At 39.5% G+C, this 60,729-nt stretch overlaps 1 protein-coding gene across 1 annotated transcript; it reads left to right on the top strand.

Moving 5' to 3' along the window:
• The first annotated feature begins 21,582 nt into the window (after positions 1-21,582).
• GAA (alpha glucosidase) lies at positions 21,583-51,562 on the top strand. The gene is made up of 20 exons (XM_001380195.3): positions 21,583-22,108; positions 25,390-25,987; positions 26,142-26,287; positions 26,497-26,662; positions 28,734-28,830; positions 29,839-29,958; positions 31,276-31,394; positions 31,561-31,692; positions 33,970-34,080; positions 35,055-35,168; positions 35,320-35,404; positions 36,675-36,792; positions 37,466-37,599; positions 43,687-43,838; positions 44,780-44,928; positions 46,113-46,254; positions 46,632-46,781; positions 48,824-48,988; positions 49,515-49,667; positions 50,581-51,562. The coding sequence occupies exons 2-20, from the start codon at positions 25,436-25,438 to the stop codon at positions 50,638-50,640; spliced, it is 2,865 nt and encodes a 954-aa protein (XP_001380232.1). The 5' UTR covers positions 21,583-22,108; positions 25,390-25,435; the 3' UTR covers positions 50,641-51,562.
• The last annotated feature ends 9,167 nt before the right edge of the window (positions 51,563-60,729 follow it).

Below are 60,729 nucleotides of genomic sequence, written 5' to 3'. Positions count from 1 at the left end.
ATGTTCAATCAACCATACCCAAAGTTCATTCTTGATCTTCTTGTGCAGCTTGTGGTCTGGAGGCATCTTCATGATGTCTTCTCCAAACAGTTCAGTTTCTGGATTCAGAGAGGTATCATGTTTCTTAACCTAAAATTCTTCTTAAAAGAAATTTAAACTTTGCAATTTAAAATAATAATATTTTATATCCCCCCCTCCCCTTGAAGAGGGTGAGTGAAAAACACAGGATCACTTAGGGATGCATGGCTGAGCTATGAGATATATGAATCAATTGGCAAGAGAAATTAAAAAGACATCAGAATTGACAAAAAGCCAGTTAGGGGGCAGTCCCCTTTGGCATGAAAGTATACATACAAATAAATGTTCAATCAAACACACCCAAAGTTCAATTTTGTGCAACTTGTGGTCTGGAAGTTTCTTCATGGTGGCTTCTCCAATAGTTCAGTTCAGAGAGGTAGCATCTTCTTTACCTAAAATTCTTCTCAAAAGGAATTTAAACTTTGCAATTTAAATAATGATATTTTTTACATTCCCCCCATTAAGAGGGTGATTGACAAATACAGAATCACTTAGGTATGCATGGCTGAGGTATGAGGTATATGAATCAATTGGCAAGAGAAATTTTAAAAAAACATCAGAAAAATCCAAAAGAAAAGAAAAAATTTCTGGATGAAAATGTAGACTATCAATGTCTTATGTGTAAAATTTCCAAGTAAAGGAAAAGTAAATCTATAACAGGTCCTTGAATCAGGGCCCAATTAAAATGATCTAAGCAATGATGCATTTACCCAGTCAATAGCCAGGACTACAGCAAGTTTGCCACACTATGAAAGGCAGAAAGGGGACTAGATTATAGAAGCCAAGTAGGAGCCAAGTGAGGGATACTCGTCTGTAAGTATTTTCAGAGTGAGTGTGAATACAAGGAAGGGCTACGACTTAACATATTTTAAGCATCACAACCTTGAATCTTCACAGTAGGTTCAAGACCTTTGTATTGGCTTGGAAGTATATCAATCTGTCCTGGATTGATTTATCTTTGGCCCTGTGCAATGGCTCTTTTGTATATCTTATCCTGGAATCAGACAGAATCATTAAGTAAAGTCCCATAATTTTTTTAAAACAATTAGTGGCATCATTTTTACAGTCTCAAGCTTTTGGGGCATACATTAGCAAATGTATGTTAAACTTATATTACTGCAAAATCAAAAAGTTAAAGAAAATCTTAATGTTGGTGACATGTGCTCCAAATATAAAAAGGAGAGAAAAATACTTAAATAGTATATTGCACATGCAAGAAAAATATAATAAAAGAGTTTTTAAAATAAAAATGTAGCTTATAATCATTGACACACTGTCAGCTAAGAAAATATAGAATACAAGGCTTTCTCATCAAAAATGAGATCCATTTCCTCTTCATACCTGGCCATGATCTACTGTGTGTACAAGCAAATTAATTTTACAAGGTAACAGTTTTTTTTTTAATAAAGAACAGTAGTGCAAATATTATCCCTCAAATTCTCAATAGCCCGGTTAATTACAATAGCAAACAAAAACACACTATCATTTTTTTTTACATAAGTTGCTAAATGGCATTTTTAAAAGCCTATGAACTGATGGATATTTGTCACAATTTTTACAAGCATACCAAATCTTTCAGCCTTGGTAAACATATTTTTAAACAAAGTAAAACTTACTTTGGGTCTAGAACATCATCCAGAAATCTAGATATCATGCTGGTGGAAGCAAAGTGAGCTGAAGTGTTATAAATGAGAGATAGTCCTTTTTTTTTTTTAGGCTTCTAGGGGTATAATGCCCAGGGATTAACTTCCCAGCTTCCATTCACATTTTTATAAATGTGGGAGTTGGGATTATAATTGTATTTCACTTCAGCTACTAAAACGGGCCTTACCTTGTGTTAGGGGCAGGCAAAATGACCAGAGATTGTTAAGAAAAATTCTAAAAATTGTGTCTAAAGAAGCCTTAAAATCAATTTCAGATATTTAGCTCATTAAATTTTCCAAAGGTCATTATAGCAATTTTCTGATGGAGCCCATCTATCCTCTATGTGACAATTTACAAAGTCAAAAATAGAAAAGCTGTTTTTATATGAGCCTACTCAATAATGTTTGTTCAGTATAGTTATAGGGGGAAAGCAACACAATTTAACAGTAGTTAAAACCCAGTACATTAAACTGATTCAGTGTAACAGAATAGTATTGAATGCATTAATATATGAACTTAAAATCACAAAGTTAAATCTTAAAGAAAACAATCAGTAAAATGCAATAGAATACAGAGATTTTTTAAAATAAAACATTGGAGTCTGAAATGCCTTAAAAATATAACCTCCAGTCTCTTTAAAGTTCCTTAGGTTTTTTATCCATTTAGATGCCTATTGTCAGAAGGCAGAAGATTGTTAAGGGGTATGCAATGGGGGTTAAATGACCTGCCCAGGGCCACACCGCCAGGAAGTGTCTGAGGCCAAATTTCAACTAAGGACCTCCTGTCTCTAGGGCTGGCTCTCAATTCACTGAGCCGCTAAGTTGCCCCTCCCCCAGTAAGGGTGGATTTTAGGAATTTCAAATTTGGCTAAAGAGTTGCAGGGAGCTGAATTTTTCCCCTGACTCCCAGGTGAGCTAAGTGATAGAATCAATACAGTCAAAAGATATCCTTTAAAAGTAGTCATGCTTTAAGTTCCTGTTTAGAAAAGTCTCTTCCTTCTTTCTTTCTCCCCACTGTGATCTCCTGCACCTTGCCATGTGGAGGCTAATCATAGCCTAAGGAGAATCACCCCCATTTTTAACCAGCTGGTGGAAGTGAGTCCTGGGCCTGGGGCGATGAGCAATCTGCTCTGAGGCTAGAGTTTTCTGGGGCTGGGTGGGCGGATTGTGACCAGGTGACCAAGATCTGGGTCAGCAGTGCAGAAGCAGGCATCAGGAGCCAGGCCAAGCCAGGCCAGAAGGGCTGGGATCAGGTGAGCGATATTGAATTAAGAAAGTCCGAATCAGATGGCTGCCGGCAGGAGCTGATCAAGATGGTTTTCTAAAAATGCATCTTGGAGAAACGTGGCTTAGAAATCATTAGTTAGACTAAAAAATTTGAGAAATTCTGATCCAATGTAGTGGTTGCCATAACTGTAACAATTAAAATTAGTTTCTCTGCTAAAAGTATTATAATTTTATGAGGTTTATTAAAGATTAAGAAATAAAGAAAATATAAAATAGGAAAGCACATGTCTAGGAGGGCTGAAAAGCCCATTCACAGTCACTCACTATACATCTTGAGAGACACATGTGCTTAGAAGCAGAAGCAGAGAGAGCGGTGAAGTAGGCAGAGAGTCAGTTTAAATACAAATTGTGTTCTCATACTCAGGTGAGGACTCGGGGTGATATTATAGGGAATTCTGGGAACTACCAAGGACTTCTGGGAATTGAAGTCTGGGGTTCAAATCTCCATTTTACAAATGCCCATTGTTAGATTTAAAATAGTTGAGGTCTTAAACTGTAGTGATTAAAATAGTGGAAGATATAAATTGTGATAGATATAAGAGAGGGTGAGTAAATTTGACCCCAGAAATATGTTTCACTACAGTGTCTTGGTTTTTAAATCAAATATAAGGTGGTCGCCAAGGAAATATTCCCAATTATTCAAATACCCAAGTCAACTGGGTTTTATAGAGATTTTAATTAATACAAATGTGGGATTAAAGAAAAGAGAGAAAGAGAGAAAAAGGAAATAAGTATGAAGGGCCTTAAGCCAACATGGCCTAGACCTGAGTCTTAAGAGAAAGAGATCAGTCAGTCAGTCTTTTAACACTCACCACAAGGTCTAAGCAAGGATTCTAGTGACACCAGGCCAGCTCCATCTCAGCTGACTTCACCAGAGAGAGTTCCAAAGGGCCTCTCTCCAGAGCCTCCAGAGGGACAGAGTCCCCTCAGAGGAGCTCCAGCAAGATCTCCTTAGAGATTGTCCTCCAAGAGCTTCCCTTCTCCAGAATCTCTCTCAAGAGATTCTTCCCAAGCAATCCTCATCAGAGATCCTCCAAAAGGAGATTCTCCCTTCCTCAAGAGATTCTGCTTCTTATATAGGAGGTTTTTCTCCTATGTCACCTCCCCTAAGACCTTACATCTACCAATCACTGTAGACATTTTCCAAAGGACTGCCCATCTGAATTCTTGCTAAGTCGACAAATCTCCTCAGTAAATCTGAACCAGAAAAAATGCTTCTGTGTTGACTAATTTCCTCAGTAAGTCTGAACCAGTGAAAACACAGCTGAGTCAACTAATCTCATTAAGAGAAAACTTGCCCGATCCTTTTAGGTACCTAGCATCTCATTGTATCAATTCTAAAAAATAGGCATGGCTCAAAGAACTCCTTGCCTTATTATAAGCATGGGTCCAAATACTTTCTTTGTTTAGCAAGGATTTTTCTCCCCTAAAGCAGTCTTAAGTACGGGTAGAGTAGAGGTCCTCCCATAGCAAGGATTTTTCTCCCCTAAAGCAGTCTTAAGTATGGGTGGAGTAGAGGTCCTTCCCATAGCAAGGAGTTTTCTCATCAAAATGGGGAATGTTCCCAGTCCAATGGGGAAATTTTTAATATTCACAAGTCTGAGAAATTTCAAGGTTTATACCATGAACTCCTAATATCCTCACTCCTGATATCACTCATCTAAATTGGTTCAAAAAGGGAAAATACATACATATATATATATATATATATATATATATATACATATATACTCAATTGGTAATAGAAATCTCTTTTACCTGACAAGGATGTAGATGGGGAAAGGGATAAAAGGAAGGGGATGGGTGATAAAAGGGAGGGCAGATAAAAGAAGACAGTGGTCAAAAGTAAAACATAGAGAAGGGACAGAATAAAAAGAGAGAGAAGGATGAACCAGAAAAAAACAGGATGGAAGGAAATACAGTTAGTAATCAAAACTTCGAATGTGAATGAGATGAAATCATTCATAAAATGGAAACAGATAGCAGAATAGATTAGAAGCCAGAATTCAACAATATGTTGTTTACAAGAAACACACTTGAAAAACAGAGACACACAAAGTTAAAATAAGGGGCTAGAACAGAATCTATTATGTTTCAGTTGAAAGAAAAAAGATAAGAGTACCAATCATGTTGTCAGACAAAGCAAAAGCAAAAATAGACCTAATTAAAGCAGAGAAAGTACATCTTGCTCAGAGGCACCGGAGACAACGTAAAATCAATACTAAACATATATGCACCAAATTCCATAGTATCCAGATTCTTAAAGGAAAATTTTAATTAATTATAGCAGGAAACAGACAGTAAAACTGTACTAGTAAGGGATCTCAACTTTCCCCTTAGTTAAATTTCACCATAAAATAAAGAAAAATGAAGTCAAAGAGATGGATAGAATCTTGTAAAAGTTAGATGTGATAGAACTCTGGAGAAAACTAAATCAGAATAGAAAAGAGTATATATGTTTTCTCACCTTTTTTATGGCACCTTAACAAAAATTGACCATATATTAGGCTATAAAAACCTCACAGCCAAATAAAGAAAAGCAGAAATATTAAATGCACACTTTTAAAGCCATGATTCATAAAAATTATACTTAATAAAGGACAGTGGAAGTATAGATGAAAAGTTAATTAGAAACTAAATAATCCCAAAGAATTGGTTGATCAAAGAACAAATCATAGAAACAATCAATAATTTCATTAAAGAAAATGATAACACAGACAACATTCCAAAACATATGGGGTACAGCCAAATTAGTAAAGGAAAATTTATATCTTTAAATACACACATCAATAAAAATGAGAAAGACCTGATCAATTAATTGTGCACATACCTAAAAAAACTAGAAAAAGACCAAATTTTTAATTCCCAATTAAACAACAAAATGGAAATCCTGAAAATGGAATCCTGAAAATCAAAGGAGAGATTAATAAAATTAAAAGTTAAAAGAAACCATTGAACCAATAAATGAAAGTAGGAGTTGGGGGGTGGGGAGTAACAACAAAATAAACCATTGTGTAATTTGATTTTTTAAAGAAAAATCAGATTACTACTATCAAAATTAAAAAGGTGAGTGCAACACCAAAGAATATTAAATTAAAGCAATTATTGGGAGTTATATTGCCCAGTTATATTCCAGCAAAAGCAATCATTTGAGTGAAATGGATGTATACTTACAAATAAATTGCCCAGCTTAACAGAAAAGGAAATAGAATACTTAAATACCCTATTTTAGAAAAAGAAATTGAACAAGTTGTCAATGAACTCTTGTAATCAAGGAAGAATGACAAAAAGAAAAGTAAATCCTGAAAGATAATGAAAATGGATCCAAAAGAAGTAGATGGAACTGTCATGAACCAGAAGAGGAAGAATTCCATGGAATTCTAAAGAAGATTAAAAAGAAGAAAACTGTTGGCCAGGAGGAGGCCAACTTGACTTCTCTCTTCTCTTCTCTTCTGACTCTCTCACCAGAGACTCTGTCCAGAGCTAGAGAGCAGAATTGGGTTTCCATATAGTTTTTCATACCTGGCTTGGGCTGAAGAAGTGTTACTGCGATGTTTGTTTTTTTTTTTTTAATATATTTTATTTGATCATTTCCAAGCATTATTCCTTAAAGACATAGATCATTTTCTTTTCCTCCCCCCCACCCCCCATAGTCGACGAGTAAATCCACTGGGCATTACATGTTTTCTTGATTTGAACCCATTGCTTTGTTGATAATATTTGCATTAGAGGGTTTGTTTAGAGTCTCTCCTCTGTCATGTCCCCTCAACCGCTGTATTCAGGCAGTTGCTTTTCCTCGGTGTTTCCACTCCCATAGTTTATCCTTTGCTTATGAATAGTGTTTTTTTCTCCTGGATCCCTGCAAGTTGTTCAGGGACATTACACCGCCATTAATGGAGAAGTCCATTATGTTCGATTATACCACAGTGTATTAGTCTCTGTGTACAATGTTCTCCTGGTTCTGCTCCTTTCGCTCTGCATCACTTCCTGGAGGTTGTTCCAGTCTCCATGGAACTCCTCCACTTTATTATTCCTTTGAGCACAATAGTATTCCATCACCAACATATACCACAATTTGCTCAGCCATTCCCCAATTGATGGGCATCCCCTCATTTTCCAGTTTTTGGCCACCACAAAGAGCGCAGCTATGAATATTTTTGTACAAGTCTTTTTGTCCATTATCTCTTTGGGGTACAGGCCCAGCAGTGCTATGGCTGGATCAAAGGGTAGATATTCTTTTGTCGCCCTTTGGGCATAGTTCCAAATTGCCCTCCAGAATGGTTGGATCAGTTCACAAGTCCACCAGCAATGAATTAATGTCCCTACTTTGCCACATCCCCTCCAGCATTCCTTACTTTCCTTTGCTGTTATGTTAGCCAATCTGCTAGGTGTGAGGTGATACCTCAGAGTTGTTTTGATTTGCATCTCTCTGATTATAAGAGATTTAGAACACTTCTTCATGTGCTTGTTAATAGTTTTGATTTCTTTATCTGAGAACTGCCTATCCATGTCCCTTGCCCATTTATCAATTGGAGAATGGCTTGATTTTTTGTACAATTGATTTAGCTCTTTATAAATATGAGTAATTAAACCTTTGTCAGAGGTTTCTATGAAGATTTTTTCCCAATTTGTTGTTTCCCTTCTGATTTTAGTTACATTGGTTTTGTTTGTACAAAAGCTTTTTAGTTTGATGTAGTCAAAATTCTTTATTTTACATTTTGTGATTCTTTCTATGTCTTGCTTGGTTTTAAAGCCTTTCCCCTCCCAAAGGTCTGACATGTATACTATTCTGTGTTTACCCAATTTACTTATGGTTTCCTTCTTTATGTTTAAGTCACTCACCCATTTTGAATTTATCTTGGTGTAGGGTGTGAGGTGTTGATCTATTCCTAATCTCTCCCACACTGTCTTCCAATTTTCCCAGCAGTTTTTATCGAATAGTGGATTTTTGTCCCAAAAGCTGGGATCTTTGGGTTTATCGTATACTGTCTTGCTGAGGTCGCTTTCCCCCAGTCTATTCCAGTGATCTTCCTTTCTATTTCTTAGCCAGTACCAAATTGTTTTGATGACTGCTGCTTTGTAATATAGTTTAAGGTCAGGGACTGCAAGGCCCCCATCATATGTGTTTTTTTTTTCATGATTTTCCTGGATATCCTTGATCTTTTGTTCTTCCAAATGAACTTTGTTATGGTTTTTTCTAAATCAGTGAAGAAGTATTTTGGTAGTTCAATGGGTATGGCACTAAATAGATAAATAAGTTTGGGTAGGATGGTCATTTTTATTATATTGGTTCGTCCTATCCATGAGCAGTTAATGTTTTTCCATTTGCTCAAGTCTAGTTTTAGTTGTGTGGAGAGTGTTTTGTAGTTGTGTTCATATAGTTCCTGTGTTTGTCTTGAGAGGTAGATTCCTAGGTATTTTATTTTGTCTAAGGTGATTTTGAATGGGATTTCTCTTTCTAGTTCTTGCTGCTGAGCTGTGTTGGAGATATATAGAAAAGCTGATGATTTATGTGGGTTTATTTTGTATCCTGCAACTTTGCTAAAGTTGTTGATTATTTCAAATAGCTTTTTGGTTGAATCTCTAGGATTCTTTAAGTAGACCATCATGTCATCCGCAAAGAGTGATAACTTGGTCTCCTCCTTGCCTATTTTGATTCCTTCAATTTCTTTTTCTTCTCTAATTGCTACTGCTAGTGTTTCTAGTACAATGTCAAATAATAGAGGTGATAATGGGAATCCTTGTTTCACTCCTGATCTTATTGGGAATGCATCTAGTTTATCCCCATTGCAGATGATATTAGCTGATGGTTTTAGATATATACTGTTTATTATTTTTAGGAACGACCCTTCTATTCCTATGTTTTCTAGTGTTTTTAATAGGAATGGGTGTTGTATTTTATCAAATGCTTTTTCTGCATCTATTGAGATAATCATGTGGTTCTTGCTAGTTTGCTTGTTGATGTGGTCAATTATGTGGATGGTTTTCCTAATGTTGAACCAGCCCTGCATCCCTGGTATGAATCCTACTTGATCATGGTGAATGATCCTTCTGATCACTTGCTGGAGTCTTTTTGCTAGTATCCTATTTAAGATTTTTGCATCTATATTCATTAGGGAGATTGGCCTATAGTTTTCTTTTTCTGTTTTTGACCTGCCTGGTTTTGGAATCAGTACCATGTTGGTGTCGTAAAAGGAGTTTGGTAGAACTCCCTCTTTGCTTATTATGTCAAATAGTTTGTATAGTATTGGGATTAACTGTTTTTTGAATGTTTGATAGAATTCACTGGTGAATCCATCAGGCCCTGGGGATTTTTTCTTAGGAAGTTCTTTGATGGCTTGTTGGATTTCATTTTCTGAAATGGGATTATTTAAGAATTCTATTTCCTCTTCTGTTAGTCTAGGCAGTTTGTATTTTTGTATATATTCATCCATTTCTCCTAAATTGGTGTATTTATTGCCATATAATTGGGCAAAGTAATTTCTAATGATTGCCTTAATTTCCTCTTCATCGGAGGTGCTGTCCCCCTTTTCATCTTTAATGCTGTTAATTTGCTTTTCTTCCTTCCTTTTTTTAATTAGATTTTTAAATAGATTGACCAGTCTATTTTGTTTGTTTTTTCAAAGTACCAGCTTCTTGTCTTATTTATTAAATCAATAGTTCTATCACTTTCGATTTTATTAATTTCTCCCTTAATTTTTAGGATTTCTAGTTTGGTTTTCTGCTGGGGGGTTTTAATTTGATAGCTTTCGAGTTTTTTCATTTGCATTTCCAATTGATTGATCTCTGCTCTCCCTTGTTTGTTAATATAAGCATTCAGGGATATGAATTTACCTCTGATTACCGCTTTGGCTGCATCCCAAAAGGTTTGAAAGGATGTCTCGCCATTGTCATTTTCCTCAATGAAATTATGAATTGTTTCTATGATTTCTTCTTTAACTAAACAGTTTTGGAGTATCATATTGTTTAATTTCCAATTGGTTTTAGATTTGGTTTTCCATGTACCATTACTAATCATTATTTTTATTGCCTTGTGATCTGATCATTATTTCTGCTTTTCTGCATTTGTGTGCTATGTTTCTGTGACCTAATGTATTCAATCTTTGTGAATGTGCCATGTGGTGCTGAGAAGAAGGTGTATTCCTTTTTATCCCTATTTATTTTTCTCCATATGTCTATTAATTCTAATTTTTCTAAGATTTCATTCACTTCTTTTACCTCTTTCTTATTTATTTTTTGATTTGATTTATATAAATTTGATAATGGTTGGTTTAAGTCTCCCACTAATATGGTTTTACTGTCTATTTCTTCCTTCAATTCTCCTAGTTTCTCTATTAGAAATTTGGGTGCTCTATTATTTGTTGCATTGCATACATGTTGATTAATGATATTTCCTCATTGTCTAAAGTCCCTTTTAACAAAATAAAATTACCTCCCCTGTCCCTTTTGATCAGGTCTATTTTTGCTTTGGCTTTATCAGATATCATGATTACCACTCTTGCCTTCTTTCTGTCAGTTGAGGCCCAGAAGGTCTTACTCCATCCTTTAATTCTGACCTTGTGGGTGTCAACCCTCCTCATGTGTGTTTCTTGAAGACAACATATGGTAGGGTTTTGGATTCTAATCCATTCTGCTATTCGTCTACGTTTTATGGGTGAGTTCATCCCATTCACGTTCAAAGTTATGATTGTCATTTGTGGACTCCCTGGCATTTTGATATCCTTCCCTAATTCTAACCTTTTCTTCTTCGGCTCTACCTTTTAGTCCAGTGATTTACTTTGAATCAGTCTCCCTTGTCCCCTCCCTTGATGTTTCCTTTTTTAGTCCCTCCCTTTTTGTTCCCTACCCCCCCTTTCCCTCCCTTTTTGTTTTCCCTCTCCCCCTCCCCCCCTTGGTTTTCCCTTCTCCCTACCTTTGTTGGGTAAGATAGAATTCAAGATCCCAATGGATCTGGATGTTTTTCCCTCTCAGAGTTGATTTCCCTGAGATTGAGGTTTAAGTAAAAAACCCTCTCTTCCTCTCCTTCTTATAGGAGTTTTCTTCCCCTCCCGTTCCCATGTGAATCTTTGTGTGAGAAAGATTATTCTATTTGGTCTTTCTTTACCCCCTATTTATACATTACATTTCCCCCACATATTAGTTTACATAGATTGATATAAATGTAGTCCTTATAGAAGAGAGTTTGAGTAAAAGAAGAAGATAACATTTTTCCCCTTTCCTTAATATTTACCTTTTCAGGTATTCCTTGCTCTTTGATTTTCGGTATCAAACTTTCCACAGAGCTCTGGTCTTTTCTTTGCAAAAAGTTGGAAATCTTCTATTTTGTTGAATGCCCATACTTTCCCTTGGAAGTATATAGTCAGTTTTGCTGGGTAGCTGATTCTTGGTTGGAGACCCAGCTCTCTTGCCTTTCTGAAGATCATGTTCCATGCCTTACGATCATTCAGAGTAGAACTTGCAAGGTCTTGTGTGACCCTGATTGGCATTCCTTTATATCTAAATTGTCTTTTTCTGGCTTCTTGTAGGATTTTTTCTTTTGTTTGAGAGCTTTGGAATTTGGCAATTACATTCCTGGGAGTTGTCTTTTGGGGGTTTAGTGTAGAGGGTGTTCTGTGAGCTCTGTCAGTGGCTGTATTGCCCCCTTGTTCTAGAATCTCTGGGCAATTTTCTTTGATTATATCTTGTATCACCATGTCAAGTTTGGTGTTTATTTCTGGCTTTTCTGGGAGTCCAATTATTCTTAAATTATCTCTTCTCCCTCTATTTTCCAGATCTGTCACCTTGTCGGTGAGATATTTTATGTTCTCTTCTAATTTCTTGGTATTTTGGCTTTGCTTTATTAATTCTTGCTCTTTTACACGATCATTGTCTTCCAGCTGCCTGATTCTGGCCTTTAAAGCCTGGTTTTCCATTTCAGTTTCATCACACCGGTTTTGTAGATGCGTGAATTTCTTTTGCATTATTTCCCACTTTCCCTCCCAGAAGGCTTCCATCTTTTTGGTCATTTCTGATTCAAATTCTTCATGGGTTTGTGGAGAGTTTCCATTTCCCTTGGAAGGTTTTGGAGCATTTTCTTGTATATCATCTTCTATCTCCTCTGTATTTTGTATTTTGGCTCCATAGAATGTGTCCAAAGTCGCCCCTTTCTTCTTATTTTTCTTGGTATTTTGGGGCTTCTGTGCTTCTGTGGAGTTTGCCATCTCTGAATGTGGAAGATTAGCTTTTCTTATCTCTGTCTGGTGTTCAGAGGCTTTAGTCCTGGGCAGATTGTCAGTTCTATGAGCTTTCCCTGGGTTAAATTGAATATGCCTTCCGGCAATGACTTTCACTGGAACTGGAATGGAAGGGTCAGACCAGGAGGCCACACTGTCCCCAGGCTCTTTGGGTCGGGTTGCTTTCCGGAAGTTGCCTTCAGAATAGCTGGCCGTGAGGCTGTTTCATTGGCCTGCGGGGGGATGGGCTGCGGCTTCCCGGAGCTCCGAGGGCAGTGACTTTCACTGGGACTTGGATAGAAGGCCCTGAGGGTTGTTGTTGTTTCAGAGGACCCTGCTCTCTGAGCGGGGCGGAGCTGCGGCTTCCCGGAGCCTTGGACTCTGCGCTCCTACCCCTTAGGTCCAAGTGATTTCAGGTTTTGGCTTTTGAGGGGGGCCGTACCTTTTGATCCAGGTCCAGGTCCAGGAGGAGGATTCCCAGGGTCTATGCTGTTGATCGTTTTGAATTTCGGCGCCTTAGGAGCTTATAGTTTGAGATTGGTCGGGAAAGGTTTTCCGGAGATCTGAACTTTAGCTTTCTCTAAGCTGCCATCTTGACCGGAAGTTGTTCTACTGCGATGTTTTGAAGATCATCTTATACCATCATTTCATTCTTGAAAATACATTTTGATCTCCCATCAAATATAGATATAGAAAATATAGGGGTAGGGTCTACCCAATCCCTCTGTCCTACCTTTTCTCCTTTTTTATCTCTTTACCATAGAAATAAATTAGCCAATTAGTATATCAGGATTTGTCTCTGAAGTTTGTAATAAGAGAGAAGATTCAGTCACCTAGAAGCAGAGTTGGGAGGGATTTGACTCACTCTGGGCCAGGTCCAGACTCCATTAGGCTCTGTGGAGAAAGAGGAAGTGCTACACTCGAACCAGTCCCTCTAACAGCTGGTTTCCTGTTTCCTAGTATTGGGAAAGATCCCTCTCTCAATCCCACCATTACACTTTCTAAGAAAAAAATGCCAAGGACTCAACGAATTCACAAGTTAACTCAACCAAACATTAAAGGAACAATTAATACTATACAAATTTTTTTTAATAGGTAAAGAAGGTGTTTTACCTATCTCCTTTTATGACACAAATAATGGTTTTGACACCTAAACCAGGAAAAGCAAAAACAGAAATTTCCTAAATGAATACCAGTGCAAAACTTTTAAATAAAATATCAAAAACCATATTATAGCAATACATCAAAAAATCATACACTATGATAGGAAGATGTAAACTTGGAATAAAGAAATTATTCAGTATTAGGAAAACTATCAGCATAATAGACCATATCAATAACAATAACCAAAAAAAATTCTCAGATTTTATCAATAGATGCAGAAAAAGCCTTTGACAAAATATAATATTCATTTCTATTAAAAACTCTATAAAGCATATAAATAAAAGGACCCTTTCTTAAAAGGATAAGCAGGATCTTTCTGAAACTAAGAGCAAACATAATGAGGATAAACTTGAAGCCTTCCCAATAAGTTCAAGGTTGAAGCAAGTATGTCCATAATCACCATTATTATTCAATATTTTATTAGAAACACTAGCTATAGCAATATGACAGGAAAAATTAATCAGAGGAATAAAAATAAGTAGTGAGGAAATAAAACTATCATTCTTTCAAATGATATGATTGTATATTTAAGAAAACTCTAGAGAATCAACTGAAAAAACTAGTTGAAAATTAACTTTAGTAAAGTTGCAGGATATAAAATAAACCCACAGAGATCAGCATTTCTATATGTTATAGAGTTAGAAAAAATAATAAGAAAATTTATCTGGGAGAACAAAAGTTCAAGATTATCAAGAGAATCAATTTTTTAAAGTATTAAGGAAAGAGAACTAGCAGTTCCAGACTTCAAACTATATGACAAAGCAGTAATCATAAAAACAATTTCATATTGACTAAAAAAATAGAGTGTTGAATCAGTGGAATAAATTAGGCACATAAAACATAGTAATAAATAACCATAGTAATCTTGAAATTGATAAATCCAAAGATCCTAGCTTTGGGGGAAAGAACAACAGTTGACAAAAATTGCTGACTAGAAAACTAGATAGCAATTTGTCAGAAACTAGACATAGATGAGCATCTTACACCATATACCAAGACAAAGTCAAAATGGATACATGATTTTGACATAAAGGGTAACATCATAAGTAATTGAGTGGAACATGGAAAAATATACTTGTCATATCTATGAAGGGAAGCATTTATGACCAAATAAGGGGGGGGGTGGGAGAGGAGATAGAGAGAGAGAGAGAGAGAGAGAGAGAGAGAGAGAGAGAGAGAGAGAGAGCGCACATTATAGGAAATAAAATGGATAATTTCAATGACATGAAATTTTAAAGCTTTTGCACACAAACAAAATCAATGCAGTCAAAATTAGAGAGAAAATTAGAGAGAAAACAGGAAACTGGGCCAAAAAAAATTACAACAAATTTTTCTGATCAAGGCCTCAAATATTTAGTGAACAGAGCCAAATTTAGAAAATAAAAGCTCTCCTCTTAAAGATTAATGATCAAAGGTAGTTTTCAGAAGACAAAATCAAAACTATCAATAGGCATATTAAAAAAATATTCTAAATCACCACTGATTAGAGGAATGAATATTAAAACAACTCAGGAACACCATCTCATACCATCTCATCAGATTGGCTCACATGACAGAAAAGGAAAATGATAGATGCTGGAGTGAATGTGGAAAAATTAGGATACTAATGCATTGCTAGTGGAGTTGCAAACTAATCTAACCATTCTGGAAAGCAATGTGGAATTACCACTAAAGGGGCTATATAAAATTGTGCATGCCTTTTGACCTAGCAATATCCCTAGGAGGTCTGAATCCCAAAGAGATCAAAGAAAAAGGGGGAAAAAATCTATCTGTACAAATATATTTACAGCAGCTTTAACAAAGAATTGGAAATCAAAGGGATGCTCATCAATCGAGGAACAGCTGAATACATTGTGATATGATTTTGATGGAATACTATTATACTATAACAAATGATGACCAGAATGCTTTCAGAAAAACCTGGAAAGACTTACTTGAACTGATACAAAATTAGGTGAGTGGAACTAGAATATTGTGTACAGTAACAGCAATATTATAAGAATGATCAGCTATGAAATACAACTATCCTAATCAAGACAATGATCTAAAACTATTCCCAAGGACCCATGATGGAAAATGCTTTCTATCTCAAGAGAGAGAACTGAAGAACTCTGAATGCAAATTGAAAATACACCTTTTAAGCTTTTAAAATATTTATGTTTTCTTTTGTATTTTCTTCTGCAACTTGGTTAATATGTTTTACATGATTTCATATGTATAATTGATATAATTGCTTTTCTTCTCAAGTAGGTGAGAAGGCAGAGGAAAGGATATAATTTGGAACTCAAAAAAAAATTTTTTTAACATTTAAAAATGTTTAACTTGGAATTGGGAAAATTTTAACAAAATTTAAAAAAAAAGAAGAAATGCCCAAGGGCAGCTGGTGATACAGAACCCTAGATCAGATTGACTCTGGAGTAATTTTTGTAGCAACAATAATTAAACACAAGAAAGTTGAAAAAGAAATACAGTATATATAGAAAGCAGAGGGGAAGATCAACAGAATCAAATACTACAGGGGGTAGCTGGGTGACTCAGTAAACTGAGAGCCAGGCCTAGAGATGGGAGGTCCTAGGTTCCAATCTGACCTCAGACAACTACCTAGCTGTGTGACCCTGGGAAAGTTACTTGACCCCTATTAAATAGTCCTTACTGCTCTTCTGCCTTGGAACCAAAACACAGTATTGATTCAAAGACAGAAAATAAGGGTTTAAAAAAAAAAACTAGAAATTGTAAGAAATCTAATTAAGGGTTTGATTAAATACATGAGAATTCTAAATTAATATTGTGGTTGCCAATTTTAAAATATAGCTGAAGCAAAATGACTTTTAATAGCTTTATTTACAAAGAGGATGTCTAGCCTATCAGACTAAATGTTGCTCAGGTGCTGGCTCAGCCTGGCAGGGCTTGTTAACCCTTGATTGACCAGAGGACCTGGTGTTCCACTCACAAGATTTCCTCCAAGAGCAGAAGGCCTCTCTGGAACTAATCTCTCTCCAGAAGCTACTCACTCTCCCAAAATGGACTCCAAAGGAGAAGATCCAGGAACAGTCCCAAAAGCCAAAGTCACCTCCAAGAGGCAAGTCACCAGGCAAAGCTCCAAGCCTCAGGCTCCTTAGTCAGGAAGTTAAGGATTTTTTAAGGTCCTTTCTCCTTTCACTTCCTGTCCATTCCTCTACCTTATGGGAACCAATTGCAGTCTTTAAATTTGCCTACCACTGCCCAGGGGCAGGGAGTCTCTGGAATTGTCACCTTTCATCCTCTAAAGGTGTAAAACTCTTATGAAAGGACTCACAAATTTCTGACTGATTGAGTTAAAAGGGTGGAGCTCTCTAAGTCTGTGATTTGTGAACTCCCTTCCTTAGTGTTAAGTAGGGGTGTTTAAGTTTTGGTTAATTAACTCAAAATAGACAAAGAAAATAAAGAATTTCTTTTCACAAGATCAAGAATAATCAGAATGGAAAAAATGTCATCAAATACTAGACATGTTGGGTAACTTTAGAGGTTATATATATATATATATATATATATATATATATATATATATATACCAACCCCTTTATTTTCTACATGAAGAAAACTGAGGTCCAAAGGATTGTCAATGTGGAATCTAGAAACCCCAAATTTGTCCTTGTCATGAGAGTTTATCCAGGAGGTAAATCCTAGCTTCACTAGTTGCAGACTAACAATAGACCTTAAAGTATGTTAAGTGGAGCTGCTGACTCAATCAAATTTAAGTAGCTTTTTGTCCTAGTAGGTTCTCCCATTGTGTCAAAATCCTTTCTTAGGTAGCCCAGCCCTTGGCCTCATCTTTCCTTTTTTAGTCCATTGTAAAGTTAATATTTGATTAGGTTGGTTATCTCCACCTACCTGGGGCTACCAAGTACTTTAAGGTCTATTGTTAATCTGAAACTGTGAGTCTGAGATCTCCCTCCTCCAAATTCTCATGGGACAAAAGGGCAAACTTGGGGTTTCTAGATTTCAAGTTGACAAAGGTTATATAGTTAATAAGTGGTAGAGTTGGGGTTCAAATGGAGAAGGTTAATTCAATATTAAGTACCCTTTTGTCCTGGTAGTTTCTCCCATTGTATTACCTTGATACAATGTCCTTGGCTAGATCTTTCCCTTTTGTATTCATTTTAAAGCATCAGCTTCTCTCTGATAATCCTGTCTAGAACTCCTCATTTCTTTGTAGTCGTTGTAAAGCCAATCAACCATACTATCTCTTCCTCAATTCCCAAAGAGGTATATAAATTCCCCAATTTTCATGGTTCATCAGAACTGTCATCTAGTGAGGTGTCATTCCCAGGGATAGCCAGAGTAGCCAGAGCCTTCAGCTCTGTGTAGTTTTGTGCGCATGACCGTGTGGAGGCCTAAATATTTATAGCCTATCCCTCTTCTGATTAAAGACTTGGTTTTTCTATTTAATAGTTCTGGTTTTTCCCCCCCAATTTAACAGGGCTTAAGTGATATGATCAACCAACAAGTAAATGATCCCAGGATTCCTGCCTTTCTGTCAGTTGCATTAACTAATATACCACCTTCTCCATTTGAACCCCAACTCTACCACTTATTAACTATATAACTTTTGTCAACTTGGAATTTAGAAACCCCAAGTTTGCCCTTTTGTCCCATGAGAATTTGGAGGAGGGAGATCTCAGACTCACAGTTTCAGATTAACAATAGACCTTAAACTACTTGGTAGCCTAAGGTAGGTGGGGCTAACCAATCTAATCAAATATTAAGTACCCTTTTGTCCTGGTAGTTTCTCCCATTGTATTACCTTGATACAATGCCCTTGGCTAGATCTTTCCCTTTTGTATCCATTGTCAAGCATCAGCCTCTCCCCGATAATCCTGTTTTGAACTTCTTGTTTCCTTGTAGCCATTGTAAAGCCAATCAAACCTACTCCCCTGGCCCCCAGTTCCCCAAGAGGTATTTAAGTTCCTCAATTTTTATGGTTTGTTGGAGCTATTTCTCCCAGAGATACTGTTGCCAGAGTGCCAGAGCTTTTGGCTCTGTGTGGGTTTAGGCTTGACTCTGTGTGGAGGCCTAAATATTGAAAATTATCCCTTTTCTGATAAAAGACTTGTTTTTTCTGACTATTAATAGTTCTGTGTTTTTTCCAAGTTAACACCTTGATCCAGTCATTGGGCCTGTACCTTCATATATTAAGCAGTACATACTTCACTGGATCATAAGAGGAGAATAAATATGCAAAATGTTTAATTTAACTCATAAAGTGATAAAAGAGGTAATTCTCTAAAACATAGAGGACTGGTCTTGGACTTGAAGGCATTTCTCTGAAACAAAGCATAGGTAAAGCATTTAAACTTTTAAACCCCTTTAACTCTCCAGGACTTTAATGGTATAGACATTGGTGGTAGATAGCTGATTGATGGCAAAAGTTTCCACACCTGAAAGTTCCTGACACCAGTGAAATAAAAGAACCAAACTTTCTTCCCCAAAACCCCTCTAGATTTTAAGGTCCTTTACTGTGTCAACCTTGAAAAACACAGAACCACCAAAGTATTAGAAAGAACAAGTTTTTAATCAGAACAAGGATGACAACGCTCAGATCATCCACTACACAGAGTGAAGTGCTATACAGAGACAAGGCCCTGGGACTCTGGGAACAATGTCTCTGGGAGGTTTTACCTAATGAGCTGAAAAACTTGGGGTCTTATAAACCTTTTGGGAAATATAGGACAGGAAGGTTCAGTTGATAGGTTTTACAATTGTCAACTAGAAAAAAATGCAGAACTATTAAATAGTCAAAATCACTCTTTAATCAAGGGAAAAGGGGTTAGCGCTGTCAACATGGAAATCTAGAGATCCCCAGTTTATTTAGTTTGGGTGTAGAAACCCCAGGTTTTGATCTTGTCACAGGAGAGGTTTCCTCCTGAGGGAAGGTCCCTCTTCACCAGACAGTGAACTTCCTGGTAGTTTGGGTGGGAACAGCTAATCCCATCCAATATTGAACATCTCTTTTGTCCCAATGGTTTCTCCCCTAGGCTAAGGTCCATGACCAAGGTGACCCAGTCCTGGGCTGAGTCTTTCCCTTTTGTGTCCATTGTAGGGCCCCAGCCCCTCACTATTCCTGTCTGGAACTCCTCATTTTCCTTTCTCGACATTGTAAAGTCAATCAACTGTCCCTCTAATCCTAAAGCCCCCAGGTCATCTAGAGTGGTATATAGGTTTTCCAAATTCTTTTGTTCCTTGGAGTCCATCCTGAGTCGGTGGCACTTCCAGGGGCTAGGGACCAGAGCGTCCTGACTGTGCAGTCTTGGAAAGCAGCTCTGTTGTATTAGTAGCGCTAACCCCTTTTCCCTTGATTAAAGAGTGATTTTGACTATTTAATAGTTCTGTGTTTTTTCTAGTTGACAGCGCTACTAAGTGTGACAACAGAGCTTCTTCTGGAGGCTGCACAGAGTCTGGACGCCCTGGTCACTGACCCCTGGGAGTGCCACGGACTCAGGATGGACTCCCAAGGAACACAAGAATTTGGGGAGCCTATATACCACTCTAGATGACCTGGGGGCTTGGAGTGAGAGGGACAGTTTACAATGGTAAGAAAGGAAAATGAGGAGTTTCACATAGGAATAACAGTAAGGGGCTGATGCCCTACAATGGACACAAAAGGGAAAGACTCAGCCCAGGGCTGGGCCACCTAGGTAATGGACCTTAGCCTAGGGGGAGAAACCATAGGGACAAAAGAGATGCTTAATATTGGATGGGATTAGCTGTTCCCACCCAAACTACCAGGAAGTCCATAGTCTGGTGAAGAGGGACCTTCTCTTAGGGGGAAACCTCTCCTGTGACAAGGTCAAAACCTGGGGTTTCTATACTCAAACTAAATAAACTGGGGATCTCTATATTTCTATGTTGACACAATGTACACAAGGAAAGGAGGAGTCCAGGTAGGGGCCGGACTTACCTGGGAGAGACCTTTCATACAAAGGTAGAAACTTCTAAGACAAAAGGGTACTTAAGATTTGATTATATTGGGCACTTCATAAGTGATCCAGACACCTAGAAGTTCAATTAATAGAACCAATATTATTTATTAGTAATTCATACCTAACTGGCCAGGGCAACCTTCCCCAGAAACTCAGGCGAACTATTATCAGGGAAACTCCCTCCCTCCCTTCCATCCTCATGTGACTCTTAACCTAGAAACACCCAATGACCCCATCTAGGGTCCTGAGATGTTTATCCTCCTTGATGATGAATCTTTATGCCTCCAGGCAGACCCTAGTCAGATGACCACCCCACCTCACCAAATGCCTGAGGGACTAGCTCTAGAGTCATGTCCACACCAGGACATAGCATCTGTTGTAAAGAGTATAAAAGCGCCAGAACTGATGTCATCTGCGGGACAACTTTTCCATCCATGCTGTCCCCATGGAGGAACAGCCTTTCCATTCATACTCCCAGGAACTGCTCCCCATCTTGCTGGTCCACCTTGCTATCCTCCTGGCCATTCTCAACATTACTCCCTAAACTAATAAATTCTCTTTTTGTTTTTAAGCTAAGTTTTGGAGTCTTGCATTCTTGCAAAAGGTCTCCTTCCCGAACCCAGGGGTACCCATCTGGACCCCATAACACTTCCTAGTGAAATTTGCACGGGACTGAAATTACAATGTAGTTTTTATAGGGTGTAAGATACAAAGCAAACAATGTTTATTATGAAACATAACCTTGATTGAGAGAGCAGAAGCTATATTGGTCAGTGGTGTGGGGTGCAAGTCATTCTATCATTCCGTACATATCAAATCTTAGTTCTGATTTCTACTTTTCCAGGAGAAAAAGAGATTCTTCTGGTCAATGACTTAGTTTACCTCACTTCAATATCTACTAATTCTACCTAAACAGATCATTGAGTACTTTGAAGTTTATTATTCAGTCTGAGAAAACGTTGACAACTGAAAGTGTTTTTTTTTTTAACTTTCACTAACACCTACAACACTGAATCGCACATAGTAAACTTTTATTGGTTGAACATTGTTGCTGACGCCCACTCTTTTAAAGTCTAAACTATCAGTGAAGTATTTATGGACTACCACCCCAACAACCACAACCAGGGATTCTGTAAGAAAGCTGCTGTGGTTCAATTGGAAGTTCTGGAAACCACGCCTCTCAAAAAAAAAATACCATTCTCCCCCAACCGGGGTTATTTTCATCTGCAGAGCCACGTGCCCTTAAGAAAAGCCAGAGGAAGAAGCAAACAAATCTAGAAATAACTGAGGTAGGGAAGAAAAAGGTCTCAAAAGTCCAGGCTTGGAAGCAGTAGACTGCCCGCACCCACACCGACATCCGTGGGGTGGAGACCTCGGAAAAGGGCTCCATCAGGGGGAAAGAGGTAGCGGCACTAACAGAGAGATTGGTTATGAAGGGATTTCAGTCACACCTCCGCGCTCAGCATAGACTGATACGGAGGGAACACAGGGACGAGGAGTAAGCTAAAAGGTCGAGAGAGGACCCCAAGGCCACGCCTCCGTCTCCGCGGTGGTCCGACTGCGCGTGATCAGACTCGATGTCACGTGAGCTCGATGGGGGAGGTGGAGAGGGAAAGAAGAGTTAGCGGCCCTGTCAGAGTCACGTGGTGGGCTTGCGCCTGAGGTGGGCGGGGCTGCCCTTCCCTGAGTGAGCTGGGCAGTCCTCCGAGGGGAAGTTTGAGGTGCTCCGGAGGGCGCCTGGTTGCGGATCTCCTGGACCAGTCAGGTATGAAGAGCTGGGGTAGGGGTCGCTGGGGTGCAGGTGGAAGAGAATGGCACCAGCGCTAAACTTCTTTATTGCTGCCCCACTTGCTCTTGCCCTCCCTCTACTGCTTGGAGATGTTTCTGCCCCCGATTCCTAACAGGTTCCCTGGTTATCTCCCCAAATCCCTAACACTAATCCCTAACAATCAAATGCTTTTTCTATTTTTCTTTCATTTCTTCCTTCTATTCCTTTCTCACTTAATCTTCTCTCTTAAAATCTATACTAAGTATCGGTTCCAAGGTAAAAGGGCTAATCAGTTAGGGTTAATTGACTTTACCAGGGTCACATAGCTAGGAAGTGTCTTGAGGGCACATTTGAACCCAAGACCTGTGGTCCCTAGTTTGGCTTTCTATCCACCATGCTGTGTAACTGCCTCCTTCAAAATACCATTTCTAATATATGACTGATTATATATATGTACCATTCCTGCCACATATTCTCTACTGACCTCCAGTCTCTCATTGCCACTGCCTTTTGGACCTCTTGAAGTGGATGTCCAGTAGATATCTGAAACTCAGTATGTCCAAAACTGAACTCATATCCATTCTCCTAAACCTCCCCACCCACAACTTCCCTATTACTGTAAAGGGCAACACCATCCTCCCAGGCCCTCAGACTTCACCCTTTTATCCAAGCTTTATTGAAACCTGTCAGTTTCAACTTTGCAAAATCTCTCAATTAATGTCCCCCTCTCTCCTCTTCTGCCACCATTGATTTAGGCCCTCATTATTCTTACTTTATCATTTACTCTCCTATATAGGGACACTGACCTCTTGGCTGTTTCACCAAGATACTATGTGTCTGGGTTCAGGGCATTTTCTGACTGGGACCATGCCTGGGACTTAATTATAGTGCCTTCCTCTCTGTTTCCTATTTTTCCTTACTCATTATGTACATATTTATTTAGACTACTAGGTGGCTCAATGGATAGAGCGCCAGGCCTGGAGTCCGGGTTCATATGGCCTCAGACAAGCTGGGTGACCCATGGCAAGTCATTTAACAAAGTTTCCTCATCTGTAAAATAAGCTGGATAAGGAAATGGCAAGACCATTCCAGTGTCTTTGCCTTGAAAACTCTAAATGGAGTTGGACATGATTGAAAGGACTGAAAAACAGCAACCACATAGTTTAAGCCCCAATATAATGTTAGCTAGAGGGAAGAGATTCCTTTCTTCTCTCTGTCTCCCTAGCACAATTTCTGACACATAGAAGGAACTTAATAAATGCTTGTAGAATGAATGGATTTAAATAGGATAGATTCAGTTCAACAGTTCAATATGCAAGGCACTTTCCTAGGCAGAATGGATGCAAAAACAACCAACAGGAATTATAGTTTCTGTCCTGGAAGGGGCTTGCATAAATCATGTGAACAAATAAAGTAAATGCAAAATAATTTCAGAAGGGGATCGAGAAAGGCTTCTGTAGGCTATGCCTCTAGTTTCCTAACCAGGAATTCTAGGAGGCAAAAGTGAGATGGAAGTATACTTTCTGGACATGTGGAACAAATAGCTTGTACAAAGGGGAAGGGGGAAGTATATGGAATGTGGAGGTCAGAGAACAGATGCAAGTGGACACTTGCAAGGGGAATAATTAAAAATGGCTCTGGACAAGTAAGCTGGAGCCAGACTGGATAGCTTTAAATGCCAAGCTGAATGTATTTTATCCTAGAGGTAATGTGGAGACACAGGATGAATTTTGAGCAGGAGAGGGATACGGTCAGACTACTGTTATACAGCTAACATTTAAATAGCACTTGAATATGTGCCAGGTACCATCTTACTTGTATCTGGTCCTCACAACAACCCTGGGAAGTAGGTGCTATTATCCTAATTTTTACAAATGAGGCAGTGTAGATAGAGCACCAGGTCTGAAGTCAGGAAGGTTCGTCTTCCTGAGTTCAAATCCGACCTCAGACACCAGCAAACTATGTGATCCTGGGTAAGTCACTTAACTCTTTTGCCTCAGTTTCTTCATTTATAAAATGCACTGGGGAAGACCAAATAAGGATGCAAAGAATTGGAAATTGAAACAGCTGAACAGCAAACAAGTGAGGAAACGGAGGGAAATAGAGATTAAATGACTGGACCTGGTCACATACCTAGTATGTATCTGAGGCTAGATTTAACACAAATCTTTCTGATTCCTAACTTACCTGGCCTTTAAATCACTCCCCTATCATTATACCCAGTTATTAAAGTGGTTCATATTTAAAAGTGCCTTTCTTACCATGGCCCCATAAGGTAAGTGGCACAAGTATTGTTATCCCCATTTTTACAGATGAGAAAAACTAATTAATTTGCCCAAGGTCCCAGAGTGGCAAAGCCTAAATTAGAACCAAAACTTCTGACCTCAAGTCCACTGTTGTTCACACAATGCCCTCCTGCTGCCTTTCTGGGCCCACTTCCATTAGTCCAGCTTGGTCTGACTGCTTTCAGTTATCATTTCAGAGGCATGTTAAATCTTAAAAACCCTTTTACAAAAATGATTCTGGTGACAGTGTAAAGGAAAGGCTCAGGAGTCAAAATAACAACAGCAGCATCAGTACTAGTAGCAGTTGCAGCAGCAGCAACAACTTGTATTTATATAGTACTTTAAGGTTTAGAAAGTGTTTTATAACAATCCTGTTAAGTATGTGTTATTGTCGGAATACCCCTTAATAAGCTATATGACCAAGAATAAAATCTCTTTTGAGTTTTACCATCTTCATTTATAAAATAGAAATTATGCACATGTCTGAGAGTTACTGTCAAATTTAAATTAGGCAAGTATTTTTGCAAACTTTAAATCACCATATTTATGGTAATGTTATTAAAATAAATAATATATTTATAATATAAATATTTTATGTAAATTTGAGCTATTATTATTAGCTGTTTATTGACTATTGATTTATGTCCTATACCTAACCACACCCTTAGTTTGTTCTTAGTTTGACTTGCTATATCGAAGTAATCAGCCTTTAGTAGTCTTATTTACTTTTCCTTACCTTGCCTTCTTTACAGTCTTCCTTACTTCCACTAGTCTACCTCATATGTTGATTTAATGCCTCTGTTTCTTTATTTGTCCATTATGGAAAGTCAAGGCCAATAGCATCTTTCTCTATGAAGTATATAATTGATATTTGGTAAATGCTCTGAGATGCCAAGAAATTGCTTTGGATTATTAATAATCAAATCATCTTACACTTTCCTTTGAGCTGACCTTAGCTCCTATCTAATATTTATTCATTTCCTAAATCAACAGGCTACACTTGAATCTAGAAACAGCATAGCCATCTCAGATGTAAGTTATGGATATGGAAGGAATGCCACGTTCCTGGCGCTTCAATTGGCTGATTTTTGGAGGATGTAGTGTTGCTGTCTTAATGATATTTGCTCTCTTGGGGGCTTCCTTTCTCCATGTATCAGTTGTGATTCCAAGAGAATCCAGAGACATCTCAGCACAGCAAGGCATCTATAGGGCTGAAAAGGAGGCAACAGGGAAGTCCTGGGCCCAGCCCCATCAGGAGTTTCATAAAAACTCCACTGGAACTCCTTTGTATTGTAACATCTCCCCTGATTACCGCTTTGACTGTGCTCCAGAAAAGACCCTCACTCAGGAGCAGTGTGAAGCCCGAGGCTGCTGCTATGTTCCAGTAACTCAGCAGGGATTCTCCCAAATATGGACGCCATGGTGCTTCTTCCCACAAAGTTACCCAAGCTACAAATTGGAGAACCTCACCACCACTAAGACAGGCTACACTGCAACTCTAACTCGTACAGTACCTACCTTCTTCCCTAAGGACATCCTAACCCTGCATTTGGAGGTGCACATGGAGACAGAAAGCCGACTGCATTTTACAGTAGGTGGAAGCTCAAATCCAGGACCAAGTTGGGGTAGGGTAAATGGACTGTTGTAATTGTTTAGGGAATAGGTTTTAGGGGTAGCACCATGCATCTCCCTGCTTATCAGTGAATCTATAACTTACACTTACAATTCCTCTCTCCTTCTCCCAGATCAAAGATCCTTCCAATCAGCGGTATGAGGTTCCCATGGAAACCCCTAAAGTCAATACCAGGGCTCCTTCTCCTCTCTACAGTGTGTCATTTGAGGCCAATCCCTTTGGTTTGGTCATATTTAGGAAGTCAAATGGAATGGTCTTGTGAGTATTTACAACTTGTACTATTGTTTTCTTATTTTTAAGAAAAGGACAAATAGTATGGTTCTCCTATAGGCCCCAAGGCACACCTGAATTGGTCCCTTTGGGAATATATCCCCCAACGTGTACAGATCATTTTCAGATTTCCCCATTTTCCTTGAGATTCTCTGTGGATCAGACAGCTTACTGGGAAATCTTATTCTCTCTGACAGGTTAAATACAACCATTGCTCCCCTGTTCTTTGCTGACCAGTTTCTCCAGATTACTACCTCCCTTCCTTCCCACTATATTACTGGCCTTGGGGAACACCAGACATCCCTAATACTCAGCACCAACTGGACCAAGATCACCTTCTGGAACAGAGACCTACCACCTGTGGTAAATGGGAAAGGCCATAAAAGGAAGAGGCTTTCTTCTTTTTTTTTTATTTGACCAGAAATAGGATGGAGGAAAAGATAAAATGTCTATTAGTCAATGGCTTGTAAATACTGTGTCTCTCTAAATCCAAGATCACATTTTTTTTGTTATTACTTCACACTGTTGTCTTAAGTTGAGTTTACAATCTTTAAAAAACTTTGCTCTCTTTTACATGAGCTGTTATGTAGCCCCACATTTCCCCAGCCAGTGCTTATGTTACATGCTAACTCTGGTAAAATCCAAGTGGCAATTTTCACTTATATTCTTTTTTTTTTTTAAACCCTTACCTTCTGTCTTGGATCCAAGGCAGAAGAGTGGTAAGGGCCAGGTAATGGGGGTCAAATGACTTGCCCAGGGTCACACAGCTGGGAAGTGTCTGAGGCCAGATTTGAACCTAGGACCTCCCATTTCTAGGCCTGTCTCTCAATCCACTGAGCCACCCAGCTGCCCTTTCACTTAGATTCTTAACAAAGTGCCTTGAGCCCAAAGGATAATAGTGACTCTTTCACACCAACCCTCAGAATACATAGCTGGATGTGGTTCAAGATGGAAATGACTGAGTAGAATCAATACCTCTTCCTTTCCCTAGAACTAGGGGTTTTTGTGTCTGTCATGGACTCCTTTATCTGGTGAAACATAAATATTCCTCAGAATAATTTTTTAAAATTCGTAATTCAAGGAAATTCTAAGCTTTAGTTTCTTTATTCCTCTTATTTGTGTCTCTTCACAACCCCATTTGGAGTTTTCTTGGCAAAGATACTAGAGCGTTTTGCCATTTCCTTCTCCGTCTTATTTGACAGATGAGGAACTGAGTCAAACAGGGTTAAGCAATTTGCCCAGGCTCACACAGCTAGGAACTGTCCAAGGCTAGATTTGAACCCAGGTTTTCCTAACTCCAGGCCTAGTGTACTTATCCACTGCACCATTTATTTGCCCAAGTTTCAGTTAAAGATTAGTAGATATATGTAATTTTTCCTATCTAAGTTCGTGAGCCACCAAAAATCATAGAAAATCAAAAGCAAAGCAAGGCCGTTTATTCCTCTGCTACCTGACAGCCTTTTAAGATTCCTGTTTTGTCTCTGCCCTGCCTGAAGTCTTCTTTTTCCTTGGGTCAAAGAGCTCTATATTATCAACAGATTCTCATATAGCATAGTCTCCAGTTCCTTTACCATCCTAATCACCTTCTTCTGGATTTACTAATCAGTGTCCTTATCAAAATGTGGTGCCCTTAATTAAATATAGCGATCAAAGAACATAGCTGAAAGTAAAATAGTAAGTATTTCATTTGACACAGGGTAGAGTGAAGCAAGTAATTCCCTTTTTCTAGAAGCATCTATTAATGCTGAATTTAATTAGAAGATTCGTAGGGGAAATAACGTCTTTCAGTCTCTTTTTTCTTTCCTTTATTCCCTCCAGACACTCAGAATTTTGGATGTTGGTTTGCAAGATAGTTATTTATGTCATCTTACTGAGGTCTGAGGGTGAGCTCGCTTGACTGCCATGTCAGACTGTTGATTCATATCCAGCTTATACTTTACTAACACTCCCTAGAACTTGTCCAGAAAGATGGTTATGTAGCTCTGTCTCCCACATCCTTTACTTAGCCAAAATGTAAGTGTAAATTTCCTCCTTGGCCCTTTAAAAATGCTACTGGTATTTGAGAGGTGGTACGGTCAAATCACTCCAACCTTCAGAATAAGAACCTGCAGCAGTGGCTGGAAAGCAAGGTTTACATCACTTTCACCTCAAGAAGAAGCCTTTGTTATACAGTTGGGGTAAATGAGAGACTAGTGCTAAGATGGCAGAGATAAGGAAGGAATTCTATAAGAGATACAATGTACTCAAGTCCCCATTGCTTTCTTGTCATTAAACAGGTACATACATTGTCCACATAGCTCATAAGAACTTAGATATATTTGGTGATGTAGTGATTCCAATCACATTTCTAATTAGTTGATAAAATGCAGTTTTAGGATTTAAACAGAATTTGGTTAAGTGAGAACTAATATTGGCACCTTCTTCTCCATCCTAGCCTGGGGCCAATCTGTATGGTTCCCACCCTTTCTACCTATGCCTGGAGGAAGGAGGTTTGGCCCATGGGGTCTTCCTACTGAACAGCAATGCCATGGGTAAGTGATTGAGAGCTTCTCAGTTACTGAGAGAATTACACATTAGAACTGGAGAAGACTGAAGATAAAGATAATCTAACAATCTTATGCATTTAAAAAATATTATTCTGGCAGAGGGGTGCATAGGTTTCACTATATTGCCAACCCAAAAAAGGGTTAAGAGTTGATCTAGTTTGATTCCCTCCTACCTAGAGGTAGAAGAAGAAGAAACTAAGGCCCATGGAGGGTAAATGACTAGTCCAAGGTTGCATAGGCATTAAGTAGCAGAGTTGGGACTCAAACTTGAGTTCTCTAACTCCAAAGTCAGAACTGTTTCTATTGTACTACACAGCAAGTGGGAAAAATGTCAAATTGTATGTCCACCCATTTCTTAATGTGTTTCTAGTGCACTGGAGCAGGAGTATTTCTTGACATCTTTTCCTAACTCTACTGCTCAGTTTTGTTTGTTTGTTTGTTTGTTTGTGTTTTGGCCAGCTTATTCCTCTTTTCCTCATTTTCTTTTGTCAACTGGAGATGAGCTTCTCAGTTCATTCTCAGCTAGCTACCTTGAGATGTTGAATATCAATAAGGGTATATTATGAAGTGCTTCAGGGAATTTGTAAGACAAGGTCTTTTTCCTAAAGATAAGGACCATACGGCTCAATATCATTGTGACTTTATTAGGAGATGAAGTTTGGGATATGATGGAGAAGCTCAGGGTCTGTTCATTCCTTTTTTTTAATTCCTTATCCTATCCAGGAAGAGAGTAAAAAATTCAACTTTCCTAACAAAATTCAAATCACCCTTTTGTTCTTCCATTATCTGCATTTCTACCTTTTTCCCAAGAGTTTTTCAGTTTTCTCCTTAAGAGAGTAAGAATGTAGGGGAGTTGATATAATCCTGATTTCAGGGTTACCATAAAGTGTGGAGCCTAAGGTGTAACATGTGAAGGGGAAACTCTTCTCCTCTAGGGGACTGTGTGTGGCCTCTCAGTGCCTCCTAAATTTTCATGGTTGCTTTCCTTTACAGATGTAGTATTACAGCCAAGACCTGCCCTGACCTGGAGAGCAATAGGAGGCATACTGGATTTCTACATCTTCCTGGGGCCAGAGCCAAAGAGTGTGGTTCAGCAGTACTTGGAAGTTATTGGTAGGTCCTTCTCTCTGGGCTCCTTGTCTTCACCGATCCTTTTTATGAAAGCTGAAGTCTTCCAGCTTCTCCAGCACAGATTAGTATCAGGAGACTATAGATAGATGAAAGATTCCAGCATCCATAAGAGGTCTAGCACTGGTCATGGGGTATTTTTAGTTCCTTTATTTGTTGTACCTTCTGGTAGGCTGTGAAAATGAGGATCTTGTGGAGTGACTACTTGTCTCTGACTGCCATTCATCATCAAGGACAAATGAAACATAGTCTTCTTGGAGTTCATTCAGCATAACCTAATGAAAGATTTAAATTTAGGTTTTATGGCTAGATAGGAGTTATAAAATAATATTGTGGTCACCGATTTTAAAATATTATAGCTCAAGTCAAAATGACTTTTAGCAGCCTTTATTTACAAAGAGGTGGAAAAAGTGAAAGTGTAAAATGTAGATAAAGAGACAGATCCTAATAAGCCTACCAGCCCTTCTCCAGTAAAGTCTGGCTCAGCCCTGAGGCTTCCCCAAGTCTGATCTCCACATGGATTTCCCAGTAATCCTCAGCCAGAGTTCCACCAATGCAATCTCCTCCAAAGCCAAGGCAGGAATCTCAGCCACTCACCCAGCAAGCCAACACAGGATCCAGGGAGAAAGTCTCCTCCAAAGCCAAGGCAGTGATCTCAGCCACTCACTCCAAACACCAGGAAAAGAATTATCCCTAGACCATGCTGGTCTTTTCTTTTATTCTCCTTTTTCCACATCACTTCCTGTCACTCCCCCTTCACAGAAACCAATTGCAGTCTTTCAATTTGCCTAGCACTGGGGGTGTTGGGGGGCAGGGCAACAGTGACCTTTGGAGGTGTGAGCTTGTGAACTCCTGTACTTAATGTTAAGTAGGGGTACTTTAAGTTCTTGATTTGATTAGCTAAAAATAGACAAGGGGAGAGTTATCACACTGACTCTAGAAACTACACTTCCACCCCTTGACTATCCTTTATGTCCTAAGAACAAGACATGTCTTCTATACACACCTCAGTTGCCCCTCCTGTGAAATGTATATGAGGCAATAGGCTCATTACAGCATCTCCTAGCTGCCCTGACTCAGTGAAGTTGTTGCTATTTTTTAATCCTTATTTTCTGTCCTAGTAACAACTCTAGGATAGAAGGGCAAGGGCTAGGCAAACAGGGTTAAATGACTTGCCCAAGGTCACACAAATAGGAAGTATCTGAAGCCAGGTTTGAACACAGGTCCTCACAACTCCAGGCCTGGTTCTCTCTACTGTGCCACCTAGCTGCCCTGTCAGTGAATTTTTATATTGGTTTGCAGGATACCCATTTATGCCACCTTACTGGGGTCTGGGCTTCCACCTGTGCCGATGGGGCTACTCCTCCACCACCATCACTCGACAGGTGGTAAAGAACATGACAGCAGCTAACTTTCCCCTCGTAAGTCAATTGCTGGGTTCTCAGGCATATCTTGGGGAAAAGGAAAAGATGGCAAGAAATCCATAGGGACCTCAAAGGTAGGTTATTGGTGGTAGAGGCAATCCAGGACTGGGGAGCTGTTTCACCAGCAACCCCAGCAAACTGGACCACTGTGGTTTTGTTCTAGGATGTCCAGTGGAATGACTTAGATTACATGGATGCCAAGAGGGACTTTACTTTCAACAAGGACAACTTCTCAGATTTTCCAGCCATGGTACAGGAGTTTCATCAGAGTGGCCGGCGTTACGTCATGATTGTGGTGAGTTCTATGTCTTTTCCCCGTAGCTCCTCTCCTTTCCAGCCTTCCTAATTGTCCTCTTTAAAAGGGAAATTCTCATGTCTCTAATTTCACTGAGAGCCATTTATTAAACATCAGAGTTCAGATATAGAAAGGTCTTTAAAGGTCATTTAGTCCAACCTCCTCATTTTACAGATAAGGAAATTTGAGGACCAGAGTGTTTAAATGATTTGCCTAATGTCAAGTCATCTATAAAGTCCAGATATTATAATGCAGAACTAGAATACAGGTCCCTAAAATCCAGAATTTTCTTCACCATTAGGTGCCCTTTTAGATTTTGTATACAGCATTTCAGAGATACATTGTTCCAGCTCTCTTCTTTATAATATTAATTTCTCAAAAACAGATCAGAACTTTGTATCATGCCTAGCACTAACTTGAAGATTCAGAAATCTGTAAACTTTCACAGAACTCACCTACTTCTTCTCATAATCACAGTAATACTAGATCTGATAATGGAGAACCACTGTAGATTTAAAGAGAGATAGTACAGGCATGCCTCACTTTAAACAAAAATGCCTGATAAAAAATCTAGGGATTCAGTTTGTGGATTAGTGAGAAATTTTGTTATAGTGTTCCTTTTCAATAGCAATTCCCTATAAAGCTTTTTCAAGCCTTTTGAAGGAAATCAAAAATATTTATACTTAGGTCTCTGTAAATTCAAAGGAAATAACTCTAAAAAGTAAAACATAATTTATACAAAATGCAAATGATACCACTGTTTAAAATAACAAAAATTGGAAACAATCTAAATGCCCAATATTAGAGGAATAGATAAGCAAACATTAGAGCATATATGCAGACTCTATAACTATTAATGCATTTTTGTTAACAAATCAGGAGAGGGGTCAATGAATTATAGATTTTCAGAGTTGGAAAGGACCGTAAAGATAATTTATTCTAATCCTTTCATTTGACAGAAAAAGAAATGTTCTTTGGGGTACTTTCTTGCATATAAAACTGATTAAGTTCACAATATTTTTATAATCAGCTTTTCCACTCTAATTATTTTTTGAATTACAGTATCTTGACTTAACACATTATAACTTTTCAGGAAGTCATTTGTTGTGTAAGTGAAGTGTATGCCTATAATACATCTTTTGATTGTCTAGAATGATGAAATCTCTAGTCTCTCCAAAATCTCATATTAGCAAATCATTTCAGTCTTTTTACAACACCAAGCTTTTTATCAGAGAATTTCACTAGAATCAAAATGGAGAAAAAGAGAATTTTTTTTTAAAGTCCTGGATAATACAGAAATTGATTGAGATGGGCAGCTAGGTAGCTCAGTGGATTGAGAGCTGGGCCTGGAGATCAGAGGTTCTGGGATCAAATTTGGTCTCAGGTACTTCCTAGTTTTGTGGCCCTGGTCAAGTCACTTCATCCCCATGACCTGGCTCTTATCACTCTTCTGCCTTGGAGCCAATATTCAGTATTGATTCTAAGATGGAAGATAAGGGTTAAAAGGGGAAAAAGGTAAGGAATTGGTTGAGACACACAGTGTCCAAAATACCATCAACTTTCCCCTTAATTGCCCTCTACCCACAGGTTATCTTGGGCTGTTACCAGTTGCTCCAGTAAAATATACTGGTAATAGTCTTGATGACAGGGCAGTAGAACTGATGATGGGTCACCAAGAGCCAGAAATCTCAACCTTGGCTTGGTTTCAAGGGCCTTGGATTCTGGCCCTGGCTGTTCTACTTGGAATTAGCTCTCTTTTTCAGACCTCAGGTTTCTCATTATGGTTATAACTAATTTGTTCTCTCTAGTCTGGAGGAAAAAGCAAGATAGCATTAGTGAAGAAAGTACTAGGCTTGGAATCAGGAAGACCTGGATTGAAATCCTGACTATGACAGTGATTAGCTTTGTGACTGAACAAGTCATTTTCACCTTCCTGCAGTTTTCTCATATATAAAATGGGAATAATAGGGTTGTTGCTCAAATGAGAAGGCTGTTTATAGGTCCAACCACTATTACTATCCTCTGCTTGTGTTTGAATAAATGCATCTGGCCTTGGATTATTCCTTGGGAAGAATAAGATTTTTTAAGGACTTTGGGACCAGGAGAGAAGTCATGGTGTTGAGTCCCCCTGAGCTTTGACTGGGCAAAGGCTAAGGTTTTAGAAAGGAGGGAAAGCAGTTTGGAGAGATAAGTTCTCCAAGGGAATAGTGTGAAATCTTCTGACTGTTCTCTATCATGTCCATATGAAATGAGCTTCCCTCTTCCTATCCTCATCAGGATCCAGCCATCAGCAGCACTGGCCCCCCTGGGAGCTATAGACCCTACGACGAAGGTCTGAGAAGAGGAGTATTCATCACCAATGAGACAGGGCAACCTCTGATTGGGAAGGTGAGAACTGGCTTGGGGCAGCAGGGGGACAGAAGGTGGAGACTTTATGGCTGGTGGGAAGGGCCATGGTACAGAAAGAAGGCCAGAATGTTTAGATGTTAATTCCTACAATCAATATGATGCCAAATGGACGAATGAATCAGAACCAGCACTACCACACAACCCCAGTCTCCTAAAACAGAGGATTCACTTCTTGAAGAGCAAAGATATGGGTAAAGGGGGAGCTTTTAATTTCAGACCCAGTGGAATGAAGAGCCTGTCTGCCCTAGACCTGTAGTGCCTCACTTGGTATTACTTTGTTCCTTCCTTTCAGGGACTCTGTATAGCCTTTTAATGATGTCAGGCAGTCAGCTGGTCAAGTGAGCTATCATGTTCAAAATAAATTTGAGGCCAGGGCACACAATGGGTGAAGTGATTTCATGATTATTATGGAGTGGGGGGGGGGGGAGGAGGGCTTTCCTGTAATCTGGATTCCCATTTCAGATATCTAGCCAAGTTCCAGGCAGTGGATAGAGTTCAGGGCTTAGAGTCATAAAGAACTGAGTTCAAATTCTGCTTTGTTCGTGTGTTGTGTGACACTGGGCAAATCACTTAACCACTCTCTATCTCAGTTTCCTCATCTGTAAAATGGGTAGCATGATAACGCTTCTGTCATGGGGTTGTTGTGAGGATCAAATTAAGTGATATAGCATATAGTTTTACAAGCCAAAAAGTGCTAAAATACATTATGGCTATTATATTATCCCTTATAACATGCAGTTATTCATTCAACAACTCCTTTATTGAGCCCTTATGGGAGGTACTGTGGCAAATGCTGTTGAGGCTTTTCTTGCTCAGGTTGGAAGCTGAACCATGCCATGCTGACTGACTTAGATGCTGCCTAGGAATGAAAGGATGAGAAAGACTGGCCTGATAAATCAAAGGAGCTAAGACTTGGAGTACTTCCCACTTTCTTTGTCTTCTCTGCTTTTCAGGTTTGGCCTGGGGAGACGGCTTTCCCTGATTTCACCAATCCACATACCCGGGATTGGTGGTATGACATTGTGGAGGAGTTCCACACTCAAGTACCCTTTGATGGCATGTGGATTGTAAGTGACCCAACCATTTCTCCTTTTCCATCTCCCTCACTGATTGATGTCAACTGGTAACTGTATCAGTTCGCCCTGACCCTCTCCATCATCCCCCTGTCCCTGGGTAGCTGTTGTGGTGCTTCCTAAAACTGCTGTTCTTTCTCTCCAGGACATGAATGAGCCATCTAACTTTGTTACAGGCTCTGTGGAAGGTTGCCCCAACAATGAGCTAGAAAATCCTCCCTATGTGCCAGGTAATCATCTTCCCTCCCTGCCCCAACTGAGGATCCTTAGGTGCCTAAGTCCTATCCATCTGCCATAGAAAGGGGCTTCTTACCCTGGAATTCAAGGTGGCCAGAGCTTTACTGCAGAAAACCAAAAGGCTTTCTGATTAAAAAAAAAAATGCTTTCTCAAAATGGGCATGTCTGAAATAAGATTGAGAAAGAAAATAGGAAAGTTTAGAAAAAAAAACAATAATAGGAAAAAAGTGTAATTGAGATGATTTTAAAGGGTACAACCAAGTCAGAGCTTATGCAGATCAATACAAAATTAACTTAAAAGGGATTAGAAGAGTAGTTTTCAAGTAGCTGGAAGAGAGAGATGGAATTAGCCTTTCTTTAGTACCTAGTGCCAGGCATTATGCTAAGCACCTTATCAATATCTCATTTGAAACTCACAACAACTCTGGGAGGAAGGTGCTATAATTATCCCCATTTTACATTTGAGAAAACTGAAGCCCTGGTTTGCACACAGTTGCAGTGTCTGATACAGGATTTGAACTCTGGCCTTCCTGACTTCAGGCCTAGTCCTTATCCACTGTTCCACCTAGCTACCAACGTAGTTGAGTTTAACCTTAGTCCTAACACTGGGTGGTTTTGAATAATAGTTTGAATGAGTGAAGCATGGGAGGTGAGAGAGGGCTAGGAAAGGTGGGTGAGAATTCTACATTGCTTGTTTACAGAGTGTATTTTTATAGAGGAATTTAGATGACATCGAAGATAGTGTACCAGACCTAGAATCAGCAAGACAGAGTTCAAATCTGGCCTCAGATACTTAATATCTGTTGGACCCTGGGCAAATCACTTCACCCTATTTGCCTCAGTTTTCTCTTCTGTAAAATAATCTGGATAAGGAAATGTCAAACCACTTCACTACCTTTATCAAGAAAACCCCAAATGCAAATCCAGCCTCAGACACTTCCTAGCTGTGTGATCATGGGCAAGTCACTTAATTGCTTAGCCTTTATTGCTCTTCTGATTTGGAACCAAAACTTGAGTCTTGATCATAAGACAGAAGGTAAGAGTTTTAAAAAAAAGAAAAGAAAAGAAAAAGAAAATCCTAAAAAGGACACAAAGAATTGGACATGACTGAAATAACTGGAAAAAAATTCCTGAATAGGAAGAGGACTCAGGCTTAACTTTTACCAAAACCAAAGGAACCAGGGGTAGATAGTCAGGAGTTTTGAGTTGCCCCAATTTATGGGGCACAGGCAATATGGAAATCTCTTATCATTTTTGTTCCAGGTGTGATTGGAGGTACCCTGAGGGCAGTAACCATTTGTGCCTCTAGCCAGCAATACTTGTCTTCCCACTACAATCTGCACAATTTGTATGGGCTGACTGAAGCCATTGCCTCCCATGAGTAAGTGAAATAGACACTCACCTCTAACCCCCATCCCCTTCCCCACCTCTTCTGCTTCTTCCTTATCTCTTTAATACCAGTAGTAAGTGACTTAGGGGAAAACCATCCACATGATCCTGAAGTTTAAGGGTAGTCAGTGTCTACTGGTTCAGTAGGGTTATCAGGTTGTTTGGGAAAGTGAGAGGTCTTTCTTTCCTAAAAGGTTGAAAAATGGATCTGCCTGGCTTATCTGACCATGAGTTGAGATGACTCAGTGTTAACCAAGTGAACAAATGTAGGAATGTTGTAGAGGGTGAATTATGCAGGGTATTAGGGAATGAAGTGCATCATATTTATGACCTCTTTCAACATTGACTTTAACATAGCCTAAATATATAAGAAAAATTAAGAACACTGTCCCTCCTAGGTACAAGTAACAACCCAAAAATGCCTGTATTCTATGTGCCACTTGTGTACTTTCCACTGAGGCTACATGTATTTCTGTCAGTGGAGTTGTCCTGAATTTGGGAATGGATTATAGGAAAAGATAAGGTAAGAGACTTAAAGGAGTCAGCCTCTAACATCTAAGTTCTAGAGTTTAGATTTCAAATAGACTGAGTCATAGTTAAGGTCACAGATGGAAGTCCTGGGCATAACTGGAACTTCACTCTCAAACATGCCTTCCCTTTCCCAGTGCCTTGGTGAGGATTCGGGGAAAGCGTCCCTTTGTGATATCTCGATCTACCTTTGCTGGCCATGGCCGTTATGCTGGCCACTGGACAGGAGATGTGTCTAGTACCTGGGAGCAGTTGTACTACTCTGTGCCAGGTAAGGGGCCAAGGGAGTTTCCTGGGGAGCTCTGGTGGGAAGTTGCCATCAGCGTTTCCAACCTCAGGTCTTGGGGTACAGACTTAAGGAGTTCTACTTTGTATGGAAAGATTGTTAAGCATAGGGCAAGAATACATGTTAACAGTTCTAGACCTTCCCTTGGTTCCTATCAGGGATAAATGCTGGAGCAGAGGTAAGTAGATCTTAGACACAGGAAAGAAAGGATATGCCAAGGCAGGAGGAAGGTAGCCAGATTGGTGGGGGCTTTAAATGTTGAATAGGGATTCCCCCAACCAAGCATGCAACCAGTGCATACTTGAAATAAATCTTTTTGCTCTTGGGGTGTCTGGCTTTGCCTCTGATCAGCAGTGTACTCTCATTCCCACATGGTAATCCTAGGGGCTAATCTCCCTAAAAGCCTTTCTGCAATCACAGCACCTGCTGAAATGTATGTAATAGACACAGGTCTGGCTGTGGGCTACTGATGGAACCATTGTGCTTCAGCTTTAGCAAGAGGGATATAACTTTAGTAGAGGAGAAGTTTGGCCCAATCTGAAAGTCATTGTGGCATAGAAGCAGAAGTTGAAGTTAAGATTTTTGTTCAAAACTCACTTCAGGCACTTAATAGCTATGTTGCTCTAGGCAAAAAAAAAAAGGCAACTAAGGCTCAGTGGTTAAGAGCAGAAGGCCTGGAGTCAGAAGGACCTAAGTGCAAATCCAGTCTCAGACACTTACTTAGCTGTGTAACTTATCACTTAACCTTTTTAAATTTATTTGTTGTTGGTTTGGACTGAATTACTAATTGGTGGTCGCCAGGGTTTTAATTTCTAAATCCCAAAATGAATTATTAAAGTAAATGTAATTTATGGTAATTTATTTACAATAAAATGTTACAAGGGAATCACTTTAAAAGACTGATATATATTAATTTAAGGTCGCCAAGGAATTCAGCTATGTAATTCCTAAATGAAAACTCAAGTTTGCAGTCAGTCTTTTATGGAGTTTAATTACAATAGGAGGAAGAAAGGAATTAGAGATAGAGAGAGAGAAAAAGGGAGAGAAAGGAATATGGCTTAAATACCCCTTCTGTTTAGGCTGGGCCAAAAGGCCCAAGCCCTTAGATAGCTGGGGCAAAGAAAGGAGATCAGTCCCTATTACTCACGTGACCAAAATGGAGAAACAGTCTCAGAGGCCCCCACCTTCAGCTTCCTTCAGAGCAAGCTTCCTCAGAGTACACTGCCACCACTCCGATCAACTCCTCAACCACCCCGAGTCTTCAGACCCCCCTGATCTTTAAGGAAACCATCCAAGTTGCCTCCCCTCAGTTCTCACATCTACCAATCACTCTCCATCAATTTCCCTGTGCCAATGGAGGCTCTAGCTTAACCCAGGACCGCCCAGAGGCTTTGCACATGTCTGTTGAAGGTCATATTTTCAAATGATTAAATCTTTGCTCCTTTGCTACAGCCCTTTCTAAATCCTGTTAACCTGAGTAGGGTAGAGATTGGAATAATTAAATTTTGATCTAGGCTGCAGCCCTTACTCAATCCTGTTAGGACTGAATAGGGTGGAGATTGATTCCAAGTATCTCCATTATATCAATTCTAAAATCAATCATGACTCAAAGAAATTCCTGTTCTATGCTTAAGCATAGGTCAAAGTCCTTTCCATTGTTCAGCAAAAGGTTTCTGTCCTAAAGTAATCTTAAGAAGGGAAGAGAAGGAACCTCCCATGCCAATGGGGTTCCCATTCCAATAGACTATCAGTAAGAAATTTTCCAAGTATGAAATATCCCAATGGTGAAATTTCCAACATTTATAAGTCTAAGGAATTTTGAGGTTTACAATTTATGGTAATTTATTTACAATAAAGGGAAGAGAGAGAGAGAGAGAGAGCAAGTGAGTTATTCTACTGTTTCATGCTCTTTCCATTCTTTTGGACTTTGGAAGCTGCCACTCATCTTCTCTACAGAGAACACAATTAAGTAGGGAAATGGTAGTTCTCTGGCAAATTGGAAACCTAGAGTTCCCTATAGAAGATGCGGGTGATGGACATTTTTACCTTGAATGTCTAGCATAGGCATTTCTTTGTGGGGGAGCTGGCAAAAGAATTAGTCAGAGATGCTGAAGCCTCAAGATGCTATTTAATAAGATCAGTTCATTTGATAGCCAGGTAGAAATTCTAAGCCCCAGGGGGAAAGGAGTCTCAAGATGATGGGCCTTTCTCAGAGGTTCACACCTCCAGAAAGGCAAGGAAATTAAGTCAGCCTTTCACTCACCACAGTTACCGTCTAAAGGAAAGCAGTCTGAGCTCCTCCAAGGTCGAGTTCCACAGCAAAGTCCGAGTGTCTGTCTTCCAGTCTCTCCTCAAGTGTCTGTCTTCCCTCCAGTTCCGAGCAACTGATTGAAGTCTCTTCTTCACTCTTGATCCAGCTCCGAATCAGAGGAATCTATCTCTATCTTGTGTGCCTGTTTCCTCTATTTAAGGATCTTTTTCTCTTGTGTCACCTCCCCTAAATTTCACATATGCCAGTCACAGCAGATACTCCTCTCCAGGACTGCCCACTCAATGTATGAAATGGGTGTTCACACCTTTTTTATGTTGTTGTATCACACCTTTTGTAGTTAGTTTGCACCTTTAGTGGTTAGTTACTTTTTGTAGATTAAAATGGGTAGATCTACTTAAAATGCTGAGTCAATACTTTTGGGGATTAAAATCTAAAAATAGATAGGGGATTACAATTCAATCTTCCCAATAAAGGAAGAGCTAAATATCTTCATTGTTACAATCAGGAGATAGCTAAATCCAATCTTCACAATCTCTATCCAGTGGAGAAGGAAATGGCAAATCATTACAGTATCCTTGCCAAGAAACCCCTGTAGATAGCCATGGTCCATGGGGTGATGAAGAGTCAAGCACAACTGAACAACAAAACTCTAGGCAAGGCACTTACCCTACTGAGCCTCACTTTCCACATTTGTAAATTGGACACAGTTACTCCTGTAGTACCTGCCTTACAAGGTGGGTTAGGATTACTTTATAATAATTGAAAGATCAATTAATTAGATTCTTTTGTCAATATTATTTCCTACATTTAGTGCCATTTGCCCACTACATGAATGAATTTTCAGTCCACTTATTGCCTTCCCAAGGAAAGAAAGAGACAAGCAAACAAGCTACGACTATTTGTGGCCTAATAGATCAGTTGAAGGATATCCTTTGCAAACAGCAGAGGTATTAGGAGGGTTAGAGATGGGACAAAGTTGCAATGGCTCCTCTGGGTCTTAAGTTTTCTGCCAATTCTCTGGGAAGCACAGAGTTCTGTGGTCTCAGATCAGCTGGGAGGGAGAGACAGCTCTCCACATGCATGGGGGGGGGGGGAGATAATGCAACACACAAGATGGGTCTCTATAGGTACATGTTGCTGAAGGTGTGGCACATGCACCCCTATGTGGCAGTAGGGGCTGCTCTGTTCCCCCTCTCCACAGTGCCTGGGGACACTGTTCTCATGTTCCACCTCCTTCCAGCAGCCCAATGCGAGCACTTCCTCCCTCTGCTGTCTGGAGTAATATGGGGGACACTCAGGCAGCTTGAAGGTGCAGTTTGGGCACATGATCTCTAAAAAATTCACCAAGAATCCTGGGAAATGGTGGTATTATTCCCATTTTATAAATGAAAAAACAAAGGCAGATGGAATTAAAGTGAGGTACCTAGAATTACACAGCTCAAGTCTCAATTTGAACTCAGGTCTTCCTAACTCTAGCTCCAATGCTCTATGCTGCCTTCTCTACCCAGGGACATTGAGAATAAAAAAATGGCTAAAGGATTTGCACAGGCTATATAGATGTTACTCATTATTGTGGCAGATTCATAGAAAGTTAGATATGGAAGGGAAATCAGAGTTAAACTGGTCTATCTCATTTTACAAATGAGAAAACCAATGTCCACAGATGAAATTATTTACTCCCAGTCATATCATTAGTTAGTTACTATTTTAAGTAGAACTTTAACTCATACTTTGTAATGCCTAGCTACTACTTCATATGCTGTAATAATTTTATGATGAAAACAAAGAATTCCAGCCTTACCAAGTTTGCATAGAATTTTCCAACTAACTAATAGAGAACTTTGCTTTTTGCTTCAGTCTATTCCTGGAGATAATAATAGAGCAAATTAAGCAGGAGTTATTTGCTGATGCTTCTTCCAAATTGTTGCTGAACAAATTCCTAGAAGGAAAGGGAGAAAAAATCAATCCTTTAGATATTTATTTCCTTTTTGTCCATTCCATCTGTAAGGATTAAATTAGGAGTTTCACAAAATAAAAGAACAGCTTTTTATAACTTAAGTTTAATGAGAATATAGTAGAATTTATATTAAATTTAAATATTAATATTAACATTAATATTATCCCTTTAAGCCAGAGAAAAGAAAACTTCTAGTAGCTTTTAACAATTTAGTTTAATTAAAATGATAGTAAAAGAATATGGTAAAATGAATATAGTAAAGGAGCGAAATATAGGAAGGAGGTAGAGAAAGAAATTGCTTAAGAAACCCCTCTCATTCCTCAAGCTGGCCTTTTATATCCCCTTCTTATTTCACTTCCTGTCTTTCTGTTTCTACTTCCTTTCACTGTGGGCTGGTATATCTTTACACATCTCAATGGTAAAAGGACCTCCAGGTCCCCAGTTAAATTAGAGAAAGGGGTTCAGAATTCCCTTTTATACATCTAATTTTTCAACCATAACTATTGATACCTCGGACAGGGAATTGGCATCACTACCAGCTCTATCCTGCTAAGCTGTTCTATTCAACTCAACAAATGTTTTTGTAATCATTTACTATGTAAGGGACCCAGAGAGTGACCCTACATGGAATATGAACTTGGGTTCTGGTCAGGTCTGGTGTCTGAGTCTACAGTTCTGGTTCTTCAGTGAAAGGACTGAGGTCAAGATGCATTATTGTTATGAATAGTTGAAATACTGTGTTTTTTCTTAGATGCTTTGGAATAGCAGAATAGGGAGTACAGATTCTGCCTTCTGTCTGGGTACTTGGCAGTACTGGAAAGTTGAGGTTTTGTTTTGTTTTTTTTTCTCAATTGGTTTGTTGACACAGGGTAGAGTAAATCTCAGTGAGAAGACTGGGAGTTCCAAGCCACTTTTGGGCCAGGTAAGGGTTCTTGAGTAGCAGCTGTTCTACCCACCTGGCTATTTAGTGGTAATAAATAGTTAAAGTGATTTTGTTTTCTTAGATGGTTGAGAAAGTAAGGCAAAACAGGCAGTCTTCACAAGTATGAAAAAACTGAGGCAGACAGTAGATTTCAAGGCTAGAAGGTCATCACACCTGATCCCTGAAAAGGCCCAGTACTGGAATGGTGAACTCCATTAGCTGGGTAATGGGTCTTCTTCCTTCCCAACCTTCCAGCCAGATGAGTGACCATGCTCTTCTGACATCACCATACTGTGATACATCCTAAACTCCTAAGAGCTAACAACTGGCAGTAAAGCTAACAGTAAAATGGAGGGCAGAAAATCTGTACTAACAAGTCCAGGGTCATGGATGTAATCTCCAAATGGGTTAGCTTTGCATTTACTGTCTATAAACAAATTAAGTGTGTCTTGTCCTGATGATCCATCTCGTAACCAAGTACACAAGGGAGTCCAGTTGTGATGAAAAATGACTCATCACCATTCCTGTCTTCTGTTCTACTGATTTCAAAGATCTGTCTGCCTGCAAAGGCCAAGTATCTTATTACTAATCCCTGGGAAGAGGTTTTGAGAGAGAGGTATGGAGAGAAGGGGGGGAAGGGGGGGAGAGAGAGACTAAGACTTTGGCTTTTTTGCAGGTCTCATTGGGGATTAATTTATTCATTTTGCAGGTCTCAATAGAGATTAGTTCATTCATTTTGCAGTCTCAGTGAGGATTAGTTCATTTGATAAACATTCATTAAGTGTGTACTATGTCTATGTGGGGTTAGGGGGGAGGCAGTCCCCTAAGACAAGGATCCTTAGGGATGAGTCATTTCTTCCCTTTAATAATTTTGGAACCTTATCCATGGTTTGTTTGTTTTTTCCCTCTCCTTCTCTAAAGAGGTGCTACTCTTTAACTTGTATGGGGTACCTTTGGTGGGAGCAGACATCTGTGGCTTTGTAGGAAGTACTTCAGAGGAACTGTGTGTGCGATGGACCCAGCTGGGAGCCTTCTATCCTTTCATGCGGAACCATAATAACAAATACAACCAGGTAAGTGGGTTAGGGGCCACTAGGTGGCACAGTTGATGGAGTACTGAGCCTAGGGTCAGAAAGACTCCTCTTCCTGGGTTCAAATGTGGCCTCAGACTCTTCCTAGCCTATGTGACTCTGGGCAAGTCATTTTACCTTGTTTGCCTCCGTCTTCTCATCTGTAAAATGAGCTGGAGAAGGAAATGCAAATCACTTCAGTATCTTTGCCAAGAAAACTGCAAATGGGGTCACAAAGTGTCAGATACGACTGAAAAATGGCTTCTTATGCTTTTCAAATATGTCCATTTCTACCTGTGACGTGAATGTACAGTCTGGAAAATGCAAAAGATCTTGGGGATTGGAAAGAAAGTCCCCCTATTTGGCTATGGGAATATAGTTCTTAGCTTCCCATCTGCAGTGGGAGAATCATGAGTGGTGATAGCATGTGGCAACCTCCTCTAGCTCTCAAGGAAGGGTTTTGTACTGGTAAAACTCAATTTGGGGAAGCCAAAGGATGCAGGTACTGCATTAATTGTACAAAAAGACAAATAAAGGCCAGCTAGGTGGCTCAGTTGATAGAGAGCCAGACCCAGAGATGGGAGGTCCTGGGCTCAAACCTGTCCTCAGATACTTCATAGCTGTGTGACCCTGGACAAGTCACTTCACCCCCATTGCCTAGTCTTTACTGCTCTTCTGCCTTGGAACCAATATTTAAAGTAGCGATTCTGTCAGAAGATAAGATTAAAAAAAAAAAAAAGACAGGTAAACCTAGCTTGACCACCAACTCTTCTTGCCTCCAGGGAATCCTAAGGCTCTTTAAGTAACTTGTCTCTGGTAGGTTTGAGACCTTGCTTTGAGGCATTCTCCCTGCCTCTGAGGAGAGATCTGGCACAGCTGTGCCATTAATACTTAGGGCCAGGAGTGTAGTGCCTGTCTGCTTCTCACTTCTTCCTCCTTTGCAGCCCCAGGAGCCATATGTGTTCAGTGAAGAGGCGCAGCAAGCTATGAGAAGAGCCTTTACTTTGCGCTACATGTTCCTCCCCTATCTCTATACCCTGTTCCACAAAGCCCATTCTCGTGGAGAGACTGTGGCTCGACCTCTCTTTTTGGAGTAAGTATTCCTGAGAGAGGGAGTGGGGAATGTACCGTATCTGACCCTGATTTCATGGGAGTACTGCATTGTGGACTCCGTCCCATTTTAGGTTCCTCCAGCACAGCATTTTCCTAGGAACTTTATCAAAAGGCAGATTATGGTATAGCAAGCAGCTGGTGTTGATGGCTGTGTTCAGTGATATCACTGACAAAGCATTGAATGAACAGGTAAAGGGTATGAGATGTAGTTTACAAACACTTATTTAGTAGAATCAGTGAAACAGGAAAAGAAAAGCTGCAAAAAGCAAGGACTCAAGAATCCTTATTTCTGTTCTAAGAATTTTGGCCTCTTCCTAGAAATATGTGATACCTTGCACCCCTTCCTTTTATATTTTGATTAATACCTTTGAGTTTGTTTTTTCACTACAGTCATTCCCCAATATATCTTCCCTACATTAAATCCTTCTTTGCAACAAAAAAAAAAAGATTTAAAAAACCCACCTAATGAAGCAACTGTATCCAATATTGCATGTACCAGTGCACCTGCTGTCTTATATCTCCACCAAATGGAGATTTAAGATTGGTCAAAACACTCCATATGATATAGTTACATTTGATTATTGTTTTTGTTTAATATATTTATAATCATATAGATTGCTTCTCTGTTTTTCATCCTTCAATTAAGTCTTCCCAGGTTCTTTATTTTCAGGACTTTTTGTACTTAGATATAGGATTTTTCAATGTAAATTATGACCCCTCCCTCCATGCTTATAAGCAGTTTTCCCTTTTCCTCCCCCCTTGGGCACACCCTCAACCTAGGATTGTTATCTTCCAGGCCCTGGCTCTACCTCCTCATCTCATGCCAGTCAGCAAAATGCAATGCTGCCACTTTATCCCAGCCCCCTAAACTTATAAAAGCCTTTCTGCATCTCCCTCATTCCATGTCTCAATTTTTCTCTAATGGAGAGTTTAAGCCAATTTAATCCAAATTAATTTACTCTTAAACCCAGTATGGTTTATTAAAAAAAAAAAAGACCCAGATTAGGAGTCAGAAAATTAATGTTCAAGGTTGCCACTAACTCTCCAGGCAAATATGGACAAGTAATTTTCCTTGTTTGAGAGCAGTGAGCAAAACCCCATTAGCTTCCCTGGCTCATATAATACTTCATTCCCCCAATATGCCAATTGGGCATGTTTTTGTAGGTTTCCCTTGGACAGTAACACCTGGACACTGGACCGTCAGTTCCTTTGGGGAGAAGCTCTCCTTATTACTCCAGTACTTGAAGTTGGCAAGATCGACGTGAATGGCTACTTTCCCTCAGGCACATGGTACCCCCTTATGGAGGTAAATCTGTTACCTTTAAAAACTTGTATAGTTCCTGTGAGCTTCCTTACTCACAAATCAGAAAGAGGATTCAGATGGCATACACATTTTCTAGATAGACAATGAGGTCCCTGAGAAGATGAGTTATTAGCATTTCCCTCTACTTTTGGAAGGGCATATTGTTCCTTTGTACTCCATCACTGAATTCTTGACCTAGAATACTATAGTAAACATAGCTTGTAATAGAAACCATTGTCCTCACATCCTATTCTGGATTTAAAAACTATAAACTTTGTCTCTCTATACAGAGGCAGAGAGATAAGCAGACAGGTTCCTGATACAGGTAGGTACTTTCTCAGTGCTTAAATCCCTTGTTGATTTAATCCCTATTTTCCCAGGTACCAATGGAGCCTCTTATTGACTCATCACCTTCATCTCCTGCTCTCCAAAGCTCGGTCATCCACAGCAAAGGACAGTGGTTCACCCTGCCTGCACCACTAGAAGTGATCAATATTCACCTTCGGGCTGGTTACATTCTTCTACTGCAGGTACAGAAGGAGCTTTAAGTAGTTGGGTCTATTTATCTATCCCCAGGATTTCTATGAAATCACTTTTCACCATTACCTTGCCCAAGAAATCAAACTTGGAATTGTGTTCAGCTAATGGTGCTTCCCTTATTCCCTCATCCCCTGATGGTGTTAGGACTTGTCTTTCCTGTGATTTCAAGCTAATTTCACTGGTGGAAGATATCATGGCCAATTCAGGGTGAGACTAGACCAGATAGCATTTAGTAATAGGAGAACTGAATCTTTCTGGGATGGGAAAGAAGGAAGGAACTAGCAAGAACCCAAGTACTTGGATACTATTTGTCTTATAGAGCAGTGATGGTAAACCTTTTAGAGTGCCGGCCCTGCCCCCATTCCATCTCCCCCAGACTCAGTGCCATGTCCCATCCCCCCACCAAGTGCCTAGCCCTGCCCTCCCTCATTCCCTTCCACCCCTCTTACCCCAGACAGGGGAAGGAAGAAGCACTCCCATTGGGCTGCTGGGCAGGGAGGCAGTTGATGAGAGGTGCTTGTGGAGAAGAGGAGGAGAGTGGCCCCAGAACTCTGCTTCCCTCCAGTTATGTACCTTGCTGTGAGCTATGCTCCCCTCAAACCTAGCTCCTTTCCAACCCCACCATGGGAATCTCCTTTGCCACAGAGTAAACAAGCTGCCATTTGTGCTGCACCCTCACACAGCATGTGAACCTCTCTCTACCCCTCCCTCTCCAATCTATCCCAGATAGGGGAAGGAGGAAGCACTTCCATTGGGCTTCTGAGGGGTGGGGGAAATGAGGAATATTCTCAGGCACATGGAGAAGGGGAGAGGGGAACAATTCTGCCCCAAGTCCCTCTGGCTTTCTAGTAGAGAACTCTGGTGGGCGACTACAGGCTCTGTGTGCCCTTTTGGCATGTGCCTAGATTCACCATCACTGTTAGAGAGTCTCTCCAACCTACTTTGCAGGAAGCATAGATGGGAGATAGAAGCAGAGATGAGGAAAATCTCAAGACCAAATAAAAAAAAATAAATCCCTAGGTATCTACTATCTGCCAGGCAGGAATTTTGCATATCTAACTCTGCCAGTTTCTTAGAATTGAAAAGGACTTCAGAAGCCATCTTGTGTAATACTGAGGGAAGAATCCTCCCTATAATACACAATTTTCCTAAGAAGGCAGTTAAGTGGAACCCACTGTTTCCCAAGGCATCTCGTTCTTTGAGATAGCCATTATACTTGTTAAAAAGGTTATTCCTAAATTGATATAACTCTACCCATTAATCCTATTTAGGCTTTTTATGGTCAGGCAGAACAAGCCTAATCTTTTCTGTCTTTTTAAAAATTTTATTTATTTTTTATCTTAATAACAAATTTCCACATAAGTTTTCCTAAATTATATGGTCCTAATTGTCCTCCTCCCTTCTTCCCTCCCTGTTCCCTAACCTGGCAAGTAATTCAATCTGAGTTATATATGTATTATTGCACAAAACATATTTCCATGTTATTCAGTTTTGTAAATGAATAATCTTATAAAACCCAAACTCCAAAATATATAACCAAATAAAGTCATAAGTCATATGCTTTCTTCCATCTGCATTCTTACTCCCAATGCTTCTTTCTCTGGAGGTGGATAGCATTCAGGTCCCTTAGAATCATTCTAGATCATTGTATTACTGCCAATATCCAAGCCTAACATTCAATCTTTTACTATATTGCTATTACTGTGTACAATGTTTTTCTAGTTTTGCGTATTTCACTCTGCATCACTTCATGTAGGTCTTTCCAGCTCTTTCTGAAATCATTCTGTTCATCATTCCTAATAGCACAATAGTATGCCATCACCATCATATACCACAATTTGTTCAGCCATTCCCCAATTGAGGGATAGCTCTTTAGTTTCCAGTTCTTTGCCACCACAAAAAGTAATCTTTCCAGACTTGCATGTCCTCTACTATTAGTACTAATAGTACTACCAGTACTGTTGAGTACTGGTGTATTGCACTGGGTCTTAGGCATCTCATGAATTGTCTTTTTCTTCTTCCCTATAACCAGGATCCTGGATTAACCACCACAGAGTCCCGCAGTAAACCAATGACCTTGATTGTGGCCTTAACTCCAAGTGGCATGGCCAAGGGGGAACTGTTCTGGGATGATGGAGAGTCTCTTGGGACACTGGAATGGGGTCACTATACCCAAATCATGTTCTTGGCTAACAATGTAAGTCCTTGGACCTGAGACAGACAAGTTGCTAAAATAGAGGCCAGGAGAAGGGGACTAGTCTCAAATCTAGAATGTGGAATTGATGGATCAGGTGTGATAGGTATCTGAAGCCACCCATCCTAATAATAATGACTTTAGGAGTCTGGAATTGGGCTTCTTGTTTAATAGTAGCAGCAGAGGATGTTTACCCTAAAGAGAAATGGGAAATATTTCTAAAGGATAAAACCTGTCCTTTTCTAAAGAGAAGAGGAAGCACCAGTAACCTGGGATACTCAGATTTGTGAGTGAGCATCCTCGAAGATTTTTCCCATCATCTTGGTTGAGATTATATTTTCCAAAGCATTTTCCCCACAACAGCAAGTATTGTTATCCCTCTTATCTAGTTGAAAAAGCAGCCTCCAAAAGACTAAGTGATTTGCCCACTGTCATTAGTAAGTGGTGAATCTCAGTCTCCATAAGCCCCAGGATACAAATAGCTCTACTTAATATCAATACCTTCATCCTCCTCCTTTACTTAAAACAGAATGTTATTCTCAATGATCTGGTACAAGTGACTAGTGAGGGCACTAGTCTGAAACTGAGAAAAGTGACTGTTCTAGGGGTGACCACCAACCCCAAGCAGGTCTTCTCTAATGGTGTCCCAATCTTCAACTTCTCCTACAACGCTGACACTCAGGTAAGAGAATTAAGTGTCCAAATAGTAATGGGAAGAAGGAATAGTTGTAGAGGGGTTGGTTTCTAAGGGTTGAAGAAAAGCTTTTATTTTGCTCTCTGAGTTCCCATCAGACTAGAAAGATTAGGGAGGATAAAAAAAAGGCTGAAAATTGTTATCCTAGGTGTCTGTTCTTAGAAACCTTTCCTAAGCTAGGCCTGTGAAAGCTTTAAAACTTTATCAAAGAGACAATCAGGAAACCCTGTAGTCCTTGTTATACATTGGGCAAACATTCAATTTGCATCTTCTTGGATAGGAAGAGAAGAAAATAAGGCTTCCAGATACCCAAGTGCTATTTTTATTTAATGGTTTACTAATCTTCCTCCTACATTCTCTAGGACATTAACACTGATTCTTCTTGGCATTATAAATGGTTAGCACCTGATTTTCAAAGTAGTAAAATAGTTAATAGTAATAAATTCTTAGAGGCATGTTAACATTGTGGTTTGAAAGCTTAACTTAAAGTCTGGAAGACCTGGGTAGAAATTCCACCTCTGGCACCTACTGGCCATGTGACCTTGGACAAGTCACTTCAGTTGTTGGTGGCCTGGCAACTCTGAGATCACAGAGCTGCAGAGTAGGTGCTAATCTGCATTGGTAGAGAAAGTTTACTTACCAAAAGGCAAGCACACCTATGAAATCACTTGTTTCTTATTGGAGTCTTTTAAAAGAAGTGGTATCCTTTTGAATTAATGAGGAAACTGAGGCACCATGGTAAGTAAGGAGTTTGGGTTCTTAACCCACCCTCCAAATAGCCTTAAGTAGGGGTCCCCCAATGTTGGTGTCTTCATCCAAAAGGGTCTGAGCACTGTCTTCTCTTAGATGTTATGTGAGGATTCCTTGTTTCTGATCTTAATTTTATTCTGCTTTTTTTCAGATCCTGGACATCCCTGTGTCATTGTCAGTGGCAGAGCAGTTTCTTATCAGCTGGTCCTAACTAGAAGGGACACTGGTCTGTTTTAATTCTTTTCCCTTTTTGAGGGAGAAGAAAACTCAAAGAAATCCATTTTTCCTGCTAGACCAGGAGATGTCCTGTACTTGGATAGTTGTGTTGCTGCTTAGGGAGATAAGGCAAGTTACTCTACATTTGAAGTTCAGCTTAGCCTTTTGATGATGACTCATGTCTTTTTTTAATCAATGTTTTTCAATAAAAAAGCATTTCTTTTCTCTTCCTTCCACCTCACGTCTCCCATAGAAAGAAAGAAGCAAAAGAAAGCTTTCATAACAAATATGCATAGTCAAGCAAAACAAATTCCCATATTGGCCACGTCCAAAATGCCTCTTATTCTGCATAATATAATAAGTCAATCCATCATCTCTCTGTCTGGCTGTGGGTAGCATTCTTCAGCATCCATCCTTTGTATGGATGTTTTATTCTATAATGTGGTTTAGTATCCTGATCCCAGGTTTTACTTTTTGACACTGTTTAAATAATGTCTTTGAGAGTAAAGAATTGCCCATCTACAAGTAAAGCCCTTACCCTGCACCCAACATCACTAGCTTGGCATAGCATATATAGTTAAACCAGACGTGATTATCAGGAAAGGCAGTGCTCTGAGATCTCATGTTTTGTCTTCAGATCTGATGTTTGCCAGAAATTTGGCCATTACATATACTAAAGGACTAAGTTGGATGGATATTCCTTTTGCCAACTATTCTCTGGTGTCGTAGAGGTTGTGACAGTCATGAAATTTGGCCACAATGGTAGTGGTTCTTCCAGCTATTAGTTGGGCTCTGGCTCTAAACAGCTGTTTTTATCCAGTTCATGGAGCTCAGGGAATTCAGGTTAATTTATAAAACCATGGTAATCAATTGTCTTGAAGTTCATTTGTTTCTAATAAAAGATATTTTGAATTAAATTTCTACTGCTGCTATTTGTGACTGAGGGAAGGGAGATTTTATCCTAGTGTTATGGATGGGGATTCCCATTTGCTGTTTCTTACCTATTCCACATAAGGCATAATCAAAAACCAGTAGGCCTTTTCTAACATTTGCTCATTCAGCAAATAGTAAGTGCTTCTATTTGCAAGATTGTTAAGCTCTGGGGATACAAAAATACAAAAATAAATAAATAAACAACCCTTACCCTCAAGTAACTTATGGTCTACCAGGGGAAACAAGGCATGTATATAGGTAAATATGAATGAGACAACTAAGACTGACCCTATCTTAGAGTAACTTGATAATTAGAACCAATATGATAAGTATGTTTTTATGAAATTGCAGACACATATGAGGGAAAATGCCTTAGCACATAAAACAGATGTCACAGTTTTAGAACATAAACACAAAAACTACAAATGTTATAAATCCTGTGACATTTTCACACTGTTACTTAATCCATTCCCTCTTTAAACCCATAAAAATGTAAAGATTTGCCAAGTCAAAATGGAACAGTTTTCAGAGCAATATGACTTTCTCTATGTTTAAACAAGTAAAATATGTTGGCTTCTGTAATTATGACTTGGTCTGATGTTTGACAAGTATAATACAGGATTGTTGTTCAGTCATTTCAGTCATGTCTGCCTCATCATTTGGGGTTTTCTTGGCAAAGATAATAGAGTGGTTTGCCATTTCCTTCTCCAGTTCATTTTACAGATGAAGAAACTGAAGCAAACAAAATTAAGTGATTTGCCCAGGGTCACACAGCTGGGTAGTGCCTGAGATCAGATGTGAACTTAAGATTTCAGTCTTCCTAACTCTGGGCCAACACTATCCTGCACCACCTATCTACTCATTCTTTTATATTCATAAAGCTGCTCCCTCAGATCCCCTGAACTCCCAATTTCTTAGCCATCTTCACCTTAGCAATACAAGGGGATGAATATACTATATTCCTTTGTTACCCACAAGATATCCATTTCCCTAATTAGAAATTATGAAATTTTTTCTGATCATAACTTCCTATCATTTCACCTCCTCTAAACTTATTCTTTAAAAAAAATTTTAATTAACACTTTTTCTCTCCACTTGTTAGGGAAAAATAAATTAAAAGAAAGGGAAAAGGAAGAGGAAGAAAAGGAAACAAATACAGAAGCCTTCTATCATCTAAGAATAGTCAAGCCAAAAAAATTGTATTTCCACATTGTCATGTCCAGAAATGAATTTCCTATTCTGCTGTCCATCATCTCTGTCAGGAGGTGATCAGTATTCATCAGTTCTCTGGGACACAATTGACTATTTAGTTCAGAGTTTATAATTGTTAAGATTAAAATTCTCTGGTGACTATATCCTAATTTATAATCATTAAATAGTAGAAAGCTGGCCAGATAAAGAAAAGGTCCCATCCATATCCTTAGCAGCCTCCTTTCCAGCCAGCTGTGCCAGCTCTGAGGCAGACCTCAGGTGTGCTGACAGTCCCTTAGCCACACCATCCATATTGATGCTCTCTTAGCCACCTCCCCATCTCTGTCATTCCAGGGGGAAATGCCCTTACTCAAATCTGTGTTCCTTATAATGTCCCTTTTCCGAGCCTCTCTAATTTGGAGGACTTTGACTTAGGTCCCAACAAGAGGTAGATCTTCCAGATGCCAGGAGTTACCATGTGGTCCTTAGAATGACTATAGCACCAGTACAATGTCTCTCAACATGTAATGAAAGACTCCATTCATTTCCTCAGAGAGATACAGTTCAGAGGCTTTAAAATCAAAGAGTTTGTCTCAGGGTGCCATGCCAAAAAAGGGATACAGACTACTGTTAAATTTCCACCTTTTATCAAGATCTCCAATCCCTCTACCCTTCAATATTTTCTGACATCAGTATCCCTACTCTTAATTTATTCTCTCTAAGAGTTAGCTATTTTAGCCCTACATTGTTCTCTTTTCTGGAATCCCTTGCTGGTTCTTCCTATTACAAATCATCTGTAAACCTCAAAATTCCTTAGACTTATAAATGTTGGAAATTTCACCATTGGGATATTTCATACTTGGAAAATTTCTTACTGATAGTCTATTGGAATGGGAACTCCATTGGCATGGGAGGTTCCTTCTCTTCCCTTCTTAAGATTACTTTAGGACAGAAACCCTTTGCTGAACAATGGAAAGGACTTTGACCTATGCTTAAGCATAGAACAGGAATTTCTTTGAGTCTTGATTGATTTTAGAATTGATACAATGGAGATACTTGGAATAAATCTCCACCCTATTCAGTCCTAATAGGATTGAGGAAGGGCTGCAGCCTAGATCAAAATTTAATTATTCCAATCTCTACCATACTCAAGTTAACAGGATTTAGAAAGGGCTGTAACAAAAGAGTAAAGATTTAATCATTTGAAAAATATGACCTTCAACAGACATGTGCAAAAGCCAGAAACCTCTGGGCGGTCCTGGGTTAAGCGAGAGCCTCCATTGACAGGGAAATTGATGAAGAGTGATTGGTAGATGTGAGGACTGAGGGGAGGCAACTTGGATGGTTTCCTTAAAGATAGGAGGGTCTGGAGACTCGAGGGGGATTGAGTTTTGGAGCGGTGTGGTTCCTGGGCTCTGAGGAAGCTTGCTCTGAAGGAAGCTGAAGGTGGGGGCCTCTGAGACTGTTTCTCCATTTTGGACACGTGAGTAATAGGGACTGATCTCTTTTCTTTGCCCCAGCTATCTAAGGGCTTGGGCCTTTTGGCCCAGCCTAAACAGAAGGGGTATTTAAGCCCTATTCCCTTCTCTCCCCTTTCTCTCTCTCTATATATCTCTAATTCCTTTCTTACTCCTATTGTAATTAAACTCCAAAAAAAGCTGACGGCTGACTTGAGTTTTTCATTTAGGAATTACATAGCTGATTCCTTGGCGACCTTAAATTAATATATATCAGTCTTTTAAGGTGATTCCCTTGTAACACATCTTTTGCCAAACCTCAACTCTTGATTACTCCTAGCATCTGTCTACCTCTTCCATTTTTACTCATAAACTGAACACAAAGGAAACCTCACAACTGTGCTGCCTGGGCATATTACAGTCATGTTTCCAACCTCTCTACAGCAAAGTAGTCCTTTGAGTCTTCCCTAATTGATTCACTATCTCACTTTCCACTGAAGCTATTACAAACTTTCTCTTCCCTCCTCAAGTCTCTCACACTTCCCCAAACCTCCCCAATCACCTCAGCTGAGAACCTTGCCTTTTACTATCCCCTCCAAAATTGAGAGCATTCCACGTGACTTCCCTCCTTTCCACTTTTGCTTCCTTGTCTTTGCAAAGGTACACTCCTTTACATATGCCCATGGTCCCATTCTCTCTCACCTTCAGGTTTCATCTGCAGTCATTGCCTTTCTCTAATCTTAGACTTCTCCATCTCCTCATGCCTTCCTGACTGGCTTCAAACATACTCGATACTCGAGTCTCTTTATCCTAAAAAACAGACTTTCACTAGACCTTAACATTTTTCTCAAGCTATTGTCCTATCTCCCCTTCTTCCAGTCAAACTCGTAGAAAAAGTTGTTTACACTTGCTACATCTGCTTCCTCTTGTTCCTGCATGAAATCCTGCCTCTGACTTCATCACTCACCTGAAACTTTTCTCTTGAAAATTACTAACAATCTCTCTTTTTACCTCATGCTTCTGAAAAGAAGTTCTACAACCCCTATTCTTCTTTGAGTTTGTTGTTCAGTCATTTCAGTTGTGACCAATTCTTCGTGATCCCATTGGGAATTTTCTTGGCAAAGATACAAGAGTGATTTGCCATTTCCTTCCCCAGATCATTTTATAGATAAGGAAACTGAGACACAGTTTAGTAATTTGCTCAGGGTTCTGTAGCTAGTAAGTATCTGAAGTCAGATTTGAACTCAGCAAGATGATTTTTCCTAACTCCAGGCCCAGCACTTTATTTGTATTTTTTCATTTTATATTTATGTATGTACTTCTCTCACTATAAGCTCCTTTTGAGTCATGAATGGATCATTCTTTATACTTTTATCTAAGGTGCTGGTAAATATTTAGTAGCCAAATTCTGAAAAAGAAATGTACCTAAGTCACTTAACCCCCATTGCCTAGCCCTTACACTCTTACACTCTTCTGCCTTTGTAAAAGTTAAAATTAAATCTCAATAATAATATTACATTTTTAAGAGACTTATTAATGATCATTAGAAATCATAAAGAAGATACAAAATAAAGACCACATGCCCGTGGCTAGTTAGCCATTTTTTAGTCAACCCCACTCACCACCATCAATACTGATTCTACATTAGAGAGAGGGAGCCTCCAAAGGCCACGTCCTTTATCCTTTGTCTACAGGAAGTAAGGGATGACAGGAAGTCAGTGGGCTATTAGGATATGTAGTTCTTTTTTAGGGTAATAGATTTTTCAATCATACGTTTCCCCTGAGACCTGTGGAAGACTAGTCTCTCCAGTGGGTCTTGTAAGCATACCAACTTTGAAATTGCAATAATTTGAGGATAAGAGGAAAAGAGAACAAAACCAATAATTGCTAGGAGCATTAACAAAAAACAATTAAGGGGCAGTCCCCTTTTGGCATAAGAGTATACATTCAAATTAAATGTTCAATCAATCTTCAGTTCCAAAATTCATTCTGGAGCTTCTTGATGTAGCTTGTGGTCTGTGGAGGCATCTTCATGGTGCCTTCTAAGAAGAGTTCATTTTCTGGATTTGGAGAGGAGGTAGTATGTTTCTTAACCTAAAATTACTCTCAAAAAATAATTTAAAATTTGCAATTTAAAATAATAATAATATACCTTGGAACTATTATATAGTATTGATTGATTCTAAGATGGAAAGTAAGGATTTAAAAAATATTTTTTATTAATGCATTTTGTATTGACATAATAGATTCCACTCAAGAAATATTTAAGCAGTTCCTCCACAAAGTACATTCCTCAAAAATAGTAAGGCCCAATTAGACAAAGGATTATAACTCTTAACACATGTCCATTTCCATTTTTGTAGTTTACAGAAAGAGAAGGATTTGTGCTTCAACTTTTTTTTTTAATCCTTACCTTCTGTCTTAGAATCAACATAAAGTATTGGTTCCAAAGCAGAAGAGTGGTTAAGGGCTAGGCAACAATTGGGGTTAAGCAATTTGCCCAGGGTTACACAGCTAGGAAGTGTCTGAGGCTACTTTTGAACCCAGAACCTCCTGTCTCTGGGCCTGCCTTTCTATCCACTGAGACACTTGGCTGCCCCCTGTGCTGTAACTTTAATCATTTAATACTGTCAAAGAAAAAAAGAATTATGCTATACTCTGCAAATTTTCTGGCACAAGCTTGCCAGAAAACCACTTTTATTAATTCTAATTAATATTAATTATTAATATATTCTATGACATTAATACATTTATATCAAATTCTAATTCAAGCATTTTTCTGACTTAGAGGGAGCAATGCCCAACCATTTGTGCCCTTGGACATCTGCCTAACAGTATAATGGAAGGATTAATTGGTGGTAAAGGGGATGGGGGAAGAATGAAAATTTCCCCCTGAAAACGGGATCCAGGAGGGATAGTTGATGGTTTAAGGTTGGCTCAGAGAGAGAAGATGGGGGGGGGGGGTTTGAGTAATTTTCCCCCTTCAGCCTTCCCTCCTCAGCTCTGGCTGCTCTCATGAACTGGCTCTTGACATCCTCCACTACTAGAGCCTAAAGGTTTCTTCTCAGGAAGATTACTCTCCCTCCCCCCTCAAGCTGTCCCACTCACACTTGAGTTACTTTGGGAAAGGATAACAACTTTAATATAAATGAAGTCAACTAGGATAACTCAAATAAAATAGCTGGCAGGAAAAGAATGGGTGAAGAAAACAGGGGAAGGTGTCCCTCCTCGAGTTTGGGGAACTCGGGCCTTGGCAGCCTGGGCCCCCTGAGAGAGAGAGAGTCAGGTTGACTGGTCCTTGTCTTTGGCCCCCTGGCTATGGCTATGGCTCAGACGCAGGGCACCAGGAGCTGTGAGGTAAAGTTTTGACAGAGGCTCAAATGTCTTCTTCATCTATCCCTTCAGTTGGGAATTGGGGTGGGGGAGATGTCCAGTCACCAGGAGAGGAAAAGATGAGTAAATCCCCAGGAGAAAGGTTTGGCCAGACCTCTTCCTAGGCTTCTCGAGGTTGAGAGAGAACTAAATGAAATCCCAGCCAGAATCTTCTGGCTTCTCAACATTCCAGACCTCCTGGGACCTCTCCCTGCGGGGGTGAGCAGATCCAGCAACTCTTCAGCCTGTCACTCTTCCTTGAGAGCAAACCCTCTGTCACAGCAGGGAGGCTCGAGGGGATGATCTCTCATTCGTTTCCCTGGTGATTTGCAAGTGGGGAGAACTGTTCGGAGATGCTAGGGGAAAGCAGGCTGCTTCTCTCCACCAGGCTGATGGTGCCTCCATTTCTTTTGTATTTATTCTTTCCTGATATTAAATAAATGAATATTCTAGGAGGGAAGGAGTGCCCAAGCAACCCACTGAGACCTGAAGATCCAAAATAGCCATCAAACAGGTCCTGCCAACAACCAAAACTGAAGCTGCTAAGTTAGTGTAATAAATGAAAATAAAATTATTAAATATAATATTAATAAAATATTATGGTCGCCATCATAAAATTTACTCTCAACTCAGGAGTCCATTAGTAGCTCTTAACAATGTAATTTTAATAGAAATGGAGATATATGGAAAAGGGAAATGAAGGAAGGGGACAGAAATCTCACCTATCTAGAAAAATACCTACACTGAAATCCCAAGCCCTCTAAGCCACTTAAGCCTTAAACCACAAAGCAAGTGCCATGTAGGCAAGCAAAATATGGGGAGTAGGGCAGGACAAACTTAGGGAGTGGTTTCTATCATCACATTGATAAGGAGCCAGTGTGGCAGCTGAGTGACCTGAGAGACCCAGTCCAGCAGTAGGTTGAAGCTAAATGGTGCAATGGCTAGAGCACTGGCATTCAGAAAGACCTCAGGTGCTTGCTAGCAATGTGACTCTGGGCAAGTCACTTACCCACTGAAGAAGGAGTGACAAACCACTTCCAGTGTTTGTTAAGAAAATCCTGTGGACAGTATGGCCCATGGGGTCATGAAGAGTTGGACAACATAACCGATAAGCCGAGATCGCCTACGCTACAGGGATGCAGGAGGATAGGAGAATCCAATGCTAATAATTCCTTTATCACAAAACAAACTTGACACGAACTGTCTCATGGTAACCCTCAGCCTCACGTGTCCCCTACCAGTGGTTCTCAACCTTTCTAATGCTGTGACCCTGCAATACAGTTCCTCATGTTGCAGTGACGCCAAACCAAAAAATTATTTTGGTGGCTACTTCAAAACTGTCATTTTTCTACAGTTATGATTCGGAATGTAAATACCTGATATGCATTATGTATTCTCATTGCTACAAATTGAGAGGTTGAGAACCGCTGCCACGTATACCTTACTGTGCTTTACATTTGGACCCATTCTCCCTAGGGGTACCATGTGTGTGCAGAGGGGTCAGTGTAGTCCTTTATTGGAGGGAGGTTTTATAATATCTGACCTTGCTCTACCTTTTCTGTTAAACACTCTTTCAAAAAAGCTCACTGATGCCAATTGATTCATCAAATATTAGGGAACACATTGGATAAAATACTTGTTGAGGGGGCCACTAAGTGGTTCAGTGGATAGAGAGCCAGACCTGTGTTCTATGTTCTCAGATACTTCCTGGCTAGGTGATTTTTTTTTTAATGACAAATGAGAACATTTTATTTAATTGTTCTCTCCACCTCCACACCCCCAACAAATGATATAATGACCTTGAACTAGCACTGGATCATCAGAATTGGTTTTTCAGGCTTTTTATATACACTGAAAAACTGAAAGGTTTTCTATTTAATTTTAACAGAAACCACATAGCTCCAATCCCCATAAATCTTTTTAAAAATTGATATAGTTTCAAATCCACATATATTGCATTTTTAAAATTTAATTTTATTGATTAAGAAAAATTTTCCATGGTTACATAATTCATGTTCTTTACCTCCCCTTCTTCCACCCCCTCCCATAGTCAACGCACAATTCCACTGAGTTTTACATGTGTCATTGATCAAGACCTATTTCCATATTATTGACATTTGCACTAGGGTGATTGTTTAGTCTACATCTTCAATTCTATCCCCATTGACTCATGTGATCAAGCAGTTGTTTATCTTCTATGTTTCTACTCCCATAGTTCTTTCTTTCTCATAAGGCACTCAGAATTGTCCTGGGTCATTGCACTGCTAGTAGAGAAGTCCATTACAATCGATTGTGCCACAGTGTATCAGTCTCTATGTACAATGTTCTCCTGGTTCTACTCCTTTCACTCTGCATCACTTCTTGGAGGTTGTTCCAGTTCACAAGGAATCCCTCCCGTTTATTATTCCTTTTAGCACAAAAAGATTCCATCACTATCAGATCCCACAACTTGTTCAGTCATTCCCCAATCAGAGAACATCCCCTCATTTTCCAATTTTTTGCCACCACAAAGAGCGCGGCTATAGATATTTTTGCACAAGTCTTTTTCCTTACGATCTCTTTGGGGTATAACCCCAGCAGTGGTATGGCTGGGTTAAAAGGCAGACAGTCTTTTAAAGCCCTTTGGGTATAGTTCCAAATTGCATTGCATTAATATCCCTATTTTGCCACATCCCCTCCAACATTTATTACTTTCCTTTGCTGTCATATTACAGGCTGTGTGATTTAGCCCTAGGTCATTTAACCCCGTTTGCTTAGCCTTTCCTGGTCTTCTGCTTAGAACCAATGGAACCATAGTATTGATTCTAAGATAAGGTAAGGTAAGGTAAGGGTTTAAAAAGAAATATTTGTTGAGCAACACAGCTACTCCCTAGAACCCTGAAGGGAAGAGTAGTAATCTTCCTTTTGGGAACTTAACTTGCTAAGTTTGAAGAATGAGTCCAGGGTGGGGGGTATACAATACTTACCTAATATTTTCACCCATCTACTTCTCTCTTTTTTATTTAGTACCTTATAAGATTTTTTAAAAATTAATTTTCCTTTCTAAATTCTCTCCTTCCCTCTAGCCCTTCCCTACCTATTGAGAAGGCATACAGTACAATAGCATGTGTTTTTTTTATAATTTACTGCTT

Source organism: Monodelphis domestica, chromosome 2 (genome assembly GCF_027887165.1).
Source record: "Monodelphis domestica isolate mMonDom1 chromosome 2, mMonDom1.pri, whole genome shotgun sequence".
NCBI classification, from domain to species: Eukaryota; Metazoa; Chordata; class Mammalia; order Didelphimorphia; family Didelphidae; genus Monodelphis; species Monodelphis domestica.
Note: the sequence above shows the minus strand (reverse complement) of the source record. Positions and strands in the feature narration are given on the sequence as shown.

Coding starts and splice junctions, on each gene's coding strand:
- GAA (XM_001380195.3), top strand. CDS start 25,436: ATGGATATGGAAGGAATGCCACGTTCCTGGCGCTTCAATTGGCTGATT. Junction 36,793..37,465: donor GAAGCCATTGCCTCCCATGA/GTAAGTGAAATA, acceptor TCCCTTTCCCAG/TGCCTTGGTGAGGATTCGGG. Junction 46,255..46,631: donor CATGGTACCCCCTTATGGAG/GTAAATCTGTTA, acceptor CTATTTTCCCAG/GTACCAATGGAGCCTCTTAT.